Source organism: Capricornis sumatraensis, chromosome 18 (assembly GCF_032405125.1).
Source record: "Capricornis sumatraensis isolate serow.1 chromosome 18, serow.2, whole genome shotgun sequence".
Classification (NCBI taxonomy): domain Eukaryota; kingdom Metazoa; phylum Chordata; class Mammalia; order Artiodactyla; family Bovidae; genus Capricornis; species Capricornis sumatraensis.
The window spans coordinates 17,283,800-17,341,010 of NC_091086.1; the positions used below are offsets into that span (position 1 = coordinate 17,283,800).

At 39.3% G+C, this 57,211-nt stretch overlaps 3 protein-coding genes across 5 annotated transcripts; all 3 read right to left on the reverse strand.

Annotated features, from left to right (window-relative positions):
- Window positions 1–845: 845 nt before the first annotated feature.
- KGD4 (alpha-ketoglutarate dehydrogenase subunit 4) lies at window positions 846–9,874 on the reverse strand. The gene is made up of 4 exons (XM_068990709.1): window positions 9,782–9,874; window positions 3,600–3,663; window positions 2,462–2,649; window positions 846–1,752 (listed from the first exon to the last, which is right to left on the reverse strand). The coding sequence occupies exons 1-4, from the start codon at window positions 9,821–9,823 to the stop codon at window positions 1,735–1,737; spliced, it is 312 nt and encodes a 103-aa protein (XP_068846810.1). The 5' UTR covers window positions 9,824–9,874; the 3' UTR covers window positions 846–1,734.
- A 7,218-nt stretch (window positions 9,875–17,092) lies between these two features.
- Window positions 17,093–34,683, reverse strand: CENPH (centromere protein H). The gene is made up of 9 exons (XM_068990674.1): window positions 34,492–34,683; window positions 30,974–31,029; window positions 26,068–26,116; window positions 25,596–25,670; window positions 23,564–23,620; window positions 21,457–21,520; window positions 21,076–21,127; window positions 18,595–18,758; window positions 17,093–17,940 (listed from the first exon to the last, which is right to left on the reverse strand). Exons 1-9 carry the CDS (start codon window positions 34,614–34,616, stop codon window positions 17,848–17,850), a joined length of 735 nt encoding a protein of 244 aa, XP_068846775.1. The 5' UTR covers window positions 34,617–34,683; the 3' UTR covers window positions 17,093–17,847.
- A 7,107-nt stretch (window positions 34,684–41,790) lies between these two features.
- CCNB1 (cyclin B1) lies at window positions 41,791–51,268 on the reverse strand. 3 transcript variants are annotated; one of them, XM_068990676.1, is made up of 9 exons: window positions 51,168–51,268; window positions 50,409–50,579; window positions 50,164–50,316; window positions 48,324–48,506; window positions 43,659–43,817; window positions 43,218–43,454; window positions 42,803–42,943; window positions 42,082–42,192; window positions 41,791–41,910 (listed from the first exon to the last, which is right to left on the reverse strand). In XM_068990676.1, the coding sequence occupies exons 1-9, from the start codon at window positions 51,186–51,188 to the stop codon at window positions 41,803–41,805; spliced, it is 1,284 nt and encodes a 427-aa protein (XP_068846777.1). In that variant the 5' UTR covers window positions 51,189–51,268; the 3' UTR covers window positions 41,791–41,802. The 3 variants fall into 3 exon arrangements, with proteins under 3 accessions (XP_068846777.1, XP_068846779.1, XP_068846778.1); XM_068990678.1 differs by lacking the exon at window positions 43,659–43,817; XM_068990677.1 differs by lacking the exon at window positions 42,082–42,192 and having other exon boundaries at window positions 41,803–41,910.
- Between the last annotated feature and the right edge of the window lie 5,943 nt (window positions 51,269–57,211).

Here is a 57,211-nt window from a genome sequence, read left to right on the forward strand (position 1 = left end):
ACACTAATTTGATCCTGCCTATCAAACTGTATAGTACTGGAGAAAAAACTGCAAGTTGGACAAACTTAGCAATTCACTAACGGTTACAGATACTTAAGTGTTTAACTCCTAAATGAATACACAGGCTGTTAAAGCTAAACCCAAATTCTTTCTATGACACTATCCTCCTTGGGAGCTCATCCTATGACAGCAGTCCCTACTAATATCCTTTTGTCATGCCTCTAGTCATAAATTATATAAAAGTGATATATTTTTTCATTGGAACTTTCATGGCAGCAGCTGTAGTAAACATGGTCCTCAGTTCCAGTACTGGGGTTTCTAACGGCTGGCCCACAACATTATCTAAGCCACGCTTCATCTCCCGAACCTACTGTGTTTCTGAAAGAAGAAAAAAACCTGCCATGAGCTTCTTTTTACTGAAATAAGAAAGCTAAGGAGAAAAAAGAGAGTAGTACTGGTTTTTAAGAAATTTTTCCAAATACATTTTTTAAATAATAAAAAAGAAATCCTGAGTCATGTATTTCTCATGCATTACCAGAGTAGCTTATTGCTAGCATCAAATTCCTATCTCACATTTGAGTTGGGTAACACAATACAGAATTTACACAAAAAGCAGATCAACTCTGAAACAGCAGAAAAACCAAGTATAAAGATTAATCCATATGTAACTGGGCAAACACAAAAATGTACTCAACAATTCTACTCTATTACTCATGAATTACCCTTACTATTAGGGATGACTTCTTTAAAGCATATTCTACAAATCATTAAAGGTATGGAAGAGAATTTATTTCACTTTGTGAGGCTTTACTTTCACAATTATACATACCCTTGGCACAGGAAGACCCCCTATCAAAATTCTATTAATTGACTTAAGGGTAAATAGGTCAATTTTATGAGACTTTCAGACAATTAAGTTTGAGAAAGTTTATGATTATCAGGATTTGTACACATGATCACAATCAAAAGAAAGAGATAAACCAAAGAACAAGACTTTCTTAATCCCCCTGAAACCATTAATTACAATTTCTGGTCAAATGGTATTCCTATGCTATATTCATTTTTATCCCATTTTCCATTTTATACTCTGCATTTCTTTTCTGAATACAGGTTACATACAATATTATGTGTTAACTCCCTAGTCTTAATACCACAAAGTCACCTGTTTTACCATGGGCATATTTTTATCATTTAGAGTCGGATATGCTTGTTAATAAGCCAGTAATACTCCAGTAACTTTGTGAATGCAAACACACTGAGAAGTAAGAACAAATAATGGAGTTATTATTTCACGGATCCTCATTCAAGTTCTGGAAAATTACTCCTAGAAAGCTGCAACTCTGCCAAATATATTCTGTTTAAACGGAAACTGAAAGAAAAGTGAAATTGCTGGAAGCCTTTGACAGTTCACTAGACAATGTGTGCTTTCAATAGTTCAACACTGTTATGCTTGATAATCAAGAGTAAGTTAATAGGCTAACATTTAAAAATGTATACTTTAATTAAGGTATAAAGTATATAAACAATCAGGTAAGCTTATAGAGAAGCTGACCAAGATACATAAATTAGGAGATATAAGTGTCCATCTAAACGTCCTATACTTCATCTTTTTTCTTTTTACAGAATATTTATTAAAGTTGTTTAATATACAATTTTTCATTTGTCATTCTGGAAGTCCTTTTTTAGAAAGATTCTTCTTTATCTGATGACAAATAGGAGCCACGTTATCAGTGATTATTCTGGACCTCCACGCTGAAAAGGAAGAAATAAAGCAATAAGATTAGGTGTTTCATTTACAAAGACAATTTTCATGGCAACTATACAAATCTGAGACATTTTAAAGCAATGATCTTTAGGTCTTAAAACCAATTTCGGATTTTACATTGCTTTTGGGCTCTCATATCAATATTATAAAGAATTTCAGATCTGAAAGGGACTCAAGGTTGATCTAGGTCAATGGTCCTCAAATTTCTTGGTCCTTTACACTATAAAAAAATTAATGAGGACCCTGGTCGGGAACTAGATCCCACACGCCACAACTTAAAGAGTCTGCATGCTGGAACTGAAGAGCTCATATGCCTCACTGATTGAAGATCCAGAATGCCTACAAGTAAAACAATAACAACAAAAACCAAACAGGTGCAGCCAAATAAAGAATTTAAAATAAACTAAATATTTTTTAAAAATTAATGAGGACCGTAAAGAGCTTCTTTTCATGGGGTATATATATTTTGCTATTTACCATACTATATACTTCTACACATATTCTTTCAAGCACATTTACCAAGGGCTCAAACATCATTTATTTCTCATAGTCCTGGCCTACCTGACTATCCCTGTCTTAGGTATGGACACACCTTGACAAGACAATTAGAAGAACATGTAAATCAGCATCTGAAACTCCAAAGCTAATAATGTTAAGGTGTCTTCCACAGTATTAGGATAAAGAGCAACAACATACTTGGATAAATTCCATTTCTTCTTGAGACACAAGTTTCCTTCTGTATTTCTGAGGTAGAGTTCTTATCATTTCTGCAGTGTCTGGTGGACCCTGATGCATCAGCCAGTCTGGTGATTTACTTCCCTTAGAATGCTGCGAAATTGAAGAAGTATGAGATGGTAGTCCTGCTGATCGTAGAACTTCTGATACTGAAATTAAAACAAAAAACCAACTTAGAGGGATTGTTCAGGGTCTTAAAATACTATTTTGAGTTATTACTAAATAATCAAGTTATTCTTAAAATGATTAAATATTACAATTCCAAGAGGTAAGTATTATAGAGTAACTTGGTTGGGTAGCTATATAGTTTATAAGTTTGTTTTAAAGCAAATGAGGTAGTTTTAAGTGAGTGAACTACTAAATTGAGTAAGTTCATAAAATAATGAAATTTTTAGGTAGTGGAGGTCAATCCATGTGGATAACTGACATTACTTAAGTTTTGCCCTATGGTAGAGATTACAGGTAGTATCATACAATGGAGAATAAAAAAGCTGAAAAATGGAGATTTGTTTTCTCCAGACTTGTCTGTCACTATAAATTCTTCAAGAGTTACAATAAGTTAAAAATATCCATATAAAATTTGTTAAAATTCTCCCTGAATTAATGGTTGAGTATCTTATACTAATGACAGTGACAGACGAGTAAAAGAAAAACAGAACTTGTTCAGAATCTTCAATTACTTTTAATGGGTAATGACTACTAAGTTCTAAGGCAATCCAAGAAATATTTACTGATTGAATGAACAGATATATCAGTGAATGAGAAAGAGAAGGTTAGCTGGGAGAAAGATATAGGAATGGTGGTTATTCATCATAATGTCTGCAGATATAAACATGGGAGATTCTTCTGAAGGACAGAAGAAAAGGTAGAACAAAAATTGCCATATATAAACTCAGTTATCACCAAAATTCAGAAATACCTACTGTTAAGTTATTACTTTTTAAAAGTAACAGAAGTTAGTTAACGCAACCTAACATACCACTGTGACCTAAGCTACAATTGTCAACCTGATTTTAAAATGAAAAATAGTCTATAATAAAATATTCATGTATGGATCTGATTGTACATATTTTTTTAGTCTAAATAAACTGCAGCTTACCATTTGGTTTAGGATTGTCTCTTCTGTCAGGGAACCTTATTAATGGAGTATGTGGCTTGACTACCTAAAAGAAAAATATAATGCATGAGAAAGAAATGAAGTACTAAGATAACCTCATTAACTACATAAGAAATAATCTATTGAATCCCACAAGCAGATACCTTTGTTAAAATAACTTAGTACTTGACAGCAACTTTAAATTTTCTATTAAAAAATTACTTTTAAATTTTATTCCTGTATTTCCCTGGTGGCACAATGGATTGAGAATCCACCTGCCAATGCAGGGGATACAGTTCACTCTCTGGTCCAGGCAATTTCCACATGACGCAGAACAACTAAGCCTGAGCGCCAGAAGCTGGTGCTTTGTACAGGAGCTGTACAAAGCCTGTGCTCTAGAGCCCATCAGCTGCAAGTGCCGAGCCCACGTGCTGCAACGACCGAAGCCCACGTGCCTAAAGCCTATGGTCCACAACCAGAGAAGCCGCTACAATGAGAAGCCCACGCACCACAAGGAAGAGCAGCCCCCGCTCGCCGCAATTAGAGGAAGACTGTGCTGCAACGAAGAACCAGTACAGCCACAAAGGAATACATAATTTTACTCTTCCCCAGCAAGGGTAGCTAGTCTATGAACTATTAATTGTTTATCTTATTTGATATTCATAATAAATTTGTACTTTATACATCACAAAACATTGCACTGTACTGCCAACTGACCTCAAAACATGGATTTTACGTTGCGTGACTTCCAAATCATCCTGCTGACTGGTAAGAACTGGAAGTTTCCCTGACTTGTACTGACTATTGTTTCTGTACTATGTTTTAATACTTAGTAGTTTAGAATAGGATAAAAAGCATACCGAAAATCAGGTAATCAAAAAAACTTTTTCTGACAACAAAAGTAACACATGTTCTGTGTACAAAAAACTGGTAAAAACACAGAAAAGCACAAAGAAAAAAACATTATCTATAAGCTCAAAACACACATAAAATAGATTTAAACTTCTGATAACTCCTGACTTTATTCTTTTTCCTATACCCATAGAAATACATGTATTTAGATAACTTTTTCATAAGCTATTTGAAGAGTATTAATTTTTTATCCCTAAAATTCCAGATAATGCTATAGAGGAACTTAAGCAGAACTTTCAGTATGAAATCATCTGAATATATATAAAATGTTAAGACTTAATAAACAGAACCCTAAAAATAACTTCTCACTGGGTCTAGTAACTGTTTCTTTTCATAGCCAGGCTTCTTGAAAGAGTGTTCTATCCATCTTCCAGGCTGATGTTTTTTCAGGATAAACTTCAAACTGGCATTTGGCACCTACAGGTCCATCATGATGTGGCCTCTCCCTACCTCTCCAGTCTCATTCCCCACCATGGTATACCATTCACTCCAGGTACTCTGAAGAACTTTTTATTTCCCTAACTCATCATACCATTTCCACCCTCATTCAACCGAGAGCTCATGTGCTCTGCCAGGAAATCTCTCCCTGGTTCCACCCTACGTCTGTGTCTCTGCTTTTACCTATCTTGTAAAACAGCCCGACTGTCACTCTTCTCTTAAGAAGATTCCCCATCCCTATATCCCATTTAAAAAGGACTCCTATGTTTCCACAGCAACCTGAACATCTTAAGAATACTGTGTAGAGGACACCTAAATGAGCCAATGACTACAAGACAGCAAAGTTCCTGGAACGGCGGAGATGGAAAACGAAGAACTTCTGCAGCAGTACCCAGGACCCAGTACATGCTCAGCAAACATCAGACAAACGAGTGAACAGACTGCGTGTCACTCAGGGTTAACTGTACAGGCATAGGAGTATCTGTACACACACTTAAACATACGTACTATACCAGAGAGAAAGAGCCCATTTCAACATAGTTTTTGTACACTTAACAGCACAGTAATATGCCCTTACAGGTCAGTTGGCTATCCTTTCATTTGTACCTTTCTAAGTCTCTTAGTTCCAGCTGTGCCTCTTACATAACATATAACACTGACTATTCATTTGTTGGCCAACCTGAGAACACTTTTTAAAGGGGAGTGAGACCACTTACATTTATAACTCATAAATTTGGTATATTTTTTCATATCATTATTGAACATTCTTCATCCTATGATCTTTTTCTTTGCTTTCATTTGTGGGGTTGGTTGGTTGGTTGTTGGTTTTTAGAAAGATCTGTCCTTTTTACAATGTTTCTGTTATGCTGTTTGTTACCTTTAGATAATACTCTCAATTGCCTGTTTCTGAGATACTATCTATTGGTTCACTATCACTAGAAAGAACGAAGGTAATTGATGGTAATCTCTTCTCTGCCACCCCTCCCCATCTTTTACTACCAGTTAATAACTAGAGGCAATTACAAGTTTATTCTACTTTCTGTATACTCTTCCTCTTATTCCTCCGTTTAAAAAGTCTTACTAGATATATAGTGTCAGAGCAAATACTACCAACAAGTCTTTCTCCCTTCTCTGCATTATCTAGCCTTAATTCTACAGTTAAATACACTCAGTGACTATATCCAGTTCCTGTGTTAAAACAGCTACAAGTACAACTAAGTATTCCTTAGTTGTCTGATGCTTATTCCCTGGGAGAGCTAGTAGGAAGAGCTTTGGGGAACAGTATTCCCTGAGTTATTAAAGGTTTAGAAGAGTTTGTGGCCTTTATACTTGAAGGTCAGTGCAGCTAGATAAAGCTTAGGTTTACATTTTCTTTCCTTAACTACCTTAAATATGCTATCCACATGTTTTCCTTTAAGAAGTATTATTGTTGAAAACTTTGATAACTTAGTAAGTGCTTGGTCTTGTTGCTTGGATCACCAAATAATTCTTTTCTTTAAAAGTCAATGATTTTACTAGAATATACCCATTAGTCAACAAGTTAGGTCAAACCTCTCAACTACAAGGTATAAGTTTAAGTCTCTTTTTGTAACAGGAAAGTTCTATTAAATTATAGGTATTTAGACTTGGTCAACTCTACTTTCACTTTTTCAGAGACTTATACAAAAGTTGCATCATCTCGTCTTTATCTACTTCTATGCATTACTGACTCGATGGATGTGAGTTTGGGTGAACTCCGGGAGATGGCGATGGACAGGGAGACCTGGTGTGCTGCGATTCATGGGTTTGCAAAGAGTCGGACACAACTGAACGACTGAACTGAACTGAACTGATGACATTCTCTGAATCCCTTTAATCTTTTTGCATTATCTTTGATTTCTTGGGGAAACTTATTTTATGAAGGAATCCACTTCTATGATTCATGAAACCCAGGCTAAGTTAAAAGTGATGCGTTCTTGAGGAAATGACACTCCACTCTGGACCTTCTGGTTAGAACTACTGTCTTCTCTTTCTACCTCAACTGAAAACCCAGCCTCATGCTGCCAAAATCCCTGCCCTACGATTCTTGGAAGATGCCAAAGTCAACTTTGTTAGAGGCTTTTTCAGAGGAGAAGACAACTCTTGCCTTCTCAGAAGAACAACCCTCTACTTACTTTGCTTTATGAGGCAGATAGCAACTCCAAACCACGGACAGGTTGGGACCTGCGCAGGCCTCAATCGTTACCTGCGTGTTTTTAATCCTTTTTCTCCTTTCCTCTACTATTTACTTTAGGAAAACTTCTAAGCTGCCCATTGACCTTTGTGTTCTTTCCAGTTTAGTGTCTATTCCTGAAAGGTTCTTTTCTTTTATTCTTAATTCTTTATTGAGTTCAGAGTTGTACCATCCCTAAAATCTTAACCTAAAATCCAAACTCAACTACAGCCTTTTAACTCTTATTTCCCACTATCAGTTTCAGCCAACCCTTCATTTCCTTGATCTCTCCCTTTTCTCCCAGTCAAGTGGTTCCAACTTGACTTTACTTCCTTTTTCATCTAGCCTAGACCCACAGTCCACTGAGCAACCTCTTAGCACTCTCAACTGCCTTGATGTAAATCTCAAACCCTGAATTAACCCAACTACCTACCTTCTTCCCCTGTGTCTTATACAGTTAAGTGATTTCCTACAGGATTACCTCCTCTCTACTACTGTATCATCCCAAACGTATCAAATATACATTGCTTGGCATTCAGCAGGCATTTATAACTTACCCTTCTAAAATTATGTTTAAATACTCTGCATCCAGCCAAATTCCTCTGCTTAACAGTGACACCAGGCTTTGTGAATTCCTATCAGTTTGTGCCAGTCTGCTGAAATACTACTCTCTCTTCAAGATACCTATCAACAAGTGCTAAGCTCTGTGGAAGCACCATGTATTATCCTGTTGGCACTGTGGTCCCAGCACTGAGTACAGGCCTGGCACAGAAGTACCCAACACATTTTGCTAATGTTAACATGTTGCTGGCACGTACTGCTTTGTATTATGAATGCGAATATAAGTCTTCGCAGCTCTGTTAGAAGTAGACAGGCCATTCCTTATTCTGTATCTCACAGCATCTTGTTGCATGTATTAATAGTTCTTTATTATTGCTGTGTGCTGTTCCACTTTAACAAGTCTACCACACTTTATATTGCTAATGGATATTTGGATATTTTCTGGTTTAGGTGTTATTATGAATAAAGCAACTATGAACATTTTTATCTTGTTTTTTAAATAGGTATATGCACTCATTTCTCCGGGGTATAAACCTATGAGTAAGACTGCTGGGACATAGGGTGAAGTGAAGTGAAGTCGCTCAGTCGTGTCCAACTCTTTGCGATCCCATGGACTGTAGTCTACCAGGCTTCTCTGTCTATGGGATTTTCCAGGCAAGAGTACTGGAGTGGGTTGCCATTTCCTTCTCCAGGGGATCTTCCTGACCCAGGGATCAAACCCAGGTCTCCTGCAGTGCAAGCAGATGCTTAAATAGGGTAGGTATGTCTAACTAGTAGTAAAGGCCCACAAAACAGTTTTCCAAAGTGGCCATACCTTTTTATATTCCCACCAGCAATGTATGAGAGTTTTGGATGCTTCGTGTTCTAATCACCACTTGGCAGTGTCAGTCTTTTTAAATAATTTTGGTGGTTTCCTGGTTTTAATTTGCATTTCCCTGGCAAGTAATGATGTTGAACATCTTTTCACTGGCTTAGTGCTCATTCAAATATCTTGCTTTGTGCAATATGAAGTTTTTTTTTACCCATTTAAAAAACTGGGCTATATATTATTGATATATATAATTATCTATTAAGGATACCAGTCCTTTGTCGGGTGTTCTCCTGTCCTCACAAAATCTTTAATTAAGGCTTAATAACTACGCACTGAATAAATAAGTGAGGATCATTCATTACAATGGGAGCAAAGACTGGGATCTAAGATTATATTCCAGAGCGAAATAACTGTAAGAAAGTCTTTCAAGAGATGTACTTGTGAAAAGGGAAATGCACTTCTCATATCAAAGTTAAAAGTTAATTGTACAGTAATGCAATTTGAGTTGGAAAAAAACTCGAGTAAAACAACCACAAAAGTGGAGATCGTAGCCCTTTATAGACCAAGTTTAATTTTCCTACGTAAGCTAAAGACCACAGTTGGAGAAGCAAAAACAAAAGCTGTCAGGAGTTAGTAACTGATGAGTGGGTTGATAAAGTCCCTCTAGCGCCAATCTAAATTAGGGAAAAAACATTACAGAAAAACTTCAATATATATATTTTCCATTCTCCCCTATCAGGCCTATAATCAGACGCTGGTTGGTGGAGGAGAGTATCCGGCGAGGACGCAGCTCGCGGGGCCAGTTCTCTGGCCATTCCCAAGACCTTGAAGGGACACTGGGTCAGAGCGAAGGCTCGCTTCCTTTCACTCCTCTACCGCCTTCCTTCCCATTGGCTGATTCGCGACAACCTAGACAGTACCGGCCGCTGATTGGCCAGCATATTGCCAAGGCAGCCAAGCCTGCAGCCTGCTAAGAGGCTAAGGAGGTCTCGGTGGAGGGCAGTCCGGGGACTTTGCAACAGCTAAGTGCCTACCTGCGGAGATGCACTCCCTCGGCCTGGCTCAAATCGTCAGCTCCGTCCCAGGCTTCACTGCCCGTCCCAACAAGCGCAAGGTCCAATTCTCCCATACACCCGGGGAAGCAGCTGCTGGCCCTAGGCAGGGCCGCGGTCACTGCGCCGCCTCCACCACCACCTTTCCTCCCCAGCGCGGTGTTACAGTGAGCACCTTCCCTATAGCCCACGGAGCAGAAATGCGACCGAGTCTCCTTACCTGAACGACCCTGCTGGCAGACGCCATCTTGCTGCCCATCATGACCCCCGAGAAGGGGCAGCTTCCGGGGCGCTGGCGAGCCGCGGTTTTAACAGGCGTCCCGCGCGGCTCGGGGCGGGCCCTGCCTGTGGCGTCACGGAGGAGGAGCGGGCGCCGGGGCAGGACCCTCCTCCTCTGTGGAGCTAGCCCCACCCCCTGGTGCCTGACACCGCCCCGCCTCTCTTCCCGCTGGGGAGCTGACCCACGTGTTTCCCGTTGTTTTCGTTTTGCAGGTAAAGATTTGTGATGTTGGATTTATTTTGTTCATCAGCCTATGAGTGACCTAGGACCATTTCTTCTCCGGATATTCAGTTTTTAATTTCAGCGTAGTCCAAAATGTACTATGAAGCCAAATAAATAATATAAATTCTTTTGTTCTAAAATGAACAATCTTGTTAAAATTTGGGAGTAAGAAGCAAACTCAGACTGGTGGCCAATTCCGACTCTATAGGTTCTATGGGTTTCATATTCCGTTGCTTTTTAGAAATTTGTCAATTTTTTTTTTTTTACTGAAGTATAGTTGTTTTACAATGGGTTCATTCCCGTTGCTTATTAACATTGCTTGATTTGGTTTTCTGATTCCTTTCTCTACCATTACTCCTGATATTAAACTGCTGCCTGCTTCGAGTTTGAGAAAACTCAGAGGTTCTAGTTTTTTTTTTTTTTTTGAAACATGAGCCATCCATCATTCCCCCAAGTTGTATTAATGTTAAATTCTATGGTAAATATTAGTGTCTACAATGTTAAAAAATTAATACACAGTACAATATGTTGCAGCCATTTTGTAGGTAATGTAACACATTACATTATTGTAAATATTTAGAGCAACAAATTTGTTTTGATGATCTAAGTCAATGTTTTATAAATCTAGGAGAGTTATTTAACCTAAATATGGGCCCTTCTGATTCAGAATTTCTGGAGGAGACCAGGAATCTTTTTTTTTAATGCTTTCAAAGCTTGTTTTAGCAGCACATAGCATAGTCTAAAATCAGATTGATAAAGTGGTTAGGTGGGCAAACCACATGAACTGGCAAATTAAAAAAGAAAAACAAATTTCCCTTAAAAATATTAAAAGACATTCAATCTCTCTTATTCTAAGAAAAATTTAAACTACACTGAAACACTATTTTTAATCCATCAAATTGGCCAACAGCAATAGTTTGGACAATATGATCTGGGGAGGCTGTGGGGAAAGAGGCACTGATGTATATCATTTAAATTTTAGTTAAAGGCAGGACAAGAAAAATTAAACAAAATTCTCTCTGTGGGTCCCTTTGGGCCTCCTGCCTCCCTAATATGCAGTGTGCATCTCCATTACACATTAACCACAGCTCCTCAAAGATGGAAGCACCTGCTCAACCATAAAGATCCTTTTCTTTCTTTCTTCTGAGGCTGGCAATGTAAGTTCCTCAAACAATAGGGTTCTTTTCCAGTTCTGTAAGGGGTCACAGTGACTTGTCGCTCAATTTGTACCTGCTTACCTGGACTAAGTATCCTTTGTGGACTTTATCTGAAGTATCAGTTTATCATTTAGATATACAGTCCTTTGTCTCAAAAATGTACATGACTGTGCCTTTGACTTCTAACAGGCAGAACAGTCCTCAGAGCTTTCTGAGAATCTGCTTCCTGGATCATAGTCTTCACTTTGGTTTATATAAAATTCCTTCCCCAAACCCCCACACCCATTAACTATTCAGTAGTTCATTGAATTTTCATCAACAGTAGGAGTAAAAGATGGTACTCAAAAAAAAAAATACATACTGAATGATTCCAATTATATGACATTCTGGACATTCTGGAAAAGGCAAAACTGTGAAAACAATAAAAATAACAGTGGTGGTCAGGGGTTGGGGGGAGGGAGGGACAAATAGGCAGAGCACAAAGAATTTTTAGGACAGTGAAACTATTCTGTATGATAGTATCAATATAATGGTGGGTACATGTCATTATATTTATCAAAATGCATAGAATATGCAGCCTTTGGATGATAATGACACGTTAATGTTAAGGTTCAGTTGTAAGAAACGTACGGCTGTAGTGGGGGAGGTTGTGCATGTGTCCAAGCAGTAGGTATATGGGAACTGAACTTTCTGCTCCATTTTGCTGTGAACCTAAAACTGCTTTAAAAAAATAAAGTATATTAAAATTTTTTTAAAAGTCACCATTGCTGTAACCAGAAAAACTAATGTGTTCTTGAAGTTCAAAAATGGTGACTAACCTGGAGTCTATTGTACAGAGTGGATTAAGTCAGGAAGAGAAAGTCAAATACTGTATATTAATGCATATATATGAAATTTAGAAAGATAATACTGATGACCCTACATGCAGGGCAGCAAAGGAGACATAGATGTAAAGAACAGACTTTTAGATTCAATGGGAGGAGAGGGTGGGATGATTTGAGAATAGCACTGAAACATGCATATAACCAGGCATAAAATAGATGACCAGTCCAAGTTCAATGTGTGAAGCAGGGCACCCAGAACCCCTGGGTTTTGACAAAAACCCAGTAAATTTTCAACTAAGGAAAGGAAATTTACTAAGGAAAGGAAAGGTAAATATTTGAGGTGCTGGATGTGTTAACTAGATTGTGGGAATTCTTTGATGTACACATACATCAAGTCATCACATTGTAAACTTTAAATATTTTGTATTTTATTTGTCAGTGACAAACAGCAACCCACTCCAGTATTCTTGCCTGGAGAAACACTTGGTCAGAGGAGCCTGGCAGGCCACAGTCCATGAGGTCGCAAAGAGTCTGCCACCCATATCTTCAGTAAGGGAAGAAAGCTCAAAAGCAACAGCAGCTTAGATTTCTAGTACACAGACACTTCGTTTACATTTAGAGAAACAGCAACTTTCAATGTGAAAATCTACAATTCTAGATTCTCATTCTGAAGTCATTTGAGAGCCACAGGTAGACTTTTTGGCTACTTTTCTACTAATCTTTTTCATTTTCCTTTATGATTATATTTAAGAAAGAAATGAAGAAAATGGACAAAGAATTCCCATGGTTTAGAGATTTTACTAAAATATAAACTTTCCAAGTCCTCTAATTCCAAGAAGTTTCCCCAGAATACCTGATAATTAGATTAGATAATGTCAAATGCAGGATAAATTACTGGTCATATTGCTATGAACTTTGTTTGGGGAGGAAAACCAGGAAAATGCTCTGACTTTTCTCTACTTGTGGAGTTCTTAAATAAGTGTTGGCATTCATACCCCACAGAATTCTCATCCAGGCCCCTTCTTGATTAGTTCTTTCTAGGATGGAAATGATGAAAGGAGCTGAACCTGAGACAACAAACTGCCTCAATTCCCAAATTCTATTTTATTTTCCTGCTCAATTTTAATCACCCTCCTGTCATCATACCATTTGATTACTCATTCCTTTTTTTTTTTTTTGACATGCATACCCTGCTCTATTTATTTTAGGCTGCACTGGGTTGTTCTTGCTGCGTGTGGTCTTCCTTTCTCTAGCTGTGGCGAGTGGAGGGCTGCTCTCCAGCTCTGGTGCACGGGCTTGTGTGTGGTTTCTCCTGCCGCGGGGCACAATTCTCTAGGTTCATAGGTTTCAGTGGTTGCGACTGGCGGGCTCTGGGCACTTGGGCGTTGGCGGTTGTGGCACAGCAGCTCATTAGTTGTGGCTCATGGGCTCTAGAGCGTGCAGGCTTCAGTAGTTGCGGTGCACGGGCTCAGCTGCTCTGTGGCACGTGGAATCTTCTCCTATCAGGGATGGAACCAGTGTCCCCTGCGTTGGCAGGCGGATTCTTACACACTATGCCAGCAGGGAGGTCCAGGTCCCATGATTTTTGTCTTGTGTTAATAAAACAATGTTGTCTCTCCTCCAGTTCTACAAGGATCAAGTCATTGATTGCTAACCTTTAGGACACTGTGTAAGAACTCAGGACAAAGAACAGGAGCACTCAGTGCTTTGGGAGAACAGGCAAACAAAAACGGCCCTTAGATATACTTTAGGAAATGTTTTATGAGTCTGGATTCTTGCATCCTCCGATAGAGAAGCACTAAAATATCATTAACTGATGTATCTATTACAGCTTAACTAAAAGTAAACTTCTACTAAGATATATGCTGGATTGCACATACTCTGTAGCCAAAATCTCATATATACTGGCCTCTTCCTCCCTACCTCTTCAGAGCACTTCCTCAGAGCTATCTGAGAGGCGATTAGTGCTCAGTAAGACACTGACTAAAACTCAACTCTCAGCTGTTACACTGTACATCTTTCTTTAGTCAACAGTCTATACCCTGAATGCTATTTTTTGGCTGTTTTCATGGACCTGTGGAGCACAGCACGTTTTACCTCATCTATTGTGTCTTCTTAATATCCTTATCCTAACTAGCCTTTGACTCCTTTCTTGTCCCATGTACCTTGTTCCTGACATTGGCTGTACATCTATGAGGCAGAACTCAGTATACATGACAGCTTCCTGATGTGATTGATACAATACAAAGTGCCCAGAACAACTTGTGTATTTTTTTGATTTAAAAAAATCTGAAACTACATTTAATAAAGCACTTAGATCTAACTTCTGGTTTCCTGGAAAACAGAGGCGAAACAAGCTATGTAAACTACTAGGAAGCAATCGGACAAGTCAGAAGAGACCTTTCTCCAGGGCAATCGCTTCCTTTGACAATGATTGTTAAGAACTTGTGGGGGGTAGGTGGGGGGAAGGAGGATATAATCTGTTACAGCTACTCAGTTCAGTTCAACTACAGATCTTATGAGGGGGTTACATCCCAATAAAGTTGAAAATATCCTAAATCAAAATGCATTTAATATACCTAATCTTAAATGTGCTCAGAACATTTACATTAACCAACAATTAGGCAAAATCACCTAACACAGCCTATTTTATAATATAATAAAGTACTGCATGTCGTGTAACTTAGTGAAAAACAGAATGGTTCTAAGTATATTGGTATTAGCCTCTGTGACTGTGTGGCTGACAGATGTGGCTTGCTGCTGCTGCCCAGCATTACTATAGATCATGGGAGTTAGCCCAGGAAAAGATCAAAATTTGAAGTATGGTCTCTACCGAATGCATATAGCTTTTACACCATCATAGAGTTGAAAAATCTTAAGTTGAACTATCATAACCAGGGGACCAACATATGCTATGGTAGAAGAAAGGCAGCCATAGATAATATGTAAACCTGTGGGTGTGGCTTTGTTCCAATAAAACTTTATTTACAAATTCAGGCAGCTGGTAAATCAGTTTGATATGAGGAAATAGCCAACCAAAACCACCATCACTCCCACATTTTTTAGAAAAAGTGTGTTAGCAAAGACACCTCTAGCCTGGATTTTAAGACTGTTTGAGATGTAAAATATTTCGGTCCCCAATTGAGAAAGCTGTTCAGATGGGCATAATCTCTGATGCTCCCTTCAGATATGGTCAAAGTTAGTAATGGACAGGGAGAACCTCCCAAAGGGCAGAGTGAAGGACCACAGATGAAGAACTGCTTCCTGACAGCAGAACAAGAGCCAAATCCAAAGGAGTTCCCTGTCCCCTTAGAAGGGGCACTTCCTTTCATTTGCCAAGCAGTATTTCAGAATTGCCCCAGTCACCACTATTTGCTGACTGTGTGAAGCAACACCATTTGTCTTTTCAGGTCATAGGGTCTCCAGATCAGGAAGAATCCATCTGAACGTAAGTGGAGACTCTTGGAAACTGGTATGCCTGGGTGACATTGTTAGCTTACCATCTTTGGGGAAAGGTGCATCTTTTACATGCAGAAGGGAAATTAATATTTAAGACCAAGGTAGCAGGCTGTGGTAGGCTATATTCTTTTCAGCAAATATCCATTTGCTTTCCCCTACTCTGAAACTCAGCACTTCCTGCTGTGAGAGAGGTGTATACTTTACTGCCCCAGTGTTGAGCTTGGTCAGTGGAACCTGGATGGATATAATGTACACTTGCTCTAAGTAGAAATCAAATGTGCTTGCGTAATTTGACTTGGCCTGATAAGCCATGAGCATGTGTTTCAGACAGTGGCTGCTCCCTCAGCCTGGGTCCTAGGATAATCAGCCAAACCATGGAGCCAACAGAGAATGTATTTCTTACAAGCCACTGAGATTTGAGGTTGTTATTCAGCATGATTTCCAAGAAAGATAACTAATACAATTTCTTTCTCAGAGCTGGGATTTAAGAGGGAGCACACAACAGGACAATAAAATCTTGGGAAAATGCAGGAGGTTTTTCTGAGGATGGTGATAATCCTTTGAGTTGGGATTCACTAATAAAGTGTGCCTCTATGATAACATTTAATGCTATAGCTTTGGATCAGGAAAGTATTTTCCAGAAAGGTTTTCTATGAGACAAATATAACTTGTTTTATAATTCACATTGACAATTTCCAAGAATACACTGTGGAAAAAAGAGTAACTACATGTAAAATAAAAAGCTACACATAAATTATGATTTATCGAAACAAATGAAGCCAAACTATAAATATTCCAAAGAAAAGCTTTCAGAATTCAAATTTAGGCAAATATCATTTTTGTTACTGATCTAAAGAACAGATTTCTAATACTGTTGTCCATTGTAGCACATCTTTTCAAACTTAAAGTCTTTCTTAAAATAATGTTGAAAAGGCTACAGTGTCTATAAAAATTATCAACAGCTCCAAATTAATAAAGAGCTCAAATCAAGAGTTTTCAAAAAATGAAACTAGATACTATAAAAGGCTTTAAGTTCTATTTTTTAAATAAGATAGAATAACATTTACTTTTTAAATAAAAGCAATACATGATAAACCTAAAAATACAAAATAAAGTCACAACTTTTCTATAATCAGAGTATGTTTTTCTTTTTCTTTTTTCATGATTGAGGTGCTTTATTTGGGTATCTGTTTAAAAATGTGGATGGAGGGGTGAGAACTGAGAAAATGGTGGTCAAAGGATACAAACTTGCAGTTAGAAGATGAATAACTTTTGGAGATCTAATGTACAACACTGTGATTCTAGTTAACAATACTACATTACACACTTCAAAGTTACTAAGAAAGTGAAAGTGAAAGTGAAGTTGCTCAGTCGTGTCCGACTCTTTGCGACCCCGTGGACTGTAGCTCTCCAGGCTCCTCTGTCCATGGGGTTCTCCAGGCAAGAATACTGGAGTGGGTTGCCATTTCCTTCTCCAGGGGATCTTCCTGACCCAGGGATCGAACCCAGGTCTCCGGCATTGCAGACAGACGCTTTAACCTCTGAGCCCCAAGAGGATAATCTTAAATATTCTCACCATGATAAAGAAATGATAATTATGTGACATGATAAAGATGTTAGCTAATGGTGGTCAGATCAACAATGTTGTACATCTTAAACTTACACAGTGTTATGTATCAATTATATCTCAAGTTTTAAATTTTTTTACAAAAGCTGCTTATTTGGCTGCACCTGGTCTTAGTTGCCACATGCGGGGTCTTCAGCTGTGGCATGCACACTCTTCACTGCAGCTATGTGGGATGTAGTTTCCTGACCAGGAACTGAACTCGGCCCCCTGCACTGGGAGCATGGAGTCTCAGCCATGGGATCACCAGGCAAGTCTTCTCAATTTTTTTTAAAAGGCAAAAAAAAAAATCTGTAGTGAGTTGAACTAAAATGAGATTTATCTGAATAAAATACAATTGACAGTTGAAAAAAAAAAACAAAGATGTGTGTGGATATGCTGTTCTAACTTTCTAATATTTTGTTGACAAACAAATACACAGAAGTATTGCAAATGAGAGCTGGGATTTCCAGGAATGTTGTAGAAAAAATGTCCATATTCAGTAGAATGCTGGACTAGATGTCTTTTGGGACCCTTCCAAGGCTGATTTTCAGATTTAGACTATCCCAGTCACTTTATTAGATTTAAAACAATAGATTCCATGTAACACTTAACTCAAGCTAAAAAAAAATTAACTGTAGTATTAGAATCATTCCGAAAACACTGAAAAGCATTTCACTTGAAATTTCTATTTAAATGACATTAAAAACAGAAACAAAAAATGTCAAACTAGAATTCCTATTAGATCATTGTGAGATTCTTCTCAAGCTGCAGAACAGTTTCCTTGAGGGCAGGATCCTCTGCCCAGTTGACTTTACTCCCCAAAATGAGGTTCTGTAATTAAAAAAAAACAAGTTTTAAAATTAAAAGTTCTCAGCAGTTTTAAAAATTTATCGATTTTTAAAAAATTGTCTTTCACTTATCAAATATTTACAGAACTAGGTGTGAACATTTACTCTGTGATGATGGGAAAAAATAGTAAATGTGTTCTTGTATCTTTATTTCTGTTTTCAATAAGGCTTCAACCTTGATCGCCATAATGCTAGGGAAATATTGACAATGTTTATAACAATTTTTCTGCTTTGCCAGTTTTTGTAGATAGTTTTTACCTCTTAAGGAAGGATATTTGCAGTGTTTCCTAAAGGAAAAAGATGACAGTTATGGTTCAGAGTTCATTTTGCATTTCTACAGTGAAAAGCAATTAAAGTGTAAGTAATATGCATTTTGACAAGAGGTAAAAGAGCTTAATTCTTAGCCCTTGCAAAATTCCAAGACTTTGACAAAGGTGAAGATTATTTTTGTGGTAGGCAATGGAGGACTGATTAAGGTTATAATTAATTAAAATTCTGGACATTATTCTTTGAAAAACTGCAGCTCAATGATACTGAGTCAATTCAGTTATATATAAAAATATGAAGCCTGAAAATAATAGAATTAATCACTTTTAGAAAGTTATTTACCCCCCTTTCTACTTTTTATAAATATTACCTGGAACACATGTTGAATAACTGTAGTAATCTGTATCTCTGTCTCCAGTTTTTGTTGTATGGTCTTTATTTTGTCTGAATTTTCCATACTATCCAAATCATCTTTCTGTTTGTTCTTTTCAGTCTGTATTTCTGAAAGCTTTCTTTCTGAAGCTTGTTTTAATTCTGTTGGGTTAAAAATAAAGCAATATACTATATATGAGAACTATAAACAAGAATCTTGAAAACTTCTGAAGCAGAATAGTTCCTGATTATTTCAGTCAAGGGAAGATTTTTATGCATTTTAGGTTGCAGTTCCATTCTGACATGAAAATGATTCCTCTGGTGCAAAACACCAGTATTTTAATTTCATACTTAGCAATGCCCTCTGTAGATGTTCAAGTGTGCATGCATGACAATGATACTGTCTATAAATGTCTGCCAAGGCATCATGTCAGAGGACTTCCTCTGGGTTGCCAAAAACATAGGTGATATATGTAAGGAAATACTCTCCCCCTTAATTTTCAAAAATTACATTTTAATAAATTTTCAAAGATAGGTAAGATCCCCTTCTCCAGGGATAAATATCATCAACCATTTTTTCTGTTGTTCCTGAAATATTCTGAGAATTATACTAGAGATCTTCCTTTCATCTTCAGTTGAAAATATCCTAAGTCAAAAATGTACCTAATCTACCAAACATCACAACCTAGTCTAGCCTGCCTTAAACATGCTCGGAACACTTACATTAGCCTGCAATTGGGCAAAACCTCCTAACACAAAGCCTGCTTTTTAACAATATATTAAATATCTCATGTAATTTACTGAATACTAAAAGTGAAAAATATAATAGTTGTAAATGTATTGGTGGTTTACTCTCATGACCACGTGGCTGCTGCTGCCTGGCATCACATGAGAGACTATAATGAGCCCAGAAAAAAGCAAAATTCAAAATCTGAATTCAGTTTCTACTGAATGCATATCATCGTAAAGTAAAGAAATTGTAAGTTGAAACATCGTAAGTTGGGGACAGACAGTATTTAAAAATATAAATGGGTATATCTCAGGAGCTCAGTTCTTTGACTCTGATGTATCAAAAGCAGGTTGGAATGCAATGGAAAAAAAGCCAAAAGGTGATTAGACAGGTGACAGGACTACTTCTGACCCTGAGATTACTTACAAAAGGCAAATCTAGGGGCTTCCCTGGTGGCTCAGTGGTCAAGAATCCACCTGCCAAGGCAGGAGACAAGAATTCGATCCCTGATCCGGGAAGATCCCACGTGCCATGGAAGGAAATAAGTCCATGTGCCGCAACTGCTGAATCTGTGCTCTAGAGCCCAAGCAAGCACCACAACTCCTGAGCCCGTGCCAAAGCCCCTGGGCCCTAGAGGCTCTGCTCCACAAAAGAAGCCACTCCAGTGAGAACCGGCACAGCAGCCAAGAGTAGCCCTCGCTTGCCGCAACTCGAGAAGAGTCCGTGCAGCGGTGAAGACCCAGCACAGCCGAAAACAATAAAAATAAATGAATAATTTTTTAAAAAGCAAATATACATAGTATTTTAAAATAATAAATCATGCCTGTAACTGTTAAACAAAAAAAAGGAGTAATACAGAATAAAATTATGCCAATTTTATAAATAAAAAGCACTGAAGATCGATTATCTCTTGATAAAATAAAAAAATTTTTATGTATATTTTTGTTTTCAATTTCTTTATAGAGAATATGCAGAACTAGCCTTAGTTTTCTCTGAAATAGATTTCAATAAAACATTTCAAAAATTTCAATGCAAAAAGCTATCTCATGTTAAGTTAAACTATAGAACCATATGTATCAAGTGATCATTTAAAAATTATGTACCAGAAAAATAAAATTAAGTGTGGACTCCCCCAGGAAGCTGCTTGCCATGGAGTGGACATGCGTTCGATCCCAGGTCTGGGAGGATTCCACACGTCGTGGAGTAGCTAAGCCCTAGTCACAAGTACTGAGCCTGTGTGCTGCAGCTGCTGAAGCGTTCACACCTAGAGCCTGTGCTCCACCACAAGAGAAGCCGCCACAATAAGAAGTGAAGTGCTGCAACAAAGAATGGGGCCTCTGCTCCCCAGTCAGTGAAAACTCCTCACAAAGCAGCAAAGACCCCATGCAGCCAAAAATCAAAATAAATAATTTGAAAAATTATACATATAAATGTTTATTTGGGTGTGGAAAAGGCTTGAAATGATGTATATCTAATTGTGGTCACACAAGAAGGAGGTATGGCTTTCCCATTATACTTTTCTGTATTACTTGATATTTTCCCCCCCACTAAGAATGTATTAATTTTTGTGATTCAAAGTTCTAAAACAATAGATCTAGCAAATTGCACTGTATATACTACTCTTTAAATTGCCACATCCGAAGTTTTAAGAAAATCAGAAAATTAAAAAAATTTTCAGTGATTGGGAGATCTTCGTATTAAGTGAAAAATGTGTTCTCGAAAAAAAGAGCCAAAAAGTGTTCTACATACGCAATCTCTTCTTTCTAACATCAAGCAATTTTTCCTCCAAATCCCAAGTTTCCTGTTATTAGAAATAAAAAGATTAAGGCATATAACCTAAGAACACACCTATAATATTTAAATCATTGAATTTTATCTATTCATATTTTCTAGAGCTTCAGTTTTCAATTCCTCTATTTTTACACAACAAAAGGGAAAGAAAGAGTAGCTTAAATGGTAAGTAGATAATTAGTCAGAAATAATGGAACTATGAAAAGAGAGAAAACTTAAGGATACTGAATTCCAAACATACCAGTCTTTGGGTAATCCTATTTAGTCACATACAGTTACCAGCAAGAATGTGTTACTGAAATCATGAGAATGCATAAGCAGCTTTATGTTCAAAATTACCTGTTGTGATTTCATTATTAGTTTATTCAGATTTAATATTTGTTTCATATTATTCATGAGCACACTGAAAAGGAATAAAAAATATGATTTATTAAGTTTAAAAATTTTCATTAAGAAATCAGTATATATATTTTTTCATTATATCCAATGTACACTTTAGTATAGTCATTGTTTAACAAAATAAGTCTAGACAAGTTTGGGGTAAACTAAATTTCTGATGCATTTCCCTAGAAAACTTTTTGCTCATAGACAACAAAGAATATCAAATTTAAGCATGTAGGAACATTTCTTTTTTTTTTTCTTGGCCATACCCCATAGCATGCAGGAGCTTAGTTCCCTGACCAAGGATCGAACCAGTGTCTTCTGCAGTGGAAACAGAGTCTTAACTACTGGATCACAAAGGAAGTCCCCAGAACATTTCTAAAAATCTCATACTTAGGGAGAAAAAAACCCTAACTTGCTAATACATAGGGTTTTTTTGGAAACGGACTTAAGGATTTTTAAAAAAATACATTAATTTGGCTGTGCTGGGTCTTAGTTTCAGTACACAGGATCTGCCATCCTCATTGCAGCATGGGGGACCTTTAGTTGAGGCACATGGGATCTAGGTGCCTGACCAAGGATCGAACCCGGGGCCCCCTGCGTTGGGAGTGCAAATTTTAGTCACTGTTCTACTAGGGAAGTCCCTAGATGTTAGTTTTTAGACCAGTTTTAGGTTCAGGGCAAAACCAAGTGGAAGGGAAACCCGTATACCCTCTGGCCCCACACTTGCACAGCCTCCTCCACCAGAGTAGCCCATCTGTTATAAATGATGAACCTACACTGACACATTATCATGCTCCAAAGTCCACAGTTTACATTAGGGTTCACTCTTGGTGGTGTACATTCTATGCATTTTGACAAATGTATAATGACATGTATCTAACTATATCAGACACAACAGTTTCACTGAATCAACTGCTTTTATTCCCCATTTCTTCAACAAGTATTTCTGAGAGACTACCTCATGTCAAGATTGTGCCACGCACCAAGATTATAAAACAGAATAAAACACAGTACCTGTTTTCAAAGAGGAAAGAATCTTATGGGGGAAAAAAATAAATCCACAACCATCATTATGACTTCATTAGAATCAGTAATGGATTGTGTAAGAGTTGTGGAAAGGGTAGAATAAGGAAACCCTGAGTCTTAGAGGATGTAAAAGTACAACTGATCCTTGAACAGTGCAGGCAGAGTGGATGGTTAGAGTTACCAACTGTCTACACAGTCCACAGCATTGCTACCTCTGCCTCAAAAACACAGGAATTAAATGGCTCACCCAAGGACAGAAAGCTGAAACAGTCTGGATCAAACCCTAGTTCATTGATTCCACATACTGTGACCTCTAAATAAATACAAACTTTCCCCCATACTTAAAGATCTGTAAAATGAAAATACAGGTACTATATTTATTGAAAAAAAACACACAAAACACCTGCATAGAAGTGGACTCAAACAGTTCAAACCCATGCTGTTCCAGGGTCAAGTGTAATTACGAAGAATACCTAACAAGCAGTTTGGTACAGCCGGAGTAAAAGGGCAGAAATAAGACCGGGCAAGAAGAGTGGTTCTCATATTTCCTAGTGCCACCATCCTTTGGGAGGCTTGTTGTATGTGGGTTGCCAGCTTCCCGTCTTAGGATCGGATTACAGATGACCTTGAATGCCAGAGTCTTTATTTTATATTCCTTGACAAGTTATATAAGTTACTCATTTCTGCCCATGAAAAATGAGGAGTATATTTCCTATCTCATTGGGTTATTGTTGGCTTAAATGAGATAGCATTGTTCTTGTCTTACAGTAAGTATCAAACAAAAGTTAACTTTCAAAAGCTTCCTTCAAAATTCTAGATCGGGGTAAAACCTCAGGGTCCCATCCATTTGGAACAGGATGTCAGTAGGACTATAAAGTTTGTAAGGATGAGACGAGCCTACTTTTCTTATTTCCCAGATAAAGGTGGTCAACAGTGACAGATAATTAAAGAAAAAATTCATGGAACTAATCATTATGCGATCTCCCTTACTGCCATCCTGACCAAATCCAGAAAACATAAAACAAAAAAAACATACCTAGTCTTGATATCAACCTTCTCCAGGTGTTTTTTTAGTGCAGTTGAAAGTTGCATCCTATAGAGGAAAAAACTGCATTATAAAACATGGATAACATTTATGGTACAGTGAAAAGAATATTTAAAAATACAACAAAGATTCCTTTCTGTTTAAATGTAACATAAAACAAAAGTAGGTTTTTAAACAGTATTATATGGGAAATAATTTGATAAATCAGTCATAGAAACACGAAGTAACACCAAGAGGGATGGGGCTGTTGCATGTGGTTGTACATGGCCAGGCGAGGGGCTGAGCTGACTTGATACCCTGCCTGAACTTGCTCTCCAAACCATCCACCTAGGTGCAGGGCTGGGAGGAAGCAATAAGGCACTACAAAATGTAATGTACAATATGATAAAATACAATTAACACTGCTATAAGCTACATATGAAAGTTAAGAGATTAAGAATTCTCACAACAAAAAAATTTTTTTTCTATTTTTAAAATTTTGTATCTGTATGAGATGGCTGATGTTCACTAAACCTCCTATGATGATCATTTCAGGATGCATGTAAGTCAAAACATGCTCTACACCTTAAACTTAGACAGTTATTGTTTAGCCGCTAAGTTGTGTCCGACTCTTTTGTGACCCCATGGACTGTAGCCTGCCAGGCTCCTCTGTCTATGAGATTTTCCAGGCAAGAATACTGGAGTAGGTTACCATTTCCTTTCTCCAGGGGATCTTCCTGACCCAGGGATCAAACCCATGTCTCCTGCATTGGCTGGCGGATTCTTTGCCACTGAGCTGCCAGGGAGGCCCAAACTTATACACTGCTGTATTTCAATTATATCTCAATAAAACTGGAAGAAGAAAAAAAGGCATACAGATCAGCAGGCTAAAATTAGGTAGAGTTAGGGAATACAAAGCCATACTCAACTATAAACTTTAAAATATGTCTATGTATAAGCAAGCACTATAATTTGTTTTTAAATTCAATAGCTAGTAAATAAGTGCTAATAGAAAGGTAATAAGCTCAGCAATATTAGTCATTTCATTAAAGAGGATATCTTAATAGCTCTGATCTTAGTCAAAAAATATCATCTATATAATGAGCCAGCACATTAAATGAGGCAAGAAAGTTCACTACTAGAAGTAATTAAAAGGACTTTAATTATTTTCAATTAAATGTAAGTAAATGTATCTGGGAAGGTCAGAAATACAAGGGAAAAACTATTAGAGTCATTCACTGGATTGAGATTATTAATTCAGATCATAAATCTATAATAGAGACTACGTTTGTCTTACTGACAGCTATATACCAGCATCCAGCACAAAGCTCTGACACAGTAAGCACTCAAATATTTGGTGAATGAATTCTAAAATACAGATGCAAAGTCTAAAATTAAAAATACATTTAAACTCAATGACAATTCCTTTACTCCATTAAGAGTTATTGGAATAAATATGAGACTTCCCTGGTGGCTCAGTAGCTACGATTCCAAGCTCACAATGCAGGGGCCTGGGTTCAATTCCTGGCTGGGGAACTAAATCCCACACGCTGCAACTAAAGATTCCTCGTGCCACGACTAAGACCTAGCACAACCAAAAATAAATTGTATAATCCTTTCCAACACCAAATGTGATTTAACCTCACACGTCTATTGTCTTGATTGACATTTTCTTATTAACACTGTCTTATGTAACTTCTTCAAATGAAAACATTAATGATGTAACTTTTCTCTCAGTGCTCAAAATTTGTGGGACCATCAACTAATCATCATTTTGATTAATTCAGACTAGTGGTAAAGAACCCACCTGCCAAAGCAGGAGACATAAGAGACTCCAGTTCAATCTCTGGCTCAAGAAGATCCCCTGAAGGAGGGCATGGCAACCTGCTCCAGTATTCTTGCCTGGAGACTCCCATGGACAGAGGAGCCTAGTGGGCTACAGTCCATAGGGTTGCAAAGAGCTGGATATGACTGAAGCGACTTAGCACACACACACCCCACCTTGAGCCATACCCATCTTGCATACTTAAAATGTAATAATTACCTGTCTAACGCAAGCTTTTTCATTTCAAAAGCAGTTTTTGCCTCTTCAACTTCATTTTCTAGTTCTTCAATTTTACTGCCAAAGAAGCATGAACCAAAGAATGTCAGCAATGTCAGATAAAGTAACTACTGGAATAAAGGTATAAAGTAAATCTTTGAAGAAAGTAAAATGCCTGTTATCTAAATAATAGTATTCTACAGGATTCCACACTGACATTTCCAGATTTGGTAACTTGACTCTCACTGAGTTACTTTGATAAATATCCTGTTAAAGTGGGGCCAGTGCCGAGACTGCTAATGTGATAGCTCACTCATGTGCATGTAAGTTGACATCCCACATCAGTAACTTCTCAACATGTGCATGACAAATTACATGGAAAAACAAAGAAAGGAAAAAGAAAGAAAATATTATAAGATGGATAATATTATTAAATCTGTAAAAACCACAACTAAAATTTTAAAATATGACATACGCTTCAATTTGCTTTTCCTGCATGATTTGTTCTGGAGTCTTTTCTTCATCTACAAATGAATAAATTTTTGAAGTTAGTAATATTTCATAAAAGTGTTGTCCAACGAAAATATAATGTGAGCCACAAATGCAAACCAAATATGTAATTTAAAATTTTTAGTTTCCACATTATACAAGTAAAGAAACAAGTGAAATTAATTTTAATATAGCTTATTTAACCCAGTAGATCGAAAATATTGTCACTTTAAGCAATTTGGAATTACTATTGAAATAGTTCACAATCTTTTCTTCTGTTTGCATTTTACATTTAGTCCTCAGTGAGGAATGACCATATTTCAAGTATTCAGGAGCCACATGGAGCTAGTGACTAACATATTAGACAGCACAGATTAGAATGATAGAAAAAGAGAGTAAAAAAATCAAGATCAATGTAAAAAAATAGAAACTATGTCTATATATAAGAAATTTTAAATATATGTAAAATTACATCCAAAAACACAAAATAATTAAGGATAAATTTAACAAAATACATGTATGTATGACCTCTACACTATACACTATCAAACAGTAAAATGGAAAGATATACTACCTACATGTACTGGGAGAATCATGGCTAATCTAACAACTGCTAATATAACGAATTCACCCATACTGATCTATATGCTGTGTTGTGCTTAGTTGCTCAGTCGCGTCTGACTCTTTGTGACCCCATGGACCGTAGCCCACCAGGCTCCTCCATGGGGATTCTCCAGGCAAAAATACTAGAGTGTGTTGCCATGCCCTTCTCCAGGGGATCTTCCTGACCCAGGGATCGAACCGGGGTCTCCTGCAGTGCAGGTGGATTCTTTACCAGCTGAGCTTCCAGAGTCCCACTCAAAATCCCAGAATATTGACAAGTTGATTTTAAAATGCACATAGAAAAATAAAGGACCAAGAATAGTCAAAACAGTTTTGACAAAGAATGAACTTGAAGGACTTACAGTAGCTGATAATCAAGACTTACTATAAAGCTACAGTAATCCAAAGAGTGTGGCACCACTGTAAAGACAGACAAGTTCCTCCAAGGAACAGAAGAAAAAGTCCAGAAATAGACCTACACATATACAATGGGTTACACAGGAAAAAAAATGAACCTTGACCCTTACGTAGCTTACACTATACCCAAAACTTAACCCAAAATGAATCACAGTACTGAATGTTAAACTTAAAACTTTAAGACTTCTAGAACAAACATAGGAGAAAACCTTTGCAACCTTGAAATAGTCAGTTTCTTAGACAGAACTCAAAAACCACAAACCACAAAAGAAAAACAGTGAAAAACAACACTTCATAAAAATTTATGCCTTCTGCTCCTGAAAAGACACTGTTAAGAAAATAAAAAAGCAACAAACTGGGAGAAAATTTCTGCCATATATATATACATATATATATGTACACACACACATATATATTTACTCATCTGAAACAGGACTGTATTTATTTTTTGAAAGAAGTGAATGTTTAAGAAAATATATAATATTTTCATTTTTAATTAAAACTCAAACTCAGTAAGACTAACAATCTAACTAAAAATGGGCAAAGATTTGAAAGGGCACTTCAAAAAGTAAACTACCAATAAGACATGAAAAGATGATCAACAATATCAGTTATTAGGGAAATATAAATTAAAACCACATAAAATATATCACTACATACTTACTAGAATGGCTAAAATTTAAAAAGACTGACAGTACGAAGTTTTGGAGAAGATATTGAGCAACTGGAAACCTCATACACTGCTGGGGAGGAATCTGCCATAATGGTATAACTATTTTAGCAGTTTGGTAGTTTCTTAAAAAGTTAAACATACACTTATCACCTTGAAATTTCACTTTTAGGTATTTAACCAAGAGAAATGAAAGCAAATGTCCACAAAAAGATATACAAATGACAACTGTCCATAGCAGCTTTATTTATGAGGGGCAAACACTGGAAACAATTCAAATGTTCAACAGGTAAATGGATTAACAAATTGTGGTGCAGTCATCATAAAATGTACTTCACAATAAAAAGGAATGAATTACTGAAACAAAAGAGCATGGATGAATCACAGAAATGCTACACTGTACAAAAAGTAGCCAGACCCTTTGGGAGTGACTGCTGACAGGTTTGGGGTTTCTTTACAGAGTAATGCAAATGTTCTGCAATTAGATAGTGGTAATGGTTACACAATATTGTAAATAATACTAAAAGTTACTGAATTGTACATTTTAAAATGGTGAATTTTGTTGCATGAATTAAGTCACGAAAGATGTTGAAAAAAAAAAAAACCACCATATAAATACATTTACATCAAATGCTGTTCAAAAGCACTGTTCTATGATAAATGAAATGCTTAATATCTGCACTGTTCAATATGGTAGCCACCAGCCACATTGTGGCTGAACCATGTGCTATGTGAGTAGTACAACTAAAGTAAAACTGAAGTGAAATTAGTTAGCTGTACTAGTCACATATCAAATAAGTTCATCTTCTGTGAGTCTCTTTCTGTAGAAATGTTTACATCTTTGATTTTAGTGGTGATCTTGATTAAAGAGATGTATATATTTGTCAAAACTCATCAAATTGGGCTTCCCTGGTGATCTAGTGGTTAAGAATCCACCTTGTAAGGCAAGGGATACCGGTCTGAACCCTGGCTCGAGAGGATCCCACATGTGAAGCAACTAAACCTGTGTGCCACAATTATTGAGCCTATGCTCTAGAGCCCAGGAGCCACAACTACAGAGCCCACGTGCTGCAACTCCATGCACCTAGAATCCATGCTTTGAAACAAGAAAAGCTGCCGCAATGAGAAGCTTGTACACCACAACTAGAGATGAGCCCCCACTTGCTGCAACTTGAGAAAGCCAGCGTGCAGCAATGAAGACTCACCACAGCCAAAAATTAAAGAAATCTTTACAACAACATCTATAAAAAAAACCTCATCAAATCATACCCTTAAAATAGATGCACTTATTGTAAAAAAAAAAAAAAGCCTTCAAGCAATAAAGTCTGTTATTTTTTAGTGGTAAACACTAATCAATTTTAGATACATATCTTCTCTTCAAAACTAAAACCTAACTTCTTATGTGTGTGTTAGTGGCTCACTCATGTCCCATTCTTTTTGACGCCATGGACTAACCCCTCTGTCCATGGAATGCTCCAGTCAAGAACACTGAAGTGTGTTGCCATTCCCTTCTCCATGGCATCTTCCCAACCTAGGGTTTGAACCCAGGTCTCCTGCATTGCAGGCAGATTCTTTATCATCTGAGCCACCAGGAAGCCGTAACAATCGGTCCTCTCCTTTAGCTGCAGAAATTCTACAGTGCAGACTAGTAAGTCTACTCAAGATTTTAGACGTCACAACTCCTTCACAATTAGCTATACAGGGCAAACAAGAACTGCATGAGGAGGCAGATTCTTATCACTTGGATTTTAGCTCTAAGGTCATCTTCTTGAAGAATCCATCTCTGATTACTGTATCTAAAGTAGTCCTTCCCTCTTATCATACCATTATTTCCTTCATCACATTTACCTCACCTCATAATTATCTCACATCTCTTTGCTTACCTGTTTTGCTACACAGAATTTAAGCTCCATGAGGATAAAGTCAGCCTTGTTCAACACCATATCTCCATTCCTAGCACCCACCATTCATTCAACTATGACTGCATGATTACCACTGGAGATAATTCCACAACGGTTCAAGTTTTAAATAGCTTTTCCCCTACACCTCATTGTCTAAGATCAATTATACTTTTTCATATAATATGTGGGCTCTCATGCCAGTAAAAGTATTGACAAGTCCTACTTCTCATCTCTAAGATAAATATAATTTGTTTAATACAAGGAACATAGGCTTTGGAAAGAAGGACACCATTAATTCCTCCAGGGGAAGGACAGTGACCTACTGATCATCTTTGAGGTAAGCATTTTTTAATTGCATTATAGTTGATTTACAGTGTTGTGTTAGTTTCAGGTATACAGCAAAGTGATTGTTACACATATATACATATAAATATAAGTACTTTATAGATAATATATACTCTTATATAGGCATTATTGATATTACAAAAGGGACATGACTTTAGAGCCAGTAAAGTCTGATTCACTTCCTAACTCCTATGGTTACTAGCTATAGTAAGCAGAAGAGAGGCTGGGGGCCATCTTTTTTTAAGGTTTTGTTTTCTTTTGTTCTGTTTTTTGCATAAGATGATTTTAGAAACCCTAGAATGGGGTTGGAAAACACACCAGAAATGCCTTCTGATCTGTGGCCTTAAAGGGAGCTTGAACAGAGCACAAAAATTATTGAGGTTCAAACATGGACTCAGGGAAGTAACTAAAACATCTATGAGGTGCCTAGGCTTCTCCACAATTCTTGATTCAACACAGTGTACTATTTGGTTTTATTTCATAGAGAAAGAAAAAGTAACCAAAATCTATCTTTGTGACCCACGGGCTTATAATAAATCAGGTGGCGTTAGGTGGTTATTACTTAGGACGACTAAACCCATCATTTAACTACTCTCTTGGTCCTGAGATTTTTGGATTAATAATTGTAAAAGATAAATTAAAATTTTTATATAGAATTGAAAATTGTCAGTCACACTTTTATGCCTATCTCCCTTCTGCTCTCATGTCATTAATCCAGTGTTTCTCAAAGTATAGGTCTCAGATCACTTGTTCAACAATCATCTAATCTCCTAACTTAATGTCCAAGTTGTTGATGGTAGCTAAGCCCACAGGAATTTCCAATCAATAGAACTTAATTTTCCTGAATTCCTAACACCCCTCCTTCCCTAGATAAATAATTGTAAAATCGATCTTTTCCCTGGAGTACTGTTCATCATCAAACTGACAAAACCTTATTTGAAAATGGAAATCCTTACGTGCATCAACCATTGACTTATATTCCAAGAGTTGTTGTTTGGTCTGTGCTCTTAGCCTGAAAACAGATAAGAAGAGAGTTATATAATTATTGAGGTTTTATTCATTACTATATGATAAATCAACTCATCTTTTTTGGAATCTGATGCAACAAAATGAGTATAAATAAACAGCATTAAAATCTTACAGGGACTTCCCTGGCGGTCCAGGGGTTAAGACTCAGTGCTCCCAATGCAAGGGGCCCAGGTTCAATCCCTGGTTGGGAAACTAGATTCCACATGCTGCAATGAAAGCTCCCTCCCACACACGGCAACTAAGACTTGGCACATATATATTTAAAAAAAAGATCTTCCAGGTTGGCCTCATTTTATTTAAAATAGGCATACAAGATGTTATGCCTCAGAAAAATACACAAAATGAAATACAGTAGGAAAACAGCATCTGTAAGGAAAAGTTAAAATTTTGATTTTTAAATTTATTTTTAATGGGCCACACTGAAATACAGCTCAAAGAGAACACTACACAAAGAAATAGATTAAAGTGGTAAACCCCCAAACACAGTAATGCGTTACAAACAGATTGAAACATTCTTAAGAGATACAGAAAAATATCAAAGGTACTAATCCTTGGATAAATAAGTAATTTATATAGTTTTCTTAGTCATCCTATGACTCTACTTACTTAAAAATCATACAAAAAATGGGTAGAAGAGCTATGGGTAAAATGATAACTACTTATTAGATGTTTCACATTTACCTGGTAATTCTCCAGTTCTGAGTTTGTTTTGTGACTCTGAGATCTAGTTAAGTAGCTAAGGAACATTAGACAAAATTTTAAAGCTTCACAACATTAAGTTCCCTGTTTTAAAATTCCAAATGAAAAGGGCAATTTCTTAAGAGTTTAAGTAAGACAGCATTTTATGACACACTGAAACAATAATTCATTTTTAGCTGAGATGGAAAAGGAGATGTTATATCTTTAATATTTTATTATTTCATATTGTAGGTAGAAAGGGATTTTTAATTTAGTCATTCAAGTGTTTCAAAGACTTACACAAAAGATTGTCTTTCCAGGTCAGTGAGTAGTGTTCATTAGCATTTTCTGAGAACAAAAAGATGAAGGCAAGCCCATACACTTGGTCAAAGGTCAAAGGAATGGGAAAGTGGGCTATTATGTCACCCCCAGAGTTCCTGCTGCCTTTTTTTTTTTTTACTAAATGCTGTTCACCAGTTGAGTCAGGTGGACTTTTGTGAGAGAATAGTGTTTGGTGGCCAGGACCTCTTTGGGGCATTTATTCCTAAGTGTAATACACAACAGATGGGAATAGGGGAAAGTAATACAGGAAAGTTAGTCGTTCCAGTTCAGGAGCTGATGAAGCCCTTATATGCCTTCAAGAAACCCATGGGATGTTCTAGCTGTGAACAGTGGCTATTATGGTCATCTGGAATTGACCCTGGACTATATGAGCACTTTCCTATATAGCTCTGAGAACTCTGGATAGGAATTCACCAGATCCAATGGCCCATAGATAAAATGAATGGGAATAGTTAAAAGGAAAGAATTCGGTGTCTTCTAAATGTCTTCGTGTGAAAGAAGGAGGTTTCTCTGCCCTTCTCTGTTATAGATATGACCCTTTTCAATCCAGAAGCTGCGTCTTTTGTATTTTCTAACAGGAAGCAATGTCTGTACGTTTCTAAGGAAAAGACTTAATGAGAAAGGACATCAGTCTTCTACTCCAGTGGGCAACTATGGTCCTGAGCCATATCCATCCTACTCTTTGTTTCTGTGTGACCCCTCAAGCTAAGATTAGTTTTCATGTGTTTAAATGGTTTGGGAGAAAGTTATGTTACCTCCCTCCATATATATATATATATATTAAACTCTATTTGACAGACTCTTTATAGTACGTCAGCCAGATCAATTCCACTTGAACCCACAGAACAGCTCCTGGACAACAATATCTCCATAATCATGAGACAAAGGTTGATCCTGTGGTTCTGGAGCGCCAGAGGTTGCCAAAAATGCCTCCAAGAAGCTGACCTGCCCCAAAATGAAATAGTCTGGGCTCTGGTTGTCAGTGAAGCCAAAGCCAAAGAAATTAAGAGCAATCACTTGACGAAATCTGAGGGTAAGAACTACCCGTCTTGTACCAATCAGAGCTGGATGTTGAAAAGCCATGTAAAAGCATGACTATCTGGAGACTTCCAGCCATACCCACAGAGTCTTTAACAGAAGATGTTCAGTCCCTTGTAGGTGAAAAATTTGCCCAGCAACTTTCATGAGTGAGGAGGCAAGGGGAAAACTGTGGAGTGGGAAAGGAAGGGTAAGACCTGGGCTATAAGATTCCATGTTTGGAGGAACCTGTTGTGTATTTGTAGGGGGGTAATTTTGAAGGTGAGGTTGTGAGGTTTATTATTAGGTGAGGCCTTTCAAAGCAGTAATGAAGTTGAAATACATACAGTTACAAAGCTTTTTTTTAAAAAAATCCCCTTGTTACGATTTAGGTCTGCAAATTTTTTTCTGTAAAGGACTAGAAAGTAAATATTTTAGGCTTTGTGAGTCCTATAGTAGATACAATAGGCTTCCTACTGTGGGCTTCCCTGGTGGCTCAGACGATAAAGAATCTGCCTGTCAAAGCAGGAGACCTGGGTTCGATCCATGGGTCGGGAAGACTTCTGGAGAAGGGAATGGCTACTCATTCCAGTATTCTTGCCTGGAGAATTCCACTGACAGAGGAGCCTGGCAGACTACAGTCCATAGGGTTACAAAGAGTCAGACACAATTTAACAACTTTCACTCACTCTCACTCATGGTATCTGCTGTAACTACTTAACTCTGTCCTTGCAAGTTGAGTTCCAATAAAACGTTACATAAGGAGACAAATTTAATTTCATATAATTTTTACCTATTATTAACATTTTATAACTTTTCCCCCAACCATTTAAACACATGAAAACTAATTTTAGCTTGAGGGGTCACACAGAAACAAGAGTAGGATGGATATGGCTCAGGACCATAATTGCCCACTGGAGTAGAAGAATGATGCCCTTTCTCATTAAGCCTCTTCCTTAGCAACGTACAGACATTGCTTCCTGGTAGAAAATACAAAACACGCAGCTTCTGGATTGAAAAGGGTCATATCTATAACAGAGAAGGTCAGAGAAACCTCCCTCCAGTATAAATCTGGGCTTGGATGCAACCCACAAAGGGCTTGAAAATCAGGACCGCAGGGCATGAGTGGGTAAGAAAGGCGATGTTAATTATAGCTCCGTAGGCCCTCTGCCAAACGCTGACCCCATAATATCTCTTTTAATTCCCACAGCAACTTAGCTAGGAAGCTGTCATTTTCCCTCTCTTTTCCAAGACGAAGAAAGGGGCTTAAAGAGTTTATGTGAATGCTCCAGTCACCAGCCATTAAGCGATCGACAATGAATTCGAACCCTAGACATTTTCGGCAAAGAGGGGAGCTCTTGGCCAAGACTCCCACTTGGCTCCTCCCCAGTCGGTCAGAGGGTACAACCTGAGCAGCAGGGTCATGCGGTCCTCCGGACGCACCGCCTGGGCGCCGGCGACCTGCGGCGGCCCGCCTTCCCCTCCGGAGTCCGCAGGCTTGGTGACGGCTTGCTCCTCGGACTGCGTCTCCATTCCGGCGCGAATAGCTACGACTCAGGACTGGCGGAGTCTTCCACAGAAAGGGCGGCTTTTCCCGCCACAAAATTGATACCCGGAACCAGCCGGAGGGTCTTCGTGTTCGGTAACACCCCTTCCGCCTCGTGGCCCCGCCCTTTCCTCCCCGGTTTCTGGTTGCCATGGTTGCGGCTGTGCCTTCTTTTATTCCCGCTCTAGTAATTAAAGTTGTTGTTCAGTCGCCCAGTCGTGTCCGACCCTTTGCGACCCCATGGACTGCAGCACGCCAGGCCTCCCTGTCCCCCACCGTCTCCCAGAGTTGGCCCAAGTTCAAGTTCATTGCCTGGGTGATGCCATCCAGCCTTCTCATCCTCTGACGCCCTCTTCTTCTGCTCTCAGCCTTTCCCAGCATCAGGGAGTTTTCCAATGAGTCTTCTGGTCGCATCAGATGGCCTTGGGCTTTCCTTATGGCTCAGCCGGTAAAGAATCCGCCCGCAATGCGGGATTCCCTGGATCTCTGAGTTACGAAGGGAAAGGCTACCCACTCCAGTATTCTGGCCTGGAGAATTCCATGGAATGTTTAGTCCGTGGGGTCGCAAAGTGTCGGACACTACTGAGCGACTTTCACTTTCCACTTTCAGCTTCAGCATCAGTATTTCCAGTGAATATTCAGGGTTGATCGCTCTTAAAGTTGATTGATTTCCTTCCTGTCCAAGAGAATTTCATGAGTCTTCTCCAGCACCGCAGTTTGAAGGCATCAATTACTTAATTTGAAGGCAAAAAGTTAAGCATCAGCTTTGTCGAGCTGGGCTAAGCGCTATGCTGCAGCCATTTGGGGGCACTCTCAGGCTTGTGGCACCGCGACCTGGAGGGGAGAACCCGGACATCAACGGTCTTTCAGCCTTTGAGCTGGGATAGTGATTCTTGATCCATTTTAGAATTCTTCTTCCATCTGCTGCCCTGGAAGATGCGTGTGGAGAGCAGGTTGGCAGAGAAAAGGATTTGAGAGTTTTGTTCTGAGCTCGTTAAGTCCAGGCCCCTCATTTGGCAGGGAAACCAGAGGCCCAAGTTCAGAGCTACCCACTGCCCTCTAGGAGGCAGTGCAGACTTTCAGTGTGAAATTCAACTGTAAGATTCGAACTTTTTATTTCACTTTTTTGAGGGCGGAGGCGGTTGATCCCTGGTTAGATAACTAAGATCCCACATGCCGCAACAGGTTTGCGTGCCCCTAAGTGTCAGTTTTTCGATCCAACAGATTACAATCGACCTTTCTCAGCTGAATTTAATGCTCCAGTGCTTAGCTGAGCAGTGACCAGGTAATGGAGAAAATGCAGGGCATAAATGCCTGATTGGTTTGTAGTTTTTCACTATGATCAGTCCCATAAGTGACACGATCTTTGTGGCATAAGCAGCTCAGGCCTCTTTGAACAGGAGAGTTTCTAGTTTCTCCTGAGTTATACTTGTCACACAATAGTACTCTCTTTTTCCTATTATCAAAGTAATTCGGCTCCTGGTAAAAGATTCAAAAGGCATGGTAGGATGTAAAATGTTAAGTTTGCCACTGCTACTCCCAAATTCCTGGAAGAACATTTTGCTTCATTTTTTCTTTTACAAGAAAGTTACAGTTTTCTTTTTTCACTTACTTTGTCGGGGATGTCTTACAATGTTTCAGAACTAATTTATCCCAGATGTCTTCTGGTATCTCACATCAACCTCATCCTTTTAAGCAGCTGCCCATCAGGAGTCCACAGGCCAAATTTGGGCGAAAGGTTATGCAATGCTTTTCCTCATGAGCATGCATGAGGATCACGGAAAGGACTGGTTAAAACAGACAGCTAGGTGCCTCTCCACGTTACTGATTCTGATTTGCATTTCATGTCCCCAGGTGATATTGCTGTTGCTGGTTGAGGATGACACTTTAAGAACCACTGCAGTGGCGGATTATAAAAATAAAAAATAAAAATAAAAAAAGAAACAGGGAATTCCCTGGTGGTCCAGTGGTTAAGACTCTACTAATGCAAGGGGCCCGGGGTTGATCCCTGGTTAGGGAACTGAGAGCCCACATGCTGCAACTAAGATTGGGTGCAGCACCCGCCCCCCCCCCCCCCCCCGGAAAAAAAGTCAAACAAAGAGGGCATGTCTGTGGGCAGGGACCCAATTTTTAGAGAATGTCCAATATAGAAGGGATGATAAAATTGAACAATTACCATCATCTCACTCCCAGTGAGACAAATTATTCAAAACAAGTATCATTAATGTCAGAATTAGAAAAAGAATGCCCTAGTGCTCAAGTGGTTGAGGCTCTGCTTTCACTGCCAAGGGCATGGTTCAGGGAACCAGTAGGTCCCCACAAGCCATGCAGCATGGCTAAATAAAAATAAAGTAAAAGACAAAAAAGCTAGCGACTCCCCTTGTCAGTCCAGTAGCTAAGACTCCACACTTCCAATGTGGGGGCTCAAGTCTAATCTTTGGTCAGGGAACTAGACCCCACAGGCTTTAACAGGAAGAGACTTACAGATTTAGACAATGAATTTTACAGTAATGGGGGGGTGGTGAGGAGGGATAATTAAGGATGGTTAGGTACACACTGCTATATTTAAAATGAATATTCAACAAGGACCTATTGTATAGTACATGTTATACATTAGTTCAGTTGCTCAGTCATGTCCAACTCTTTGCAACCCCGTGAACCAAAGCACGTCAGGCCATCACCAACTCCCAGAGTTCACCCAAACTCATGTCCATTGAGTCAGTGATGCCATCCAGCCATCTCATCCTCTGTCATCCCCTTCTCCTCCTGCCTCCAATCCCTCCCAGCATCAGGGTCTTTTCCAATGAGTCAGCTCTTTGCATCAGGTGGCCGAAGTATTGGAGTTTCAGGTTCAACATCAGTCCTTTCAGTGAACACCCAGGACTGATCTCCTTTAGGATGGACTGGTTGGATCTCCAGTCCAAGGGACACTCAAGAGTCTTCTCCAACACCACAGATCAAAAGCATCAGTGCTTTGGCGCTCAGCTTTCTTTATAGTCCAACTCTCACATCCATATGTGACCACTGGAAAAACCATAGCCTTGACTAGACGGACCTTTGTTGACAAAGCAATGTGTCTGCTTTTTAATATGCTGTCTAGGTTGGTCATAACTGTCCTTCCAAAAAATGTGTCTTTTTAAGTTTCATGGCTGGAATCACCATCTGCAGTGATTTTGGAGCCCCCCAAAATAAAGTCAGCCACTTTTCCCCCATCTATTTGCCATGAAATGATGGGACGGGATGCCATGATCTTAAGTTTTCTGAATGTTGAGCTTTAAGCCAACTTTTTCACTCTCCTCTTTCACTTTCATCAAGTGGCTCTTTAGTTCTTCTTCACTTTCTGCCATAAGGGTGGTGTCATCTGCATATCTGAGGTTATTGATATTTCTCCTGGCAATCTTGATTCCAGCTTGTGCTTCATCCAGTCCAGCGTTTTCTCATGATGTACTCTGCATATAAGTTAAATGAGCAGAGTGACAATATACAGCCTTGATGTGCTCCTTTCCCGATTTGGAACCAGTCTGTTGTTTCACGTCCAGTTCTAACTGTTGCTTCCCGACCTGCATACAGGTTTCTCAAAAGCACATGCTCATTTTTATGAGGCAGCCTGGATGGGAGGGGGCTTTGGGGAAGAATGGATACATGCATATGTATGGCTGAGTCCCTCCCTGTTCACCTGAAACTATCAAAACTGTGAATCAGTTATATCCTAATACAAAACAAAAAATTCAAAGTGTTGGGAAAAAATGCTTCTGCATTAAGAAAAAAGCTCATGTGCTTTATTTGCAACTAAAGATCCCACATGCGGCAACTAAGACCAGGCACAGCCAAATAAATAGTTAACTTTTTTAGTGTGACAAAAAGATTACAGCTCTGGAGGATCCTAATTCTTAGGACATTAGACACACGATGGAAGTGTTTTAAGGGAATATTATCCTCAATCACTAAAACTTTGTCTATTAGGAAATAAAACCCTTTCTTCTGTCCATGGACTATCTACATAAGTCAATCATATACTTAATCCACACAGAAGTTTCAAAAGGCTTTTTCCAGACCATCTCTGGGTGGCTCAACAGTAAAGAATCTGCCTGGAATGCAGGAGACACAGGAAACATGGGTTCAGATCCCTGGTTCAGGAAGATCCCCTGGAGAAGGGCAATGCAACCCACTCCAGTATTCTTGCCTGGAGAATCCCATGGACACAGGAGCCTGGTGGGGTACAGTCCATGGGGTCACAAAGAGCTGGACACGACTGAATACACAGACTTCTCCAATGCAATAAGAAAACACCAACAAATAGGTGTCTGACAAAAAACAATAAACTTAAGAAAATAAGCAGTAAAATAATCTCCAGATCAAAAAGGATTACAAAAGAAATTGTTAACAACCAGATTGATGAAAAAGAGAACTTTAGAAATGAGTTATCTCAGAGGAAAATGTATATTCAAAGGCTTTTATTACTAAAAATACATTAAGTATTTAACTAGAAAATAACCAAGAAAAGCAGATGGTGAGAATTAACATAAAAGCTAAAACTACCAAACAGAGGTGGTAGAAATGATAACACCAAAAAGTGATTCTTTCAAAACACCAATAATACCCTCTAGGCAAGCATGATTAGAAAACACAAGTATTCAACATCAGAACTATGAAGATATAATACAGAAGAGGTTAACTAATATCCTATACCTCTACAGCTATAATTAAGAAAATCTAGAATGGATTATTTTCTTTTAAAGTGGTGGTGATAGAGGAGGGGAATTCATAAAAAACACCAAACAACCATGGAAGCTACCACTATAAGCACAGGCCAGGTGACTTTACATATTCATTTAGCTAGTTTTCAACAAATGAATAAAAGATTTCAAGTTATAACACTTGAATATGAAAACCTCTTTAATCCACCTTAAAGCTGGTAAATGAGACAAAAATCAGAAAATGCTAACAAAAACTGAGCCAATTACCCACAAAATGCAAAACTTCCCAAATGAAATGCTAGCAGATTAAATCTGTATACCGTAAGCAAGAATTCATTAACCTCAAATTAATGTGGTAATATTTTTAAGTTATCAAAAGCTGAAAGAGTAAATAAAATCTCACAGCCTTTCTCAACAGAAAGAGAAATATACCTAAAATATAAAGACCACTTATAGACTAACAGCAAAAATATTAGATGGTAAAAATACTGAGATGTCCAACTCAGGAATAAGACAGCAATCTACCTATTCACAATGTTTGGAGATTCTAAAACAATAACCTAAAAACCATGTAGTTGAAAAAATAAATTTTGGGGATTGACTATCAACTGGGTAAAAAAAAACACGAAAAGCAATAAAAAATAGGGGAGTAACAGAGCCTAAACCCAGCAATTAACTTGACAAGAAAAGTGTAGCAATTACATAATTAAATTCTAACATTGCAGTGAAGGGCATGCAACAAGCCTTACCGGAGAAGTTTCTGAATGGAAGACAATGTCAGTCTATCCAGAACTAACACATATGTATGTATACAACATTCAGTCAAAATCTAAAGGCGCCTATCAGTAACTGGAAAGTTCCTCTTTGAAATTTTCCGCACAAATATTTGAAAAATAGTGGTAGCCTCATCTTTCCAGATAAACTTAATGTAAAACTATATTAATCACAGGGAAAAAGTAGATCAGGGAACAATAAACTAGTGTTTCAATTGTACAAGGGGAGGTTTAAACATACGGTACTGGCACAGATGGGCATTCATCTGCAAGTTAAGAATCCTACCTCATACCACATACAAAGTTTAACTGAGGGCTTATACACCTAACAGGAAAAAATTTAGAAATTTAAGAGATGTTAATGGTTTGGGGATGGAGTTGACCTTAACACTGAAAATCTAAAAGCAACTACGAAAAAATATATATCTGATAATACCAAAGTTTAAAACTGTCTGCAAGGAAAAAGACAGCATAATCAGATTTAGGGCAAATGACAAAGTGGGAAAGCTTTTACAAATTGTTAACTGGACAACAAAAATTGATTCAACTAGTCATGAGAAGTATAAATTGAGACAGTAAACAAAATAGGATATTTTTTGCCACAAAAAGTCACAGAAACTAAAGCGAATGATTAGCTTCAGTTCAGGCACAGATGCTGAGAAAACCAGAACTTTTGAAGATTTATTGCTGATGACATTGAGAACGTCCGCTGGCTACACCTGCCAGAACTTAGAACACACATTCTTTGGAGAACTCAGTCAATGTACATAAAGGAAAGTATGGGCTATAATGACATTTAAACAGCATTGTCTATAGGAACAAAGAGAAAAAGCAATCTGAATGTAAACAGACGAACAGTTAAATACATTATAATATATCCATACAATGGACTGTAATGCCCAAATACAGGTAGGCCTGTCCATGTTGAAATGAATTGCTAAGTATACAAAATGACCCCGTTTTTAATACGTCCCATATTACATACCCAGGTCTATACACAATCTATATTCATGAATCGATACACTCCAAACTCCTTATATCCTTCAGATGAGACTGAGACAGGACAGTAAGAAGGGGTGGGTAAATAAAGTTTTTAAGATACTTTCATATTTAAGGATTGTTTTATTTTCTTAACTAATAAACAAAAACTAGGCTTTGAATATAAATTAAAATTCTTATTTTTCCAAGTGAAAATGCTGATACTAGCTAATGTTGATAATTTAAGAAAGTGGTACTAGTAGATTACTTAGAATTATGGCAGCAACCACCAGAGTAAATAGGAATCAGGAGGACTAGGAATGAGATGGCAGACTTTTCCTTATGTAGAACTAGGCAGCAGAATCTCTTAAGGTGACTTGGGCTTACACACAGTATGACATATAAAGTACATCTAGATTTTAAATGCCTTCAAGAGCTTAGTAAATCTTCTTAAGTAAAGCCAGGCATATAAAACAAAAGCCATGAAGAACCAATTGTATGTATTAGTTGGGTCCCCAGGTAATTGAAAACTGTTTTTAAGTAATCCCCACCATACCTTTAAAACAACTTTTATCCTCAAGTGGAAAGTAGCCACATTCAAATGAGTTAAAGGGTAAGTAAAAAGAACTACAACTTTATTAAAAGTAAATAAATGTAACATATAATATGTACAGATGGCACATGGTGCCAATTTTATTTGCAGATAGTATTCCAAAGTTCACAAGTTACACCTTTGCCACAGCCTTGGCTAAATCTTGAACTAGTGCAGAATTCAGCTGTGCTAGAGTGCTGATCTTAGCATGCTTAGATGTGGCATACTTGTTCTTGATAGTCTGGAAGAGAAAAGTACAGAAATTAATGAGAGTAAAGAGGAAAACATAAGAATCAATGATTCGGTTAAAAATCAACTCCTTAAAAAAGTAAGCCATGAATTTACAGGCAGGCATAAAGTCTGAATGACTTCCACTTTCCCCAGCACCCTGGAGTACCACTGATTGACTCACCATGTGCTTTGAAAGCCCACGGTTCACCATGACCACATTCTTTGCCAGGTGTTGCATAACAACAAGCAGGGATTCTTCAGTGTATGACAGGTAATGCTGTAGAGTTGGTGTCTAAGACAACAAAAGTTAATGTTGGAAATGCTCATCACCAAGGGTTTTCATAAAATTTCTAGATGTTCTTCAAAAGCAGGTAGAGAAGCAGATACTCTATGATTATAATTGAAATTTAAGACAAGCTTAAGACCCTTTCTTCTCCAGTTACTCTTCTTTCGTGGCTTCTCTAGGATCCTGTGCTCAAACGTAATCACTTTTGTAATTGCTGAATTCTCCACCCCAAAGCTAGACCAAGTTATTTGGAGCTGACTTTCTCATTTACAACTCTATTTCTAGGGCCTAGAGTATTATCACGTGACATAAGAGAACTACTCATTAACTCAATGAATATGGATGAACTTCTGGCACGTTATTTGACCTGCTTGAGCTACTCTCTCTATAAGCAGCAGCAGCTGCTCTACCTTTCTCAAAGGGGTAGAGCAAGATGAGATCAGGCAATGAAATGGAAGCATTCTAAGAAAATATTTCAAGATATTATAATCATTGCCTCAGAAGATGCCATATGTAGGAGCTATATGAATTGTCCTTTAATGACAACAGCTCTATCCTGAGCAAATAGTGAAATGTCAAAGCTCAGGATAATCTCAGTTTGTAGGACAGAGCTTACCCATTCACCATTATCAAGAATTTTCAGTGCTAAGCAAAAAGCTCCTGCTGCAATCTGAGAAGGAGGAAAGTGCACCATATCGTAGTCCAGCATAGTCAGTTCCATCAAATATTTGGCCAGAGTATGTAGCTCAACATCAACCTGGAATAAAACCCACAGGTTCTGTCAGAGAATTCTGCACTGGCAGTAACTAGTATGCCCATCACTGTACCTACAATGGTTTGCCCATAAATTCTAATTCAATGGTCCATGAAAGGCTTTAATAATAATATTAACACACAGACTGACTGGAAATAAAGACCACCTTTATGCCTTCTTCAGGCAGTTAGGTATAAATATAATGTACTTGAATTAGATCTCAATGGCCAGCAGTACTCCCTGATGTACCATACCAGAGGTTTCAAGAAATCTGTACCTCTCCAATCTTAGATGCTCTCCGAAGAAAATGCAGGGGTAGAGGGCGACCCAGACTAAAATTTAAAGCTCTTAGAATCTTCATTTCCATCTGTCTGATTTGAAACTTGGTGTAGGTGTTGTCAGTCACAAAGGCAAAGTCACCGATTTCTGGAGGGTACATTTCCTCATATTTGCTTGCAACAAACATGGCAGTGACTCCAACCAGCTGCAGCATCTTCTTGGGCACACAGTTATCCTACAGTGGGAATATCAAGTCGATGAATAAGTAATAGGTATTTGAAAAAGGAAGCACAGAATTGTGAGAGATAGCAAAGACACATTCCCACAACAAAATCTCAAAGACACCCCATGCCTCAAGACTTTAGCTGAAAAGGTCTGTTTCTTATGACTCAGAGAGGACCCTTAGAGGAAGAACCCTCAACTGCTGACTTACACTCACCTGCATGAACCGATCAATTATGGAAACAGTCATGTACATGGTCTCCTGCAGTAACCTGAATTTCATTTGAACTTGCACTAGCCAGTCAATCAGGATGGCTCTCATGTTTCCAGTGACTTCACGACCCATTAGGTATTTTGGTTTCACTGCTTGCTCTTCCTGCAAAAGAAATGCTGATTATCCTAAGAAGTAAGATTTCACGGTACATTTCTGACCAGAAATAACTGGTCACCTCGGAATAGCTCTGAAACATTTAGAATCTTTAATAGCGCTAAGCTCTGTTATCATTTGGTCATTGCAAACAGCTCCATCACTGAGCAACAAAGAAAGCACATATGAAACAGGACAGTGTGACAGGTTTTCATATCGGCAAATCTTACTATATCCAATTCACCATCACTATTACTGGCCCACATCCTGTCCCTCCTTCGCAAATAAAGATACCGTACTATCACCTCAGATCTTTTTAGGACTCTAAACCCAGAACCTTGAGCTTTATGTGTGCACACTCAGTTGTGTCAGACTCTTTGCAACCCCACGGACTGTAACTCACCAGGGTCCTCTGTCCATGGGATCTTCTAGCCAAGAATACTGGGGCAGGTTGCCATTTCCAGGGGATCCTCCCAACCTAGGGATCGAACCTGCATCTCTTGTGCCTCCTGCATTGGCAGGCAGATTCGTTACCATTGCACCACCTGGGAAGCCCCTGAGCTTCACGGAGTTAAGAGAAAATAATAGCAGCAGCTTCCAGATCAGCTGGAACTAATATGCTACCACACGTGCTTCGAGGTTTAAATCCCCGAAACAGCATGGGTAAGAGAAGTCAACCACCAAAATCCAGCACACACATCTGCTAAGTTAGACCGCTAACTAAAAACAAGGGAGAAGGCACTTCCATCGTGGTCGAGAGGCTGGGACTCTGTTCTTCCAATGCAGGGGGCCCGGGTTTGATCCCTGGTTGGGAAACTAGGTCCTGAGCACTATAAATAAGACCTGGTGCAGCCAAATAAAAAACAAAAACAAAGGAGAAAAAATTCAGAGAAGGCTGGTTCTGGCCAAAGTCTTACAGGACAATCGTGTAGAAGATGGAGATGCCCAAAATAACCAGGCAACACCCTGCTGAAGATATTAATGATGCCACTACAATAGAATGCATTATGAACAAGCAACTGAGTAAATTTGGTAACTGTATTGCTTATGTTGTTAACATACAGAATGCCTCCTTGTTTGGGCGAACGGGCAAAGGACACCAATAAAAAGTTTCAGAAATGAGATGAAATGGAAGAAGACCAAAAGTTTTAGTTTTTGAGTATATTCTTATTGGACAAAAACAATTTCCCAGATATCACATGTTCATAAGCCACACTGACCCAAAATGCCTTGTTTTGGCTATGGTTTCTTACCACCTGCTCCATACACATATATTAATTTATAACCAACCCCATGATATGAGCACAGAGGTGAACTGAAGGTTCCAGTTAATACAAACCAGTAGCACTTAACAGTTTTTGTTGGAGAGCCTAGTGATTATAGAGAATGCTGTTAGAATTTACAATGAGCTACCAAAGTAAAACAAAGTGTGTGTTTATAAGCCATTTTGGAGAAGGCAATGGGAAAATCCCATGGGTGGAGGAGCCTGGTAGGCTGCAGTCCATGGGGTCACAGAGAGTTGGACACAACTGAGTGACTTACTTTCACTTTTCAATTTCATGCACTGGAGAAGGAAATGACAACCCACTCCAGCGTTCTTGTCTGGAGAATCCCAGGGATGGGGGACCCTGTTGGGCTGCTGTCTATGGGGTCTGAAGCGACTTAGCAGCAGCATAAGCCATTTAATGATTCATTGTGGCTTATAAATGTTTGAACAAAATAAAGCCATTTAAAAGTAAGGAAGAATTATGAGAATGGGAAGTAAGAGTAATGAAATAAATAATATGGAGGCCAGAGTAAGACTATGCAAAATTAACATCCGACACTTGACAAGGCAGTGCACGAATTTGATTTCTAAGATTACTGACTTGCCTGCCTGAGAGAAACACTATCACTGTGCCCATAAAATTAAAATAGACTAGTTATCTGAACCAAATCAAAACTAGCAAAGGATAATTAGCATTCTCCATTACTTCTCTACACATGAACATCACCAGATGGTCAATAATGAAATCAGACTGATTATATTCTTCGCAGTCAAGATGGAGAAGCTCTATACAGTCAGCAAAAACAAACTGGGAGCTGACTGTGGCTCAGATCATGAACTCCTTATTGCCAAATTCAGACTGAAATTGAAGAAAGTAGAGAAAACCACTAGACCATTCAGGTATGACCTAAATCAAATCCCTTATGATTATACAGTGGAAGTGAGAAATAGATTCAAGGGATTAGATCTGATAGAGTGCCTGAAGAACTAATGGATGGAAGTTCGTGACACTGTACAGGAGACAGGGATCAAGACCATCTCCAAGAAAAAGAAATTCAAAAACGCAAAACGGTTGTCTGAGGAAGCCTTACAAATAGCTGTGAAAAGAAGAGAAGCGAAAGGCAAAGGAGAAAAGGAAAGATATACCCACTTGAATGCAGAGTTCCAAAGAATAGCAAGAAGAGATAAGAAAGCCTTTCCTCAGCAATCAATGCAAAGAAAGAGAAAAACAATAGAATGGGAAAGACTAGAGATCTCGTCAAGAAAATTCGACACCCCGAGGGAACATTTCATGCAAAGATGGGCATAATAAAGGACAGAAATGGTATGAACCTAACAGAGGCAGCAGATATTAAGAAGAGGTGGCAAGAATACAAAGAATTGTACAAAAAAGATCTTCACGACCCATCTTCACACAATGGTGTGATCACTCACCTAGAGCCAGACATCCTGGAATGTGAAATTAAATGGGCCTTAGGAAGCATCACTATGAACAAAACTAGGGAGGTGATGGAATTCCAGTTGAGCTATTTCAAATCCTGAAAGATGATGCTGTGAAAGTGCTTCACTCAATATGCCAGCAAATTTGGAAAACTCAGCAGTGGCCACAGGACTGGAAAAGGTCAGTTTTCATTCCAATTCCAAAGAATGTTCAAACTACCACATAATTGCACTCATCTCATTCACTAGCAAAGTAATGCTCAAAATTCTCCAAGCAAGGCTACACCAGTACATGAACAGAGAACTTCCAGATGTTCAAGCTGGATTTAGGAAAGGCAGAGGAACCAGAGATGAAATTGCCAACATCTGCTGAATCACAGAAAAAGATACTTCCAGAAAAACATAAACTTCTGCTTTGACTATGCCAAAGTCTTTGACTGTGTGGATCACAACTAACTGTGGAAAGTTCTTCAAGAGATGGGAATACCAGACCATCTGACCTGCCCCCTGAGAAACCTATATGCAGGTCAGAAAGCAAGTTAGAACTGGACATGGAACAACAGACTGGTTCCAAATAGGAAAAGGAGTACGTCAAGGCTGTATATTGTCACCCTGCTTATTTAACTTATGTGCAGAGTACATCATGAGAAACACTGGGCTGGAGGAAGCACAATGTGGAATCAAGATTGCTGGGAGAAATATCAATAACCTCAGATATGCAGATGACCCCACTCTTATGGCACAAAGTGAAGAACTAAAGAGCCTCTTAATGAAAGTGAAACAGGGGAGTGAAAAAGTTGGCTTAAAGCTCAACATTCAGAAAACTAAGATCATGGCATCTGGTCCCATCACTTCATGGGAAATAGATGGGGAAACTACAGAAACAGTGACAGACTCTTCTAGGCTCCAAATCACTGGAGATGGTGACTGCAGCCATGAAATTAAAAGATGCTTACTCCTTGGAAGAAAAGTTATGACCAACTTAGACAGCATATTAAAAAGCAGACATTACTTTGCCAACAAAGGTCTGTCTAGTCAAAGCTATGATTTATCCAGTGGTCATGTAAGGATGTGAGAGTTGGACTATAAAGAAAACTGAGCACCAAAGAATTGATGCTTTTGAAATGTGGTGTTGGAGAAGACTCTTGTGAGTCCCTCAGACTGCAAGGAGATCCAACCAGTCCATCCCAAAGGAGATCAGTCCTGACTATTCATTGGAAGGACTGATGTTGAAGCTGAAACTCCAATACTTTGGCCACTTGATGCGAAGAACTGACTCATTTCCCTGATGGTGGGAAAGATTGAGGGTGAGAAAAGGGGACAACAGAGGAGATGGTTGGATGGCATCACTGACTCAATGGACATGGGTTTGGGTAAACTTCAGGAGTTGGTGACGGACAGGGAGGCCTGGCATGTTGCAGTCCTTGGGGGCACAAAGAGTCGGACACGACTGAGCTGAACTGAACACTCCTAATTGTGATGGATATAAAATATCTTTCAATCTGTGGACTTTCCTTTAGAAAAGCCATGGTAATATCTTTCACTTTGAATTTCCCTCATTCAAAATGGCAAATAAAGCTGTCGTTGGGAATTCCCTGGCAGTCCAACGGTTAGGACTTTCACCAAAAAAAAAAAAAAAGAAACCCACCTTCTTGGCATTTTGTGCCACTTTTGACATTTTGCGAAGAACTTCAAAGCGGAATCTACTGTTAAGAAACGCTGCTTGTATCCTGCTTAAAACTGTTAATGGAAAATCTCCAAGCTAGATGCAGTTTGGAAAAAAACAATGGTTTATTACTATTACTGACCTCAAGTTGTCTTAGATAAGCATAGATATCTTTTACATATTCGCTACAAAGGTTTGGATCCGCTCCGTCTTCTGCATCCACATCACTCACTGCAAGAATTACATCTGAGAAAGCCTGACACAGATATTCTTCTGCAGGGGCACAGCCAGATGTTTCCATGGGGCTTGGAGACGGAGTATCGACCTGGAAACAGAGAGACTTTTTGAAATAATAGCAAAAAGGAGTATACTGTCTGAGCATGGTCAGATTATTGGTATCAACTCAAGAGACTATCTGCCGGATAGACATGCAGTTTATTTTCATCTTCTCAAATCTATTCGTCTCCAGGAAGTGAATAATATGAAAAGTGAGATGCCAATTTAGACTGAACCAATTTAGAATCAGGAGCATGCTAACAGGTAAAACAGAGAGGAAGCAAGTTCATATCTAGACTTTCCTGCAAAGGGAACTAATTAGTAATGTGCTGTTTAGCAAAGTCATGTAAAGTTAATCCAAGTGAATGACAAGTTAGCTTTCAGTCTTTATTTCAAAACAGGGACTGCTTCCCACTGCACAGAACACAAGTTCTATCTGGACTACTAAGGATTAATTGACTTCGTTATCATGAATCGTTTTCTTCAAGCTCCAGGTACCCTGCTGTCCAGTTATTGAGCACTTTCATCAAGTCAAGCTTTGTGTTAAGTACTGGCTTTATGGTGTCCTCAAGGGGATTTGAATTTAGAAGAAATAAGTAAATGAAGTAAAAGGAATTGATTCTAGGAACAAAAGTAGGGGTGAGGAGAGTTAGGGTGGCATTTGGAAAATTAGGGAAAGCTTTAAATGTTGATGCATGAGCTGTTTTGAAGGATGAAAAGCTTATCAGTTAAAGAGGGTGGGAAAGCAAAGGCAAGAATCAGTATGGGTTTTGATGAAAAGCTCAGTATGGCCAGTTAAAGACTGTGCACGCTACAGGTTTCTGTGCTATGTTCACAAGGTCAATACTAAAGCCATAGCTTCATACCCACTTCCCTTAGATGTAGAGAGCTAGGCAAAATGACTTTGATTATTTGCCCAACCAGCTTTAATAAAGTTTTAAAAATTAAAACTTAAGAATGGAGTTCATTGCAATTTCAGGAAAGCAGCCTTTTCAAAGATGGTGTAGTCTTCCTTCACAGAAGTAGATACATTTACATGCCTTGATATTTAATAAAAAAAGTTCTTGGTTTTGAGGCCAAGTGTTAACTCATCTTGCCTACTCTGAAGAGCTCCGTTTTCTGCTTTACATCCTTACATAAATTCCAAAGTTACAGGCTTATTGTTTGAAGGCCACATTATGGAGTTTTTTTTTAAAGAAAGAAAAAAAAAAAGGACTCAAGAGAACAACCTGTTTCAATCATTAAATTCCAGACAGAGATGGCTTGTACCAAAAGACAGTCAAATCTTTAGTCCAGGCAGCTCAATACAGTAAACAAAGGAGGGGCAGTATGACAATTAAAATCACAGATCCTGAAGCCAGATAGTCTGTGTTTGAATCTAATTTTGTGCCACTGATGAGAAGTGACTCTAGAAAAGAGAGTTTGTTGTTCAGTGGCTAAGTCCTGTCCGACCCTTTTACGACCCTATGAATTGTTTGTTCAGACTTAACACTTCTCTACACCATTATCTACAAAGCTAGAGATGACAATACCAGTGCTGAGAGTAAGATTATGTGAGCTAATTCATGCAAAGTGTTTAGCAGAGCCTACCTGCTAAGCACTCTGTAACTATTACTATTATTTATATTTATTCAAATACAGCACCATCCATTAGTAAAATGAAGGAAAAGAAACAACAGGTTCTCAAATAGTAGAGTCAAGTTTACCAAAATAGGCTCAGGGGAAAGTTTCTCTTCCTTAACAGGCTCGGGTTCCGGCTCTGGCTCCGGCTGGGGCTCCGGCACAGGTACAGGAGCCTTTTCCAGAGGTTTTGGTACTTTTTTAGCAGTAACTTTTCCAGCAGGTAAAGTTTTTGCTTCCTGTGGATGAAAAGGAGAGGAACGTTTCTGTATCACGGGTCACAGCTGGAACGCATACTCACAGAGTAGTTGATTCAGGAAGACAGTTATACCTTTTTCAGAGGCAGTTTGGCCTGCGGTTGTTCACTGACTTTGTTACCGATGTCTCCAAGAGCTGTTCGGGGCCTCAGCCCGGGCTTAGAGGTTGCAACACCAGCCACAGGCACGCGCTTGGCCCCTGCCATACTGATCTTCGCCTTATTTTCAGCATTAATCTTTGTGTTCTGTAAGAATCAAGACCACTTTGAAAGCAGGTTAGTGTAATCAAGGGTTAAGATGGGGGCCAAACAGAAGCTTTCAGGAGGAAAGCCAGCTGTAAATGGGTTCCCGGAGAAAACCAGGGTTCCAGGGGCTACGCTAAGGCTGACAAGCCAGTTTCCTTCCCGAACCTCTAATTTCACCTATTGAGGGATCGCCTGCTTAGTCCCTGCCGGACCTAAAATACCATGAATTTACATCTGAAAGGAAAGGAACTCTAAAAAGCCTTCAGTTGCAGGCACCTTCCCCTGGGTGGTTGCGCAGTTGGTGGGCGCTCGCTCAGGGGTCCTCCATTACCTTTTTACAAAATGTTTCGCGTCTACCCTCCATCTGCCCCTCCCCCCCTTATCCACTACCCTTTTTCATCTTCCTCTCTCCGTCCGTCCGCCCCCCAAACTCTCCCACCACTTTAGGGGCCCGCCGACGCCCATCCTCCACACCCTCCCCCCAATCTCACTCCCGCTCCGCTCCTGCCAGGGGAACTCCGGTAGGAGACAGGGAGAGAAGGCGCAGCCAGTTATGAGAGCCGCGTTTGTTCACCATCCGCAGCTCACCCTGGTGATCCGGAGCGCCATGGCTTCTTCTGCACCAGGCAGCAGCTCAGCGAGGAGGAGAGCACTGGAGCCCCCGACCAGCCGGGAACTTGAATCAACCACAGGGCAACAGCCGTTCCTCCGCAGCACGCCGGGAGGAATCGGGGCCGGCCTCAGGTTTAAACCCCGCACCGCTCCCTCCTTATTGGCCTGTTCGTGGCACTCGCTCGCTTCCCATTGGCGGCGGCTGGTTCCTCCGAGAATGCATTTCCAGGGCGATCCCGCGAAGATGTTCGGGGGGGGCGGGGCCAGGCCGTCACGTGGTGTGACTCGGCGCCTGCGCCCTCGGACAGCGGCCGTACCCACCTAAAGAGGGAAGTGGTGCGTTCACCGCCCACGTGAAGAGGTGAGCGTGTTCAACCCCGAAGTTGGCCTCAGGGCCTTGGAAAAGACATGGTGAAGCCGCTGCTTTGCCGTAAGAGGCAGTTATGGCTTTAGTCCTGCCGGTGTTAAACAAACTTTCCTCTTCTGCAGTGGCATGTAGTAGGAAAGGATTTTATATACGAGTTCTTTCGTTTGATCATCCCATCAGCTCTCTGAAGTGGAGGAACTGAAGCTCAGAGAGGCTTTGGGTGACTTTCTCTGGATCATAAGTTAGTAACACGGGACTAAACATAGATTTCTTTAGATCCGTGATGTTTCCACAACACTAATAGTCTCTTAAGAATATTGCCAGCCTCTTAACCTGCCAGATTATTTCAATCAGATTGTTTCCCAAAGCCAATTTTTTTATTTGAAAATAATGTTTTGCTTTTTGATTTGAAAATAGTTTCAAACAAAAAAGTTGCAAGCAAAAATATCACAAGGAACGCACACGTATACCCTTTACCCAGATTCAAACATCCTTAACCTTTTATCCCATTTGCTTTCTCATTTACTTAATCTCTTTCTTATGTATGTAACTACCCATCTGTGTCAGTTCAGTTCTGTCGCTCAGTTGTGTCCGACTCTACCACCCCACAAACCGCCGCAGTATGCCAGGCCTCCCTGTCCATCACCAACTCCCGGAGTTTACCCAAACTCATGTCCGTTGAGTCGGTGATGCCATCCAGCCATCTCATCCTCTGTCGTCCCCTTCTCCCGCCCTCAATCTTTCCTAGCATCAGGGTCTTTTCAAATGAGTCAGCTCTTGGCATCAGGTGGCCAAAGTATTGGAGTTTCAGCTTCAAAATTAGTCCTTCCAATGAACACCCGGGACTGATCTTTAGGATGGACTGGTGAGATCTTGCAGTCCAAGGGACTCTCAAGAGTCTTCACCAACACTACAGTTCAAAAGCATCAATTCTTTGGCACTCAGCTTTCTTTATAGTCCAACTCTCACATCCATACATGACTACTGGAAAAACCATAGCCTTGACTAAAGGGATCTTTGTTGGCAAAGTAATGTGTCTGCTTTTTAATATGCTGTCTAAGTTGGTCATAACTTTTCTTCCAAGGAGCAAGGGTCTTTTAATCTCATGGCTGCAATCACCATCTGCAATGATTTTGGAGCCCCCAAAAATAAAGTCTGTCACTGTTTCCTCTGTTTCCCCATCTATTTGCCATGAAGTGATGGGACAGGATGCCATGATCTTAGTTTTCTGAGTGTTGAGCTTTAAGCCAACTTTTTCATTCTCCTCTTTTACTTTCATCAAGAGGCTCTTTAGTTCTTCTTCACTGTTTGCCATAAGGGTGGTGTCATCTACATATCTGAGGTTATTGATATTTCTTCCTTATATAATTGTATTTAAATTTTTTTTCCTGAAATACTTGAGGGTAAGTTACAGTTATCATGGCCCTTTATCCCTCAGTTCTTAAGTGTGTATTTCCTAACAGTTATCAACTTTATACATTTACTTTATCACAACATTGTATTCAACCTAGTTTGTATTCTGGTTTCATCAGTTGGCCTAATAATGTCCTTTCCAGCATTTTCTTTTCTCCAGTACAGGACCCAGCTAGGGGCAATGTTGGATGTAGTCTCCTTTGGTCTGGAACAATTCTTGCAGCTTTTCTTTTTCTTTTATAACACTGATGGTTTTGAAGAATACAGTACTCCCTGCCACTTTTTTAGAAAAGAGGTTTCTTATTTTTGTGTTTGTATAATTGTTCCCCGTGATTTGCATTCTTGGCTGTTAAGCCACGTAGGTGACATCATGTTCTTCTCAGGGAATCAACTCTGCAGACACATGGTGTTCACCTGTTCCCCATAAATGAGATTAATTTTGATCACATGGTTACGCTTTTACCTCCTTTCTCCACTGTATTTAGTTGTTTGTTTCTTACAACTAATAAAGTGTCTATGGGAAGACACTTTAGAACCATGCTTTTCATCAGATTTCCCCCTAGGTTTCACCTCCCCGAGCAGTAGCACTTGCTTAGGAAATGGTGACACTGTTGTTCTAGTACTATGGGCTCTTTCCCACTAGCTGAAGCTGATTAAAAAAAAAAAGAGCATACACCTTGAATGATCCTAGGATGCCAGGCCTTTAGCAGACCTAAGTGACAACCCCTTTGTGAACGTTGCACAGTGGGACTTCTTTTAATACAGTAGTCCTTAACTGGTGAACATTTTGTGCTGGGGTGGGAGAGGCTTCGGGGAGAGGGAGATTTGCATTTCTAATTGTCACAACTGGCAAGGTGCTACTGCCATCTAGTAGGTGAAGATCAGGGAGGTTTCTAAACATCCTACAATGTATAAAACAGCCTTACCCCCTAAACACACACACACATAAATAATTATCCAGCCTCAAATGTCAGTTGGGTTTCCCTGGTGGCTCAAATCAGTAAAGAATCTGCCTGCAGTGCAGGAGACCTGGCTTTGATCCCTGGGTTGGGAAGATCCTCTGGAGGAGGGCATGGCAACCACTCCAGTATTCTTGCCTGGAGAATCCCCATGGACAGAGGAACCTGGCGGGCTGCAGTACCTGGGGTGGCAGAGTGGGACCCAACTGAGTGACTAAGCACAGCAAATGTACATAGTTTAGGAGTGCAGGCTTGAGAAATTTTGCAAATTGTGTTCATACTTTATGAGTCATTTCTATTTAGAATGTTAACGTCTGTTTTTAGGAGCTGTGTTTGTTTGTTTTTTATTTATTTAGCTGCATTAGTTGCAGCATTTGGGATCTTTGTTGCATCATGCAGGATCTTTTTCGGCGAACAGTCTTTCTAGTTGTGGCACTCAGGCTTATTTGCCCCAGGGCATGTGGGATCTTAGGTCTCTGACCAGGAATTGAACCCCTTCGTTGCAGGGCAGATTCTTGACCACTGGATCACCAGAATGTTAACTTTTGATGCTTAATTAACACAAGTTCCATGGATCATCTCCTTTCTTTATAACACTTAAAAACTTGATTTTTCTTCTGGGTGAACTACTCCATGTTCTCTCCCCTGGCCTGGTTTTTAGTGCCAACTACATACCAGGCAATGTTCTAGGTGCTAGGAAAACAGCTCTGAACAAAACGGATGAGATCCCTGCTCTCATTAAGTGTATATTCTAGGAGAGTGAATATTCTAGGAGAGAAACTAAGTAAATAAGTACATTAGGAAAAAATCAGATAGTACTAAGTGCAAAGCAGAGACTAAAAGTGATTCAAATAGAGCCATTTGGTAGCTGGCTTAGACTTGGTGGGTCAGAGATAGTCTGAGAAGTCGGCATTTAAGCTGAGGCTTAAATGACAAGAAGGAAAACATTCCAGAGAGAGGAAATAGTCTGTGAAAACCCAATGAGAGTGTTGACCTAAAATAGACTGCCAGTTATTTCTCCAGCAAAAATGTGTTTATTCACAATCAACAAAGACTTGCAATTTGGGATCTGTAACCATGGCAAGCCATACAAGTTCCATGCCACTAGAGGACTCTTACAGAGAGGGGAAAAGGAAGTTGGAAGGGCTATAGTAAACAGAGTCCACTGAAGGAACTGAGAATTTGAAGTATTGTGGCTTTTTATTGACTGCATTCTTGCCCGGTAAGAAGTCCCTCGTCTTCCTGTTGGGCCCTGCTATAGCTGGGCTTCCCAGGTGGCTCAGTGGTAAAGAATCTGCCTGCCAGTGTAGGAGAGTATGGTTCAGTCCCTGGGTCGGATGATCCCCTGGAGGAGGAAATGGCAACCCACTCCAGTATTCTTGCCTGGAAAATTCCAGGGACGGAGGAGCCTGGCCATGGACAGAGGAGTCCAAATGGTCACAACAGAGTCGGACACGACTTAGCAGCTAAATAACAACAGTCACAGGGCATGAAATGTCCCCTTTCTGACCTCCCATTCTGTTTTAATTGAGGTTTCTGTTTATTAATTTTTTAAATAGGCACGAGCTTGTCATGTTAAGAAAAGCCCATATGGCTACAGCATGGTGAGAGGTGGGAGTAGAGATGAGATTAAAGAAATTGGAAAGGGTAAAATTATATAAGGCCTTGTTAAGCCAAGCTATGATAGGTACAGTGGAAGGCTTTGAGGGTTTTAAGCCAAGGCGTGGCATAATCTATCCTTTTGAAAGATAGTGACTGTGGAGAGATTACACAGTGTAGGTGGGGAGGAGGCATAGGGGGAAGCAGGAGGAGGGGAAGAGAAGCAGGGGAGCCATTAAGAGGCCACTGTAGGAGGCCAGATAAAAGATGATGACTTTGATGGTATTAGCAGTGTTAGACAGAAAGAGAGATTCTGGATATGTTTTGGAGGTAGACTTGCTGAGTCTTGATGGTTGACATTCTTGGAGTGAAGGAAAAGGAGTCAAGGATGACGCTTAGGTTTGGACTTGAGTAAATGAAACAGAAGACTACGAGATGGACATTTTTTAGGGAGTAGCAGGCTTTGGGTAGGAGATCAAGAATTCTGCTACATTTGGAATGCCTAGAGATATACAAGAGAAGTCTATCAGGCAGAGATCAGGGTGGGAGCTGAATCCTCTTTCCCTGTAGACAGTATTGTCAGGGTGAGGCCGGTGAGATCATCTAGAGAACGTAAAGCAGAGCAGAGGCCGAGGAGCAAGCCCCAGGGCCCTCCATTCTAAAGACTGGACAGAGAGGGGGAGCCCATCTCTGTGAGGAAGTGAGGAAGATCGGGGAAAAACACCAAAGACGTAGGAAACCAAACAGTGGTTTCTCATGAAAGAGAAGGTGGTGTTTCACAGAGGCAGTAGCGGTTTAACATGGCAGATTGAACGTGCATATTTCTTTCTGAAGGCAATAAAGGGAGTTTTTTTTTTTTAATGCATAAACTATCAAAGATGGGTGAGGAAACAATAATGACATCATTTTGGAAGCAGGAAACACACTGAAGAATGGTAATGGAAGCACCAGACCAAGGAAGTTAGAACCTAGGCTGGCAGTGGAGATTAGAGAAGCAAACTGATTCGTCCTGTGGATTCCAGTTAGTCTTGGGAATCTATGAAACTGGTGACACAGGTAGAGTTGAGAGCAGGATTGCTTGATAACCTCCTGCACTTGGGAGCATGGGTAGAGTGAAACATCTTCTTGGTCCTGGCAGATTAGAGGCTGAACTAATGGAACTTGGGATTTCAGACTCCAGGCAAGCTGCAAGGGGATGAAGTGAAATTCTTCATCCCAATTAGTGAGACCTCCTGCTCCCTCTTCGACTTAGTCCCCTAAATGCAGGCAGCTGGACTTACACCCTCCTAAGTGAGATCGAAGTGTGCTTCTCTGAGAAGTGAAGAGCCTGAAAGAGAAGTCTTAAAAATACAGAAGGTTAGGAAGGATGATCAATGAAATGGATGCGACATGTTTAAAGTGATACCATTTGACCTATTTGTATGCTGACAAAAGGTTTCTAATCAATATATTAATTTCTTACTCCTAACTATTAACAGCCAGTCAAGGAGCACTGAACAATTCAAGGAAATCCTCCACCTTGAAAGACACCTAACAAGAATACAGGAAAAGAAACTCCTAGAACTTTCCTGGTGGTCTAGTAGCTAAGACTTCATACTCTCAGTGCAGGGAGCCTGGGTTCCATTCCTGGTCAGGGAACTAGACCCTGCGTGCCTCAACTAAGACCTGGCACAGCAAATAAA

Coding starts and splice junctions, on each gene's coding strand:
- CENPH (XM_068990674.1), bottom strand. CDS start 34,616: ATGGAGACGCAGTCCGAGGAGCAAGCCGTCACCAAGCCTGCGGACTCC. Junction 23,621..25,595: donor AAAAAGCTTGCGTTAGACAG/GTAATTATTACA, acceptor TTTCCTCTATAG/GATGCAACTTTCAACTGCAC. Junction 21,521..23,563: donor AAGGTTGATATCAAGACTAG/GTATGTTTTTTT, acceptor ATTCCTTTTCAG/TGTGCTCATGAATAATATGA.
- KGD4 (XM_068990709.1), bottom strand. CDS start 9,823: ATGATGGGCAGCAAGATGGCGTCTGCCAGCAGGGTCGTTCAG. Junction 3,664..9,781: donor CTGCCAGCAGGGTCGTTCAG/GTAAGGAGACTC, acceptor TTTTTCTTTTAG/GTAGTCAAGCCACATACTCC. Junction 2,650..3,599: donor AGACAATCCTAAACCAAATG/GTAAGCTGCAGT, acceptor TTTTAATTTCAG/TATCAGAAGTTCTACGATCA.
- CCNB1 (XM_068990676.1), bottom strand. CDS start 51,188: ATGGCGCTCCGGATCACCAGG. Junction 43,455..43,658: donor TAATTGATCGGTTCATGCAG/GTGAGTGTAAGT, acceptor TTCCCACTGTAG/GATAACTGTGTGCCCAAGAA. Junction 41,911..42,081: donor GTGGGCTTTCAAAGCACATG/GTGAGTCAATCA, acceptor TTTCTCTTCCAG/ACTATCAAGAACAAGTATGC.